The sequence below is a fragment of the Gossypium hirsutum genome, chromosome A11 (assembly GCF_007990345.1).
Source record: "Gossypium hirsutum isolate 1008001.06 chromosome A11, Gossypium_hirsutum_v2.1, whole genome shotgun sequence".
Taxonomy (NCBI): Eukaryota; Viridiplantae; Streptophyta; class Magnoliopsida; order Malvales; family Malvaceae; genus Gossypium; species Gossypium hirsutum.
Genome location: NC_053434.1, coordinates 114202290 through 114273715, shown reverse-complemented (window position 1 = coordinate 114273715; position 71426 = coordinate 114202290). Strand labels below are relative to the sequence as shown.

Sequence of the window (71426 nt, the reverse complement as noted above, 5' to 3'; positions counted from 1 at the left end):
TAAAATCAAGTAACAAAGCAACATCTGATTGGGCAACAACTAAAATCCTAGGATGCCAATTGAACCCAATACACATCCATTTATAATTCTCTACACCACTCAAATCATCCCATAAAACTCTAAGTTTACTCCCTTTAACCTAGCCATTGAGTTTCTGACAATTAACATAGGAAGCTAAATCAAACAAGAACAGTGCACCATTTTCTAACAAAACCACACTTTCTTCAGGCATGCGTGGGTTGCAACAAGAATAAACAATTGAGGAACTATTGAATAGCTCACTATCTAAGTAATCCAAAGTAAAGGTTTTGCTAGGGTTATCAAATCTAACAGAATACCAATGAACAAAATATAGAGTAGAAGCCATTAAATTCCCAACAACAGAATCACCTAAAATCCCATCAAAATAATCTACTGGATCGTTTGCTACTGGCACTCCACTGAAGGGATATTCATTTGGAGGAACCTTACCCATCACTGTACACCTATCATTTGTCCCAGCTATGGATTGCCTCACTCGTGTCCCTGACTTTTTTGTGTAGTTGAAACAACTGAAATACTAGCATCAAGTTCACCCTGTTCTTGTATCTGAGGAATCTTGAACATCGGATCCGATTGAAGCGCTTGATTTTCAACTTTTGCAGACGAACCTTCTACCTTCACAGTTGACGCACGAGAGAGAGCAACAGCAACGCAGGCTTGATGGAGATTTTTCTTAAGGATTGCACGATACTCATTCGTGTCAATCTGTACCATCGGTGTCGAATCAGAAGGCGTTGAATTACGATTATTAGGCCTTTTTACCTCCACCACATCACCATCTCTGTCACCATTTTCAGATTTGGAAACCGACGTTTGAGGTACCGCTCACATCCTCATCCGCACATGAGCCCTAAATCGCCACACTAGCACCATAACACTGTATATCAAGCTGGCAATAGCCATCATAAATATCACGACCTTGCAGAGAAATTCTAGCTAAGATAGCATTCAAACGTCCTTCAAACTGGATCAGGTGAAAGCCAATCGAGTTTTGAAATATGACGATCTTCTCCACAAATCCATGAAGTGAGAAAACCTGGTGGAGCGCTTCCACAGTAATAGGATAAAGCATATGATGGAGTGTGACCAGAGGGTTCGATTCGACTCATCACCGGCCATAGAGGATCGATTGAAGCTCTGATACCTTTGTTACTAATAGAAATCTGAGAGAGAAATTTTGATAAAAAAGAAAGTAAGAAGCAGAAAGAATCAAGAGGAAGAAGAAAATATCGAATTTGCTTAACCAAATTCATAATTGCTTCCTGGTACAATGGTGTGCTTAAGAAGGCTGAACAGTTTGTTGGCCCTTCTTACAGCTCAGACCCTTAGCCCCCTTAAAACGCAACGTTTCATTTAACTCTCCCTATACACACCGTTTTAATTAATCAAGACATACCGTTTTACAGTAATGTTTTGAACTCTTAAACACACCGTTTACTACTCTTTACTTTATTTCTCTAATTTTAATTTGTCCCTTAATAATTTGTTATTTTCAAATATTATTCACTAAAAATCTAATTAATAGATTAAATATTGTCATTTGCGTCAACATTGAAATTTTAAAACTCGAAAGGTATAGAGATTTCAAATGATCCAGTTGGAGAATATGAACCGAATCTACAACTGTCTGCATAATACAAGACTAATAATTGCATCTAACCAAAAACATTTAATTGTTATTATTCAGGTCAAGACTAAAATTTCAAAATTTAAAAAATAAAAATATTAAAATTAACAAATTCAAAAAATATAAAAATTAAAATTAACCAAATTAAAGTTCATAAACTAAAACTACAACTTTCATAAAATACAAAAACTAATAACATAATCTAACTTCATATAACAACTAGAGTAAGTCAATCTTCAGCTTATCATTTCTACCATTCTGCTTGTTATAAAATCCCTTTGTACTCTATACTAAAGTATTCATTGATTTAAAAGTGGAGGAACTACCTCTTGAAACATGTGTACATTTAGTGAGCTAGATTTTTATATTCTAATAATTAGATAAATTGAATAAATCATCAAAATCAAATAAATTAAAATAACTCAATTGTTAAAATTGAATTATTCGTTAGAATTTTTTGATTTAATTTGATTGGTTTTTTTTTATTTTAATTTTTTTCAAAGATTTATTTATTTATAAAAAATTACTATCTTAATGGAATTATAAAATTATAAGATTTATTATTATACAAATGTTGATTGATTTATTTTTATTATTTGATTATAAATTATAATAAATAAAAGAAAAGAACAAATTTGAGAAAAGAAATGTATTGTGAGCTTTTATGAAAAATGTTATTATTTAAAATCCAATGATTTGGTTGAATAAATTAATTGGTGATTGGGTTTATACTTTATATTTTCGGTGGGGTGTTCAGGTTTATATTTTGAGTTTAGTTGGGTTTGATTTTATATTGGTATTCACTAATCGGATATTGAGTTTCTTTTTTATAATAAAAAATTAATTAGTTTATTCAATTTATTTTTAAGAACTTGTTTATCTTAAATTACATTTTAGTTACTTACGTTATTGTTTTGTTACGATGTAGTCACTCAACCGTTAAATTCCGTTAACTCTCTAACAGTGGTCTTATGTGGTAGTCCAAATGGATTTCAAATATCAATTTAGATGTTCTACATGGCAATCCAAATTAAATTTATTTAATTAAAAATTTATTTTTATCCCAGGATATCCAAGTTGATATTTAAAATCTATTTGGATTGCCAAGTAGGACTGCTATTAGGGAGGTAATGAAATTTAACGGTAAAGTGATTACTCCGTAACAAAACGATAACGTAAATAACTAAAACATAATATTTTAAACATAAATTACTAAAATATAATTTAAAGTAAAAAAAACTATTTTTATAGTTTATTCTATTTTTAAAATATAATTTATCTTTTAAATGAATAATATTAAGTATGCCCAATTTACATAAAATAAACTGAGAAGTTTGGTTTGGCCTTCACTAACAAAGAAAAACTTTGCTCTTTCAACTTTGATTTCATTACTCTTTTATCTCTTTCTAAACTCTAAATTAATTACTTTACAAAAATATTATTTCTTATTTTATTTAATTTTTTTATAAATATTAAAAATTAATTTTTAATAAAAATAAAGATTATTTATTTTTTTAAATCTCACTTTTTCCAAAAAAAAATAATTTATTTTTAAAAAATTATTTTTGAGAAAATTATTTTAAGTAAAACAAAAACACCCTAACATTAAATTGAAAAAACCTGATAATAATTTTAATAGAAAAAAGAAAAAGATTTTCCATATGAAATGGAACTAAAAAGTTTGGTTGGGTTAGGAAAGTTTCTCCTTGTATTAAATTTTCAAGGTTTTCACCTCCTTGTTATCCTCTTTAAATTACAAATAACAACCTTCCTAAATTTCTCTTTCTTCCTTATTTTATTTTTATTTTTTTTTCTTATAAATAGTTTTTTTATATTTATAAATTCAAAATTTTCATTTAAAGGAAAAAGATATAGATTTTTTCTTATGAATAGAAAAGAAAATAGAGTTTAGTTGTTATTTCAAACATTTTCATAATTACTGGTAATTCTTGATAGTAAGAATTCTTATCTCAGCTTAACTTTTTGAGTTTTGATCTGAATTTTTTTTTTTAAATATGAGCTTTACTCTGAAGCAACCCGCTTTAACAGTCTCAAATTCAGTTTTTGACAAAAGATCTTCATCAATAACGTGTAGATCCTTATTTTTACCATGTTTGAATCTTCAGAACCATCCGAAAATAACCCTCCTTTCATTGTCAAAGCCATTGTATATCTCATACTTCCAAAGTTTTAATGAAAAACCAGTGATCCTATGTAAGGCCTATGAAGCTGATAAGTCGCCATCACCGGCAGCAGCGGAAGCGAAATCAGAAGCAGCAAAAAATGTGAAAATTGGGACTTATTTTGCAACATGGTGGGCCTTGAATGTGGTTTTCAATATATATAACAAGAAGGTTTTGAATGCTTACCCTTACCCTTGGTTGACTTCAACTTTATCCCTTGCCTGTGGTTCTTTAATGATGTTGGTTTCATGGGCTACAAAGATTGCTGAGCCCCCAAAAATTGATTTGGAGTTCTGGAAGGCTTTGTTTCCGGTGAGATTTTCCATATCCTTTTGTTTGGTTTGTGAGAGTGAAAGACAATGATAGGAATTCATGTACTCCCTTATGTGCTTATGTTGTTTGGATCATAGGGAGGAAAAAGTTTTTTTTTAAAAAAAATAGCAAATGATCTGTGATTCAGTTTTATGAAAATTAAAGTTTGTCTGATTGCAAAGAAAACAAATTAAATGAAAGCGAAACCATAATTTGGTATTAGGTGGAAGAAAACTAAAGGGAAATTTGATATATATGTTTCTGAAAAATTAAGATTAAGATGTCAATTCATTAACTTTGTTTGGTGTTTTTGTGGTTTCATTTTTCCTAGGTTGCTGTGGCACATACAATTGGACATGTAGCAGCCACTGTGAGTATGTCAAAGGTTGCTGTTTCATTCACCCACATCATTAAAAGTGGTGAACCTGCTTTCAGTGTCATTGTTTCAAGGTTCTTACTTGGAGAGACATTCCCCCCAGCAGTTTATCTCTCCCTTGTTCCCATCATTGGTGGTTGCGGTCTTGCCGCCTTAACCGAACTCAACTTCAATATGACCGGTAACAATCTTAATTCCTTTGATACGCAAATTACAATCTTCAGTATAACTGTTGCTTGTCTGTTGGTGAGAAATTGCAGGACTAGGAAAAGATTATTTTCTTTATCTGTGCTTTATGAGATTAATGTCGACCATCAGTTTGAAACCGAGCACTCTCTTTTCAAGTGTGTTTTTACTACTATGGCGTCTTGTTTTGAATATTTATGTAATTTTCTTTTTCGGGTTATGACCGGAGTGCTAAACTGGGTTGTTCACGGGGTATTTTCAGGTTTTATGGGAGCTATGATATCAAACTTGGCGTTTGTCTTCCGTAACATATTCTCAAAGAAGGGCATGAAGGGGAAATCCGTTAGCGGGATGAATTACTATGCATGTCTATCCATGTTGTCTCTTTTAATTCTCACACCTTTTGCAATTGCTGTGGAAGGACCGCATATGTGGGTAGCAGGATGGAAAGAGGCCGTATCTGAGATTGGACCACAATTCATCTGGTAATAACACGACGTCCTAAGTTTTTAATTCCTTGTTCTCTTTTATTTTTTTTTCCACTTAATATTGTATGGATTCATTTGTTGGTTTCTGGTGGATGTTTTGAAGTCATGAGATAAAAAATTGGGAGTAATCGAGTCTTCGAATTTCCGTTCATGATGTCAATTACGACTCTTTAATCTGAACCGGAAATATATATGTTCCAAGCGTGGATTCAATTTGTCATCATTGTTTACTGAACTGAACTGTTGCTAGTTACTTAGACTTCCATTAAAGATTCCAATAGGCACCTGTAACATGAACACTATCTGATATCCGTGTCATCCGTTTTATGTCCGGGTTTTGATCCTCTTCGTGTTTACCATATGCTTAGCTTTCTCCTTCTAATTTTATCATTTTTCTTTATTTGGGAAATGTCTTAAAAGTGTCTAGGATCTAGTTGTGATGGTATATGATTTTCTTACTTCGTGTTTGCTAACAAATATATTTGTGATAGGTCGGTGGCGGTGCAGAGTATTTTCTATCATCTGTACAACCAGGTCTCATACATGTCCCTCGATGAGATCTCTCCCTTGACGTTTAGTGTTGGCAACACCATGAAACGTATATCCGTTATAGTCTCCTCCATAATCATCTTCCGCACGCCTGTCCAGCCGATCAATGCTCTTGGAGCTGCCATTGCTATCCTCGGAACCTTCTTGTATTCCCAGGTGAGTGATCATGTGAATTACAATTCTTGTTCTATAACATGCCCCATTCATGCCTTGGAGATGTTTTCGCCATCCCAATCCTCACGTGCAATCTATTCTTGCAGGCAAAAGCATGAGAAAAGTGGGTGGGTTCAACAATTTTGATTCATCGAATAATATAGAAGGTGAAAGAGATACTCTGAGAAGTCGATAGTCTACCGTCTATCGAATCCGTGATGGCTGGAATTTGGTCGAATAGACACCGGCAGACAGCTTGCGGAAATGTGGATATGATATTCATAATAATGATGATCATAAACATTGTAGTGCAGTGGATTAGGCAGGTTATATTTTTAATTCAGACTTTTGAAAGCAGCATGTTTTGAATAAACAAGCATCAATGTTCCGAGCCTCGTCTATGTCAGCAGACATGAATAAATACAGCCAAGACAAATTATATTTAATTTAAGCTTAGTTCCCATTAATGCCTTAGCTTATGGTGAACATTCAATATATGTGATCTCATCGTAATAAAGAACATTCAAAATTTTAAATACGAATCTCGTCTTGATAATTTATTTAAAGATTTAATTCTTATATTTTAATTTAAAAAATTTTAGTTTATATATATTTTGAATTGGTCAAATTCAGTCCTTGTATTATTCAAAATTTGAAATTTTAGTCTTGACCTAAATAGTATCTATTAAATTTGTATAAATTCACTTACTAATCATGTACTATACGTATAGTTGTAGATTTTATTCATATTTTTTAATTGAATTATTCTAATTTTGTGAATTTTAATATTAATGCAAATGATTGTAATAAATTCATTAATTGAATTTTTAGTGAACAATATGCGAAAATAATAAACTAAAATGGCATTCCACATATGATCGCATTAGATTTTGAAAATAATAAAATTTAACTTATGCACTTGTTACACATGGTTATTTGGGTTGATGATAAAATAAATAGGCATTCCAGTGGGCATCATGCACTTATTACACAATAATCACGTAGAGGAAGGTCCAAGCAAGGACGACAACAAGTAGGAGATATGGAGGTTTGGGCTCTAGAGGGATTTGATGTTGCTCATATTTTACAAGAAATGTTTACTTATAAATCTGATCATATTAGAGCTCGCCAAGAAGTACTTGGGACTACGACCATTGGAGGAAAAATACCTAAACTCAAAGATGCTCTAGAATCTTTTCGATTGCTCGTCTGAGAATTATGATCTTTGGCTTTGAAACTAAATCATTTCCTTGTATCTAAGAAGAACTTCCAAATAATTAATAGGAATGAAGCTTAATCGGAATGAATTAGAATTTTTCTTCTATGATCGACTGATTTAAACATCAACAACTTTGAATTGGATCAGTTTCTCCCCAACAAATAAGTGCTTGAGCCAAGAAAATCCTACCTAATGGAGAAACCATTGGAGAGGTGACAAAACCAATAAACCAGAAAAGGATGGATTATTTTGTGAAAGAATTTTTGGACCTATAAAAAGTGGAATTTGCGCTTGTGGAAATTGCCGAGTAATTCGAAATCAATAGGAAGGGTCTTAAATTTTGTGAACAATGAGGAGTTGAATTTGTTGATTCTTAGATACGAAGATAACACATGAGATACATAAGGCTAGCATATCCAGTAACTCATGTATGGTATTTGAAACACCTTCCTAGTTATATCACCAATCTTTTAGACAAACCTTTTAAAGAATTAGAAGCTCTAGTATACTGCGGTCTGTGATTTTATCAAATTATTGTTTTACAGATTAGGAATGAGAAACTGTCTTCCCATTCAATCGAATTGGGATGCCCTGACATGTCTCTTGGGAATATTAACATGAAGCTCAAAATTATGGGTGTATTCAATACTCCCAAATAAAAAGGGAATTGGTCTATGGTCGAGTTAGTAAAAATAAATAACTATGAATTTTGAGTTGTACCTCGTGAAAAAAAAACTTCTTTTTTTGTGGAATTAACCGTTATCATTTCTTTTAGTTCTTTTAGAAAGAAATGAAATTATGTTCAAGGAAACAAATATGTTACGATTGCAGTAGTCTATGTTGGAAAAATTACATTTTATGGGAACTTTAAGGCATATTACCTATAGGTAAAGGTGAAGAGTTGAATCATAAAATTATGGTTTCATATTCTACTCCATGAGACCTTTACAATGGTATATCATATGCTCAAAATGATTGAGTGATGAATGAGAAATTCATATTCAAAGTAAGCTACTTGGAAATATTTGTTGAGGAAAAGTAAAGGCTTAGATCCCACATTGGAATACCAAGTGTGAGATGTGTATATATATGGGAACCCTCTTAAAAGGTGATTGAATAATTAAGCTTAAAATTTTATCTCGCGCGCAAGGGGTGCAGGTTCAAACTCGATGGGGTTGAGGCGCACTCGCACGGCGTGGGCAACACAAAATATTTGGATCGATCGAGCCCAAAATGGGCCTATAGATATTTTAGCCTAACACAATTTTTTTTTCCTCAGCAAATATATACAAAATCTGATATAAAAGGATATATATATCTTGAACTATTTGATTCTAATCAATGTGATTTGATTTTAATTAATTGTCCCTTTAATGCAGATTTAATCGCTTATACAAGGATATTTCCATAAATTCCTCCACTTTGAATGCCTATAAAAGGCTAAGACTTCTTCAGAATTCTTTGCTCATTTTTCCGCTCTCTCACATCGATTTTATGTTGCTATCAAAATTCTTCTTTTCTTCTTCGAATTTTTCAAATGTTCTGGTGATAAAAAAAGGCAACGTTCGTTCGTTGATCATTGTAGAGGTGCTACTACTTTGATCACTATTGTTGTTGTATCATGGGAGACATTCGACCAATGTTTATTCTTCTTTTTATTTCAACTTTTGTTACGGTTTTGTTTTTTTATTTTTGTATTTGACAAATTAAATATAAATTGCTCTATTTATATTTTATTTTATATATAAATATGTGTTTATTTATATTTAATTTTTTTGTTGGCTAACGTGTTTTTATCCAACAATCTATACATTGCATATAGGCTTAGGCTTCAAGTTAAGGGCATCGTAGTATAATCATCGAGGTACTGCAGGACCTAAGAGATCGAATGGAAGGGTACATAGACAAGTAAATCCTTTATGACACACCTTTAATTTTAATTTAAGAGGATTCAGTATTCGAGGGAAAGTAGACTACTCAAGAATTTAAAATTTCATTTATGTCCTAATTTTGAATTGAATAAAGAATTATGAAAATCTAAATCAATAAAAGAAGAATCAATCAGTGAAATGTTTCTTGGAACTTGAGTAAAGAGTAAACCTGCTTTGGGGTTCTTGAATTTGAAAGCGAGAACTCCTTTATTTTTATTTGGTGTAACTACTTGAGTTAGATGAGAGAAAATTCTTATGTCCAATTTTGAGGGGGGATCCTACATGGCCCTATCCTGATTTTTCTTTCTCTAAGCCTGTAACACCGATAACCTGTATCTTTCGTCAAAATAGGGTTACGAAGCATTACCAAACAAATAGAACATTAAATTTTTATTTCATACATCAATGCAAACATAATCTAATTACATTCAATCACATACCTAATGTCTCTTAATTGAGCCTTCGAGGCCCTAAAAGTACTTAAGAAACAATTCGGGACTAAATTAAAGACATTTGGAAAGTTTAAGAAAAAAAATTAGAAAATTGGACTGCAAGGGTCACACAGCTGAGACACCATGCTTGTGTCTCAGGCCATGCAATAATCAAAATAAGGACACATGACTGTGTCCTAGCCCGTTTAACTTTCGAAGTTGGGTCACATGCCAAGCCATACGCCCGTGTGCCAGGCCGTGTGCTGGGCCATGTAATTGTCTGACTTGTTATCCTTAAAACCTACAGGAGACACACGGTCGTGTCGCATGGCTGTATGTCACACATGGCTGAGACACACGCCCGTGTGTCACACATGCTCGTGTCTCAGGCTGTGTGGACATGAAATTGGTCAACATCAAGCCATTTTCATCACCCAATCAAGCATGTACCTAAAAGCATTTTGTGCACAATCTCAAAGCTTCAAGATCTTACCAAAACATGCATAAAATGACCAATTCAATAGACCATTTCCATACAACCAATATGCCATACAAGGCACATCAATGCATTCATCCTCAACTTACCAAAACATGCCAAAAACCTATCACAATTCAAGCATCATATCTCCTTACTTATTAAACTAAAACACACAACACAATTGAAGCATTCATACTCCAACACTTTGCACCAAAAAGCCTTATACATCTACTACATATAAGTGCTCCAAAAGACTTACCTAGATATGTAACACAAGTCCAAATACCATTCAATATCAACAAGCATAAACCTATCAACTTTTAATATTTACATATTCACCAAAATATCGTATTACTAAGGACCTTTCCTAAATACAAGCCACTTTAACCAACTATAACAAAAACCAAAATGACTATCGAAATGATGATAGTTTGTGAGCTTTCGAGTCGATCCAATCAAAGCAACGATTCCAAGAGTCTTACAAAAATAAATCAAACTAATGAGTACAAGGGAGCTTAGTAAGTTCGATATTAGACTCATTTGCTATCAACTACAAATTTCCAAATGGATGTTAACTTTTAATATACCTGCACTAAGCCTGCTAGGCACAAAGCCTAAATAACACTGGCACAAAGCCTACTAGGTACAAAGCCTAAATAACTCCGACACAAAGCCTGCTAGGCACAAAGCGAATAGCAATATAATTCCACATTTAAACATTGTTCTTAACAGAATTCAAAGATTAATCACTAATAAGGTATTCAATTCAATTAAAAATAAACATATAACGAACTTACTGAACTAGATTGTAGAAATTACAAAGCATATGAATTACTCCGAAATCTTTCTTTTTCCACGATTGTCACCTCGTTCGTGATCTAAAGCAATAGTTTCATTCAATTAAGTAATTCTAAGCATCAATTTAATCCATAATTCATTTTTATAAAAATTTACCATTTTACCCCTAGCATTTTAACTTCTTACAATTTAGTCCTTAATCTCATAAATTTAAATTTAAGCATCTTAATTATTTTCTCAAGCTAGCTGAATTCTATAGGGACCGCAATCAATCCATATAAACCATCATTTCACAAATTTACTATGAAATTTTATTATTTTTACAAATAAGTCCCTAAATACAATTTTCATCAAAAATTACTTAACAAAACTTGTCTATTTATCAACAAAGACTCATAATCTATCATAAAACATCAAGAATCACACAAAAGCATTCATGGCACAACTCTAAACTTTAAAATTTTGCAAATTGATCCCCGGGTTAGGTAGGTTAAGCTACAAAGATCCTAAAAACATAAAAATCATTACAAACGAGCTTAAAAATCATACCACGCAAGTGAAATTCAAAATAAAGCTTCCCTCCCTCCCCCTTCAATGGTGTATTCGGCCAAGCTAGGAGAAAGAATCAAAGATGATAACTTCAATTCATCTTTTCTTTTCTTAATTTACTTTTAATTCCCAAATTACCATTTTAGCCTTATTACTTATTAAAATTTGAAACAAATCCTTGCCATGAATGTCCAACAACTACAAAAATGGTCTTATTATCATCTAAGTCTTTTCACTTTAAAGTTCTATAGCCATTTGACCCTTTTAACTAATAGAACTCTACTTTGACTCTTTTTTGATTTAGTCCTTTTTACTTAATTACTCATTCAAACATCAAATTTTCTAAACAAATTTTTACTACGACCTTAATAGTATCCTATAGACATTAAAATAATAATAAACTAATAATTTACTCATCGAATTTATGGTCCTGAAATCATTGTTTTGATTTCACTGAAAATGGGCTATTACAAAGCCCATCGCTAAAAAACCTACTTTCTTATGATTACGAGTTTCATTCGAATATGAAATTAAATCTTGAAAATACAGTATCCCACTTTTTTTTATTATCCAAGGTTTCGATACATTTTGAAGTTGCGAAATTTCTACTGGAGTAGGTGTTATTCGAGAACAATTAGTCGATCTAGATTTGCAAATTCATATAAATTATTCAGTGGTAGAATGGAAAGAAAAAGGAGAAGAAGGCCTCACGAGTAATGAATGGGAAGATCGAAAAATTGGAAGAATAAAGGATTGTTTCGTTAGACGCATGGAATTTAATAGTTATCATTTGGTAGGATTAAAATTTTAAAATTTGAAAAGTGTAGAGATTAAAAAAGATCAAATTAAAAGACAAACTAAATCTATAACGTTCACAGAATTTAACCCTATTTGAATCTACAATATGCATTGCCATTGGAAACTATTGGTACTATAATAGAACATGAAAATTAATTGAGTTTCTAGTTGAAAAATGCAATTAATTGGACCCTCAATCCAAAATTAACAATCAATTGAAGCCTCCAAAATGTCATTCCTGTCAATGCCCTAACAGGTTGTTAATATCATAATGAGTGGATTAAAAATCCACATGGCAAAACGTCATTGGTCCACATTTTTTTGTTTGATAAAAAAATGACATGGAAAATATAATAAATATCATTTTATTTATTTTTTCTAAAATTGAAAAAGGCTTAATGGTAAAAAAATGTTCTCAAACTTTTTCAGAAAAAGTAATTAAGTCTCTTTTTTTTCACTCAATTGGATACTTAAACTTTCAAAATACATCAAAAAGATCTTCAAACTTTTTTAGAAAAACTCCTGTTTTTTGCAATCAATTGGATACTTAAACGGATGAAACGCATCAAAAAAGTATTTTGATCCTTAACTTAATTACTTTTTTTAAAAAGTTTGATTTTATCTCCTAAAGCCAAAAAAAAAAAACAAACAATTAATTGACCTTGCTTCTTTCTTCATCTTCCTGAGATCTTAAAGAAAAATTCTCCAATATATTTTCCATTGGAATCTGTTTTGTGATAAAAACAAGTGAAAGTTGTAACGCTAAAACGCATTGTGAAAGCTTCTTTTTTTTATTTTCATATCAATCAATCGTTCATTTTGTACTGATTTGGGGTAGGACTATGTTTTGGGTTTGGGGCTTTTATATTGTTTAAATAAATTTCTTAAATTTCTTGTTGCGTTCTTTTTTCACGTCTTCCCCCACGATTGCTTCCGCCATTTCAACGCATTCTCCTTCGACAAGAATGCCTCCACCTCCTCCCCTTCCGAGGGTCTCGATCCCTCTCATTTCTTCTATCCCCTTGTTCATTTTCAAACAGAATGAACATAACGTCAAGTATGATTACACAACTTAGGCTGTGTCGCGTGTTTAAGTCCGTTCGAGTATAATGATGTTGGAAGGAACTCGCCCGAGTGCGGCCATGGTTTCCACATTGAATGCATTGATATGTGGCTTCACCCTCACTCTACTCTAATGCCCCATTTGCAGAGCGCCTGTGTTGTTAACCAATGATGCTGATTCTCCAGTCAGTTCATTGGAGACTGGGGGAGGATCATCAGATTCTGGTCGTTATCATCAAATTGCGGCTGCCATTGATGATGGTGATGAGTTCTTTTAGCATCATCTTATACCAGAAGGCTTAAAAGGAAAACAAATGGCATACAAAATATAACATAGAAATGCATCCAAAACTTAATACACATTGATATTACCATTCATTACATTTCGGTTCTTTTAAGGTATTTAATCCAACAAGCTGTCCTTAAAAATAACTCTACAACTTTTAGCAGTTCAATCAATGGATAACTGGCTTCAAAGGATGTGCTCTCAGGTTTGACAAGTCGAGTGCAGAATCCAGCTCTTCATCCAGTTCACCAACAACACTTCTGCAATAATTAAAGGACAACAGTTTATAATTTATGTTATCTAAAGGTAAAAATACTATGGAAACCCCTGTGTGTATTAAGAGTTAGATAGCATTTTGCACCTACTACTAAAAAATAGGCAAATTAGTCCCTGTACGTTAGGCCAATGAGCAAACCGGTACTTTCTTTTAAAAATTTCCTCCCTTTGTATTATTAAAAACTACATGACTGACAGAACAATCGGTGACACATGACATGACACACTACTTTATGTTGACATACAAAGACTCGTTTTTAACAGTAAAAATAGATGGAATTTTAATAAAAGGATTAGTTTGCCTTTTGGTCTAATGTACAAGGACTAATTTGCCTATTTTTTTAGTATAGGAGCCAAAATGCAATCTGACTTCTACTACCAACATTTACCATTATCCGGACTCTTAGTTTTCCTCAATATCCGTATTCAACATTTATGTCTGATATATTCGAATACGGATAATGAAGATATGATCTCTCAAATATATGGAAAAAAAGAAGAATGGCATATCCATATTGGACACATTTTTATATGATATTCAACTCCAAGACGGGGTAATATAGGTTAGTTTATAGTAGCAATTATATATGGAATAATGAATAGAAAAGGATGCTGAATGGTATCTTACATGTTGTCACCTCTTATTATGTACAAGCCCAACACAAGTTGCTGAACACCTTCCTGCAAATTTCAACTTAGAATTAAAAAAAAGAAAGCTGTACAAAATGTTCAGATTGTATTATGTTTAGGGTTTAGGGTTTGGATATATGTACCCAAGCATATCCTCCAAATATATGTAGAAATTTTAAACTTATTAGCATATCCGTGTTGAACACATACCCTTTTCTGAGTTCGAGAAACATAATCGGGGTGAAGATTAATAAATGAGAGAAAAAGGATCAAAGGAAGATAAAGAAGTTGTTTATCGTATATAGATTAATACTCCACAAACGTATTATGATAAAAATAATAAACCATTTACTTCTGCAATAAACTAGGTGCCTAGTGATTAAAGAACAAATAGTAAAAAAAATAAAAATGAAAGTTGTTAAATGTGACACAAACCTTGGTGGAGTATACGCGTTCATGAGATTCATCGAGAATGATATTTGTAGCCTGATCAAAGCCTTTTAAAACTCCCTGTACATTTCAGAGAAGAGAAAGCAGAGGAGCAATGGTGTTGGTTAGGATCTCATTGAAAATAAGAGAATCTGAACTTAGGCAAATGAAAAAAGATTCTCAAGACTAAAAATTGTATAGCAACTACAAAGTATTCCTCAACATACCACTATGTTACGTCCGTCATTGGTAATGACCGAGATAGTCTCTGCACATGAAGGAAATGATTTAGACAGGGTATATAATGAGAATGCCAATCAAGACTACAAGGAACAGATAGGTGTTAGAAAGTCAATGTGTAATCAGCCCAACTGTTTGTTTGCCTTTTAGATGCTATGCTTAAAACACTCAAGAAACAAGGGGGTAATCACAGTAAGCTTACGATCTACAAGAGACTCAAGCCCAGGGCCAGTTGACATTTCGATGCTTTTGAAAGCAGTGAATTACAATATCTGCATAACAAGAGGAAGAAGATGTAAATTCTCAAATACAAGTTCGAGCAAGGATAAGAAGATATAACGTATTAAAATAAAATAAGAATAAGATCCCGGCATAGAATCTACATGATTCTTTATGTTAAAAGAAGAACCAAAGATTCACATACAAAAGTTTGTTGAAAATAAACATAGCAACAAATACATCGAAACTCGAGTTCATCATTACCACCTAAACTGAGCACAAGATTTCAGTCTATTCCTAAGACTTAACTACTCAAATCTCTCAATGCTATACTTTTTCAAAAATTCATTTTCGTTTCCTTTAAGAAGCCAAATATAAGAGACAAATAGTAGGTGAGGGTTAGAGACTTGTTGTATCTCTCAATGCTATACTTTTTCAAAAATTCATTTTCATTTTCCTTCATTCTCTCAACACAAGAAAGCCATAGAAATTGAAGAGCTCCTCTCCCTCAATGTCTTAGAAGACCACCTGCGGCTCTTGGCCTCTGGGTGAACCACTATCAACCACCAAACCCGTATTTGCGCATCAACAAGACTATGGGACTGGAATCCAATATTTTGTTGGTTACACGACTTGAAGTGATCACACATGTAATGCATTTCAAAAAAAAAAAAAAAGAGTCAAGAGTATCGATCATTCGGATAGAAAGCTCCGTAAGTGCCAACTCAGTATTAGCTCTAAATTGTTGGTTGGAGAGAGTTTTAGATGTAAAACGTCCTTCTCAAGAGAGTTATGTAGATGTAAAAATGGGCACAAAAACAAAAGTCCCAAACAAACTAGGCTAACAGAGGATTCTCAATTTATCTTAGGAGTTTTTTTACTTTCAATTCAACCCATATCTGTAGATTCAAATTGAATAACATTAAAAAAAAACGCATTCACTTGATTTAAGCCTAGAACTTATAGAACATATTTTAAAGAACAGAGTCTAAGTAGCAGCTAACAAGAAATTACTAAATATGATCAAAACAAAAGGAATTAAGCAGTTTCAACATCAACCTAGGTTCCAAAATCACTCATTTAAAAAAACCCAAGTCTCAAAATCTCATATTTCATCAGATTAAACAACTCAAAATTAGGCAAAAAAGTATAACCTTTTAAGAAGCAAAAAAAGAAATCATTAAAAATGCAAACAAAAATTTCAAAACAGAAACATTTACGAGAGTGAAGCTCATCAAACCTGGGAATGGAGCGGCTTCAGAGTTGAGTTAGGGACCAAATATTTGTTGGGTCGGGTTTTCCAAAGTATGTCGGCTGCGTTAGGGTAGTGAGAGGGGAAAAGGATGATAAAGAAACTAACGCATTGAAATTTGGTAGTGTGCAGGCTCCAAGATTCCATAATTAATATATTCAATCATTTTTTAATCAAATACCAATTTTTTTTCCACATATACCATAATTATTAAATTTTGATTAAATATAAATTTGAGCTAAAAATTTTTTTTAGGATAAAATTGAATTAAATTGGATTAACACTAATTTTCTCATTTAAACTCAAATATTGAAATTTCACTTAAAAATATTTATATTATTACCAAATTTTATACATGTAATTTTTTTATAATTTATGCTCGAAATTGTATTTTTTTAATTTAAAGTTTTAAGTTTATATATTTGATTGAAAGAATTATATTTTTATATTCATATTTTTAGATGCTTTGAATGCAAATGTTAAACATAAATATTAGAAAAGAAAAAGGAATCCAACTTCGTTCATATATATATAAATAATATATTATACGATGCAGTTTGATTCGTCCACCATTTGATAATGCTTTATATTCTTCCCTTCTGCTGGTTCATTGTATTTAATTAAGCACTCGAGGGACCTTACGACGTAACTCATCAATGGCCGAAGGGACGGTTCTTCCTGCAGACACATTGCCGCAACCGTAAGTGCGTGGTGGAGACCCTTAATGGGATAATCTCCATCCAGCAATGGATCAGCCAATAATACGAACTTCTTTCTGTGATTCAATAAAGGTTTTGCCTTCATAAAACAGGATACAATCGGTGCTAACGGAGTTAGAAGCCGAGAGATATGAGTAGGAAGAAACGAACTTCCAGATTAAAACATTCAATACTTACCCAAGAAACAAGATTCCTTTCTCGTGGTGGTCTTGAATTGTCTACCGCTCTTCTTCCTGTGATGAGCTCCAAAAACACGACCCCAAAGCTGTAAACATCGGATTTCGTCGATATCTGGCCGATTTGTATATATTCAGGTGCACAGTATCCGTAGGTTCCGATAACACTGGTGAATACATGGGAATTATCTCCGGATGGACTGACCTTTGCAAGTCCGAAATCAGAGAGCTTTGGATTGAAATCCTGGTCTAGTAATATGTTTGATGTTTTAAAGTCTCGGTATATCACTTGAGGATTAGCTATTTCATGCATGTATTCAAGGCCTTTAGCCGCTCCTACCGCGATTTTGATTCTAGTATTCCAATCCAATGGCATCTTGTTTGGAGGTAAATCTGAAAGACATATATTTACAAACAACTCAAGTACCCGAACCTTAATCCGATCCGTTCGAGTTTCAATATCTATAAAAGAAAACCGGAAAATGCGAGCATACCTATAAGATGATCCTCCAAGGAGCCATTAGCCATGTATTCATAGACCAAAATCCTTTGATCCCCTTCTATGCAATATCCAACCAATTCAACAAGGTTAGGATGTTTAAGTAGAACCAACATCAATAGCTCAACCAGGAATTCTCTGTTCCCTTGATATCCATTCTTATCAAGCTGCTTCACAGCAACAACCTGAGTATGATCGAACAATAGCATGAAAGTATGATCCTCCAAATACGTAAAAAAATTCGAAAAAACATGGTAAGAATACTCGACACTCGTATCTAAAACGGAATAACACAGAAAAAAGTGATAAGATTCAATGTTGTACTTTATTTGAGTTTTCAATAAGTCCTTTATAGACTCTACCAAAGCCACCTTCACCAATTTGATTGCGAGGGTTGAAGTTGTTAGTGGCTGTGCATATCTCACGGTATCTGAAAATTACATTGCCTTTGCCCCCTTTTGTTATTTCTTGGCCTATGAGTCTCTTTTTGCTGTTATCTGTCAAAAACAGTTCAATCATGAATATTACGATTATGTTCGATAGTTATATTCAACACATTTTTGATACGGATATAAGAGATGTATGACCTTCTAAATATAAGGATACATACTCTTGTTGATACTCACCCGAATTCTATAAGGCCAAACAAGGTGACCAAGGATATCAGAAATGAAGCTGATCATGGTATGCAATAGCTAGCATCTATCATGGGAACCATTTTGACACAAGAAATATATAAATCTAAGGTATTTACAGCGAAAAACATCTATTACATCTGCAATTACGATAAATATGACATGACTGCTATTTAAAACGCTTTACAGGGTAAAACAATGTACCACTGTTGAAGGAAACATTGGCAAACGAAGCCAAGACTCTTGTGTCATGATATTCCTTGATGCTCTTCTGTAATGACCTTCTTGTTAGTGTCTCCTCCGACATGAAACATGAAAAACAGTTCATTTTGGTCTTCCTTTTGTAAGGATGACAACCAAAATTCTTGAATCAAATAACAGCTGAGCTATTGGAAGGAACCTAACTCCTGAAGGTAACCAAAATCTATTTGGTTCCTCAGGAGGACACAAGGAACAATGTCTCATGATTTTTTTTTTTTTTTTTGTTTTCCTTCTTCTCTTGTCCAAACTCCATTGAATCAGATAGCCAAAAATAACTTTACATCACATTTGCTAAACATAGAAGCTAACAGATATTTTTCCCATTTGTTGATTACTTTTCTCATTATCAGAAATTTCTTGAGTCAAAATGGTTTTTTTTTTTTTCTATTATGAGCTTTTCTTTCCTTGTATTTCCATTCCATTCTATTCTCGTCTTTCCACTTGTCAGGTCAGTTCCAAAAACTGATTTCATGAGCCAACTACAAATGATAAACTGACCCCAAAATTTTCTTTAAGGATTATGACTTAGGATAGTAACACTTGTCCATTGTAAACTAATTTAGTTGACTCATTATCCTAGTTCTTTATTTTTCTTAAAATATTCGTGTTTGACTTGAATAAGAGATTAAGGATGTTTATGATACAGGCTGCTTAAAACAGAAAATGGACATTGGACAATGTAGAAGGCTGGAAGCAAGTCAAACGACTTAATTAAAAGATGATCACTACTAAAGAAATGATATTCACTTGTTAAAATGCAGTACTATTTGTGTAATTTCGTAGAATAGTAGTGGCTGACTTATGAATCCTGCCGTTTGCTAATTTTGATAGTGTTGAGTATCACTCTAAAAGGAAGAAGCACGTGTAGCAAAGATCAGAAGAATAAAGGAACAGAATCAATAAATGTTCAAATAGTGTTTTTTTTTTCATTCTCTATTGCATAATAAGCTTTACATTTTGGTTTAGATGTTCAACCTTTTCTACCTATTTGTCCCCACCATTAGCAAAAGTTAACAACTAGGATACTAGCTGGTGTCTCAAAAAAACTTAGTGACACAATTCTGGGATCAGATGCAAGAAAAAGTTGTAAAGAAATGATTCATCAGTATATGCTGCAAGAACTAGCATTAGACAATCTACCGAATCTATAGCATTTGTGCAAATAAAACCAGTTTTTGTTGCAAAAATCTTTATTTCTTCAGCTTAGCAAAGTGTTTTTCAAGCCTGCAAATCCGAGCTTCAAGCTCAAGTCCAAGTGTTAAAAGATCGCGAGTCTTACTGCCTTCTCCTCTATCTTTGAGACTTCGGTTGCTCTTGACATCATCTGTGAGCAATACTTTCGATTTCCCTATCGAATATCGATTCTCAGTAACCTCGGCATCCTGTTTTTCTTCATATTTGAGCTTCTCAACATCTTCTTTATCTGCAACTGCAGTAAACGTTGGCACATTTTGACATTCACCGACCGGTAAAGGATCACTGATGTTTTCCAAGGTTCCATCCTTTTCATCTTTGACAGAACTTTCTATGTCAACTTCACCTGGTTTAATATTTGCTTTAATTTCTTTAATTGAACATGATTGCCTTTGAGCACCTAGGGAAGACTCACTCTTCTCACCCTTGTTTTCATTGTTATGCATAGCACTCGTCAAAAATGTTAAGAAATGGAATCTGAAGAATACTTCTCAAAAATTAAAAAGAGTAAAAGCTATTACATCTGTTTATATACAAGAAAAATAATTGAACTAACTGCTAACAAACTTCTAACTAAGTAACAAATCCTAATCATAACACTCACCCTCAAGTTGAAGATTGAAAGACATCTTTAACTCCTAACTTGGTAACCAAATAACCATGTTGCTGAATTCCCAGAGCTTTGGTCAACACGTCAGCCAACTGTTCTTCAGAAGCAACATGTTCAGTTTGAATCAGCCCTTCTTGTATCTTCTCTCGAATGAAGTGGCAGTCTATCTCAAAATGTTTGGTGCGTTCATGGAAAACAGGATTAGCTGCAATTTGCAAAGCTGTTTTACTGTCACAAAATAACTTGGATGGCTTGATCAAGTTCGCTCCCAATTCTTCTAGCAATCCATTTAGCCAAACAATTTCTGAAGCTGTAGCTGCCATACTTCTATATTCTGTTTCTGCAGATGATCTTGCGACTGTATTTTGTTTCTTTACTTTCCAAGAGGTCAAGGAATTTCCCAGCTTATGCAAAAACCTGTGACCGACTTTCGGGACATAGGACATGAGGCGCAATCCGAGTCACAAAAAGTAATAAGTTGACAAGAGCTTGAAGAACTTAATAAAATTCCCTGCCCAGGACTGTTTTTAATATATCTGACCACCCTTAGTGCAGTATTCAGATGTGAGACCTTAGGATGTTGCATGAATTGACTCAAGCAATGAACAGCATATGTTATATCCGGCCTTGTGTGTGTTAAATATAGCAATCTTCCTATTAGCCTCTGGTAAACAGTCTTGTCTTGCAATAATGAATCTTCTTTCTCTTCTTGTCCTATTCCTTGATCATACTCGATTGCTGTAAGTTTTGTATTTTGCTCAAGAGGGGTTGTGGCAGACTTAGCTCCCCCTATCCCACTGTCTGCAATTAATTCTAAGGCATATTTTCTCTGATTCAGAAATATTCCATCCTTAAATCTCAGAATTTCCAATCCTAAGAAATATTTCAACTCACCTAAATCTTTCATTTTAAAATTCTGATTTAGGATCCCTTTTAACTCTTTGATCAAAACCTCATCATTTCCAGTTATGACCAAATCATCAACATAAATGAGTAACAAAACTACATTACCTCCTTGTTGTTTTGTAAACGAAGAGTAATCATACTTACTTTGCTGAAATCTAGCAGAAACCAATGCTTGTGTCAACTTCAGATTCCATTGCCTGGACGCCTGCTTCAACCCATAAAGAGACTTTTGAAATCTACAAACAGTGTTCCCTCTTGACTGCAAAAACCAGTAGGCAACTCCATATAAACCTCCTCACACAAATCACCTTGGAGGAAGGCATTGAAGACATCCATCTGAAATACGAGCCAATGAAAAATAGAAGCCAATGCCAAAACAGCTCTCACAGTTACCAGTTTAGCAACAGGAGAGAAAGTGTCCCCATAGTCCATACCCTCCTTCTGACTATAACCTTTGGCTACAAGGCGAGCCTTAAATCGTTCTACCTCACCAGATGCCTTGTACATGATCTTATAGACCCATTTACAGCCAATTGGGAACTTTCCAGTTATGACCAAATCATCAACATAAATGAGTAACAAAACTATATTACCTCCTTGTCGTTTTGTAAACAAAGAGTAATCATACTTACTTTGCTGAAATCTAGCAGAAACCAATGCTTGTGTCAACTTCAGATTCCATTACCTGGACGCCTGCTTCAACCCATAAAGAGACTTTTGAAATCTACAAACAGTGTTCCCTCTTGACTGCAAAAACCAGTAGGCAACTCCATATAAACCTCCTCACACAAATCACCTTGGAGGAAGGCATTGAAGACATCCATCTGAAATAAGAGCCAATGAAAAATAGAAGCCAATGCCAAAACAGCTCTCACAGTTACCAGTTTAGCAACAGGAGAGAAAGTGTCCCCATAGTCCACACCCTCCTTCTGACTATAACCTTTGGCTACAAGGCGAGCCTTAAATCGTTCTACCTCACCAGATGCCTCGTACATGATCTTATAGACCCATTTACAGCCAATTGGGAACTTTCCCGGAGGTAGAGGAACCGCAGACCAGGTGTTATTTGATTCTAAAGCAGAAATCTCCTCTTCTATGGCTTTGATCCAGGCTGGATTTTGAATAGCCTCAGAGTAAGACTTAGGTTCAACCAAAGAAGAAGTGGAGGACAAAAACAACTGGGTATGAGTAGGCAAATGGGAATAAAAAATATGATTTGAAATAGAAAACTGACTAGAAGAAGGACCAGTAGAAGTGATAAAATTATGCAACCAATTTGGTGGCTTAAAAATTCGAGAGGACCGACGAGGAGGAACAGGTGGAGAAGAAGAACAACTTGGAATACTTGTTGAAGCAGGTGAAGTGGATAAAGGTGCAGTGGCTGGATTAGAAACTGAATTAGGTGGTAAATAAGAGTTAGATGAAAGAGAAGCAGGTGAAGGAGAAATGTGTAAAAAATCAGAATCCAAGATTTGCAACTGTGGTGGAAAAAACACAGAACTGTCTATAGGCGCAAAATGAAAAGGGAAAACAGATTCATGAAACTTCACATCCCTATTAACAAAAAAAGATTTTGTTTCAAGATTGAACAGAATGTATCCCTTTTGAGTGGATGAATACCCCATAAAGACTGAAGGTATAACTTTGGGAGAGAATTTGTCTTTGTAAGGAGTTTGTGTGGCATAACAGAGACAGCCAAAAACTTTGAGATGAGAGAGATTTGGTTGTATATTGTAAAGAATCTCAAAAGGAAATTTATTATGAAGAACAGAAGAAGGTAATTAATTTATCAAATAACATGCAGTTTTGACACACTCACCCCAAAATTTAAGTGGTACTTTAGACTGAAATTTGAGTGCTCTAGCACCCTCAAGGAGATGCCGATGTTTCCTCTTAGCAACCCCATTTTGCTGAGTGGTGTGAACACAGGAGCTTTGATGTATAATCCCCAAATCAGTAAACAGGGAAGAACACTCTGAATTAAAGAATTCAGAACCATTATCACTTCTAAAGTATTTTATAGAAGTAGAAAATTGATTTTTAACTAGGTGAATAAATTGTTTTAGGTAAAGAAGAGCTTCACTTTTATGCTTCAACAAATATACCCAGGTCATCCTAGAATGATCATCCACAATAGTTAGAAAATATCTATGGCCACTATGAGTTGATATTCTATAAGGGCCCCAAATATCAAGATGAACTAGATCAAAAGGCTTAGCAGACCTAGTCACACTATTAGAGAAAGGTTGACGAGTTTGTCTAGCTAAAGGACACACAGCACAAGAATGAATCAAATTATCATCAAAGGAGAAAGATTGTAGAAAAGGAACATGATGCAACTTAGAAGAAGGCACATGCCCTAAACGAGCATACCAAAGACTCGTATTATTATCGAGCACAGAGTGCATACAATCAATGGAATGAATATTAAATGAATGAGAACCAGAAGAAACTGGAAAAGACAAACCAGAAGCTAGACTTGAAGAATCAAACAAATATAACCCTCGAGATTCTTTACCAATCCCCTTCATCTTTCTATCGAAGAGGCCCTGTAAAACACAGAAGTCGAGAAAGAAAGTAACAGAACAATTGAAATCACTAGTTAATTTAGACAAAGAAAGAAGATTGTGCTTAAAATAGGGAACATAGAGGACATTAGTGACAGAATGATCAGAATCAAAGACATAAGAACCTACAGAATTGACAGGGACGATATTACCATTAGGAAGATGAACAAAGCGAGAACCACTAGTACAAGAAATTGGAGATATTAAACTCTGAGAATCAGATATCATGTGATCTGTGGCCCCCGTATCCAGTATCCAACTAGGAGAATCCTCAGAAACAGAAAGACAGTGGGATATACCTGCTATATTCGCAGAAGAATCAACAGAGGAGACCTTGTTCAACAGATTCAAAATCTGATAATACTTCTCTGATGTGAATAACGGAGCTACAGCCGGAAGAACACTAGGTGAATCTGTCGATCCATAAACCAGATCAGACTTTGTAATGCTGGAACTAGCTGACATGGACCCTGAAGGTCCTTTCTTTAGAGTAAATTTGAAATCGGCTGGATAACCAATGAGCCGATAACAGTTTTCTTTCTTGTGACCCCGAATCTTACAAAAATCACACAAACCATTGAATCACCGATGATCCGTGCCACCACCAGCAGTAGAAAGCATAACGGCAGTTTCAGAGAACGGCGCAAGTCCCGATAGTTGAGTCCGCTGGGACTCCTCTTGAACAAGCATCGAATATGCTTGATTGACCGAAGGAAGTGGCTGCAGGATCAAAATTTGAGAACGAATGGCGGGATATGTCTCATTGAGGCCCATGAGGAACTGGAAGAGTCGTTGTTGAATCAGATGCTTGAGATTATCCTGAGAAATCTCACACTCACAAGCCGAAAAAAGAACGAGAGTATGATACTCATCCCACAGAAGCTTTAGACGCGTGAAATAGGTTGAAATCGTCATCTCACCTTGATGCAAAGTGGTGATCTCGCGATGGAGAAAGTAAACCCTAGAGCCATCCACTTTATCAAACCACTCCTTGAGGTCTTTCCAAACAAAAGCGGTATTAGAGGCAAATACTATTCCGGCAGAAAGTTTCTTGCTAACCGAGTTAAGAATCCAGGACAAGACGATTGCATTACACCGCTCCCACTGTGATTACAATTCCTCTACGTAATCCTCTTTCTTGCTGTCTCCGTCAACAAAGACAAGTTTATTCTTAGTGAGAAGAGCGATTCGTATAGATCGGCTCTAGACATTATAGTTGTCAATGCCAATGAGTTGGTGAGACACCAAAACAATCCCAGGCGTATCAGAAGGATGAAGATACAGCGGATGATTGAAATCAATGGTGGCCGCCATTGACGTAAAAAAACGAGAGAGAGAAAAGAAATTTGAAAATGGCCCAAGAAACCCTTAAGTCGTGGCTCTTGATACCATGTTAAGAAATGGAATTTGAAGAATACTTCTCAAAAATTAAAAAGAGTAAAAGCCATTACATCTATTTATATACAAGAAAAATAATTGAACTAACTACTAACAAACTTCTAACTAATTAACAGATCCTAATCATAACAAAAAATTCCCTTATGGTTAATTGATCTCCAATCCCCTCCTGAACCAAATCCCCTGCTGCTTTCACCCCTTTATCTTCATTTTCCTTGGTAGAATTTCCTTTGCACCGAACCTTTTTCCTTACTGAAACATGTGGTTTTCTTAGACCCTTAGGCCTCCTAGGAAATGGCCTTATAACATCACAATGAGACAGCATTGATTGCTTCCACCAATTTGAGTACTGTAAGGTAATATCTACTTTGAACAGCCTTGATGGTATATACAACACCGAATCTTGAATCGGTCTGCTGTAATTCCTCCAAGCAATATCAGGATTTCCATTGCATCTAGCAAAACATCTTGGAAGATCTTGGTCCATTCCGAACTACATCGAAACTCGTTGTGGGAGGTATTGCTCTATGCTTTCTAGTCCAACAAGCTCACTCACCCTTAAACATCTAGCAAATGAATGAATATCTTCATTTAAATGAGTATGAGAATCAATTAATATATGCTGTTCCTCATCAGCATAAAACTTTGGCAAAGACCATCCATTAATTGCTATAGCATAAGGCCGCCATTGAAAACTTTTCCCTGTAGAGTTTATAGGTAGCTTTATATCACTAACATTCACCTTAAGCCTATGCCATTTTGTTATTCTTGGCTCACCATGTGAGATTGAGTTAGGCATTGGCCTCGACCCCAGAAACCTTTCCCAAGCCCAAACCAGTACTAACTGAAATGGTGCATAAACATTAACCAACTCATTGGTTTGCACCACAACTGAATAAAAGATTCGATCCTTAAGCCAACTCAAGTCCTTATATATTCTAGATAAAACCGCTGTTGCAAGAGTAACCCGGTTACCTCTAGCCAAATGAATTGCAATAGGAAAAACATGCTTCCCCACATAATGAATTGAAGTAGATGTCACAAAAACAAAGTTGGATAACCATAAAGAAAGGAATGCTTCATGTTCTAGCTCATGTCCAGTTCCCATGAAATAGTCCATCCAATCTTTAGGCGAAGCAAACTTGCATCTCCCTCTTGCAGCCTCTTTGCGCCCTTTAATTAGCTTCCCTTCAACTTCAACTAGTTGTTTAGTCTTTAAAGGGATTAAAACAGATTCACCAAGAACAGAAAAGTCCCAGCAGACCATAACATCTTCCAAAGTTATGGTCGCTTCACCCCATGGAAAAACAAAAGTATTTGTCTTAAGACACCATTTTTCAACAATACCAAGAACAAGTTCCTTGTGTTGTTTGATATGATACCTGGAACTCAGGATTGCCTCGCAAATACCAACTTGTTCCCATAAAGCTTGATACTTGTCGTGCATGTTATGAACCCATGTTTTCCATTTCTGTGTTGGACGTTTCCAGCCTTTGAACAACACATTTTCAGATAAGTCCTTGAGGTCATAAATGAAGGGTTTTGGGGAAAGACAACGTTCAGGAAGCTCAGAAACTTTCCCATTGCTTTAAGTGGCTGTGGGTTTTAAAAAATGGGCTTTTCTTCTTGTAATGTGTCCACCAGTTGGTGAAACCATATGCTCTTCCTTCTCTTCAACAATGGTGTCTAGTGGTAGTGGTGGTGATGAATGAATCTCCATTGTTTAGTGTTGAAAATTTTCAAAAAAAGAAAAGAAAAATCACATTTTTAGGCTGCTTTTGAACTTTGGGAACTTGAAAGTGTAGAAGTTTAATTTTTTTGGGGGGGGGGAGGATTGAGCATACTTCCATTTTTGTTAATATGCACCTGCACAGAATCAGAACTCAAAAAGGACGATACGGACGGTCAAATAAAACTAGGGAGAATGATTTGTGCTAGCCGCGTGTCCATGATGACCGTAAATGAATTTTTTGTGCTAGAATTTAATTTAAATAATAAAAATATTTTAATTAAATTTAACTTAAAATATATATTTAATATTTAATTAATATATGAACCGTAAAATAAAAAATTTGAAATTGGATCACGATGCATGATTCATTACAAATAAGAAAATTAAGAAAGTAATTCAATTTTTTACATTTAATTAATATAAGTTAGCTGCTTATTCCCCTGTTCTGCATTGCTTAAAAAATATTTTTGGAAAAAAAGTTGTGTTAAATAAATTTTTTTTGTTGAAATTTTTAATTTTTCAGAAGTGCTTTTCAAAAACTTCACTGAGAATGAGAAGTTAAAATTTTTAACTTTTTCTCCCAAAAGTATCTTTAGTGCTTAATTACTTTATCACCTCTCCAATAACATAGTATTTTTCCTTTTTTTTCTTGGTGCTTAATTACAAATGTGTTAAAATTATTAATTAAAAATAAAAAAATATGTTTTTTAAAATACTAATTACAAATATCTAATGGTTATATTTAAATATTTAAACTATAGTTTATACATTCTAATCAAAATTTTATAAATGGTTAATATTTATTACTTAAAAATATTTAAAATTTATATTTCATATATTAAAATATTAACAACGAGTTATGATAATTTTTTTATATTTTTATTAAAATATAATAATATTAACTAATTTAAATATTATTTAAATATATATTTGTTACTTGATAATAACATGTCTAAAATGGACATTTTATTTCTCAAAATTACTTTTTGACAACAATGCTAAATACTCAAATTTTAAACCAAACTTTTCAAAGCACTCTTCAAAAACATTTCAAAATCACTTTCGAAAATCAACTTAAATTTTCTTTTTTGTTGTTATTTTGCTGTCATTTAATTTTTTTTCTACTATTTCGCTATTATATTATTACTATTTTTTTATTATTTGGATAGTATATAACTTTTATTTAATTATAAACACATTTTAATATATTTTCAATTATTATAGAAACATTTATTTTAAAACTTTTAGTGTATTTGATGTATTATATTTTTTAAATTTATTTTATATAAAAAAATAATCTAAAAACTTTTAATACATGCAAACCAAGTTAGGATCAAATTTAACATTTTTAATCTAGGTCAGGTTTGCACAAAATTTTAGGCTTATTTTTCTAGTAAGACTCGAGCCTAAAATTTTGCTTCAATTTGGCCCAAACTTGACCCGTCCTATGATCAGATCTAAGCACCATCATCATTTAAATGATAAGGTATATCAATTTTTTTTCAATTAAGTTGATGTTTAGTAACGTGCGACACGATTTAATTAAAAGTTTTATAATAAATATAAATAAATAAAAATTGAGTAATTATTTGATATATTATTGATGGAGGTTTTTAGATTTCACAGGTAAGTTGAGGGTGTGACTAATGTCAGATTTATTTATATAATTTTTCAAAAAAATTTTAAAACACTATAATATATTTGTACAATGCCTCTTCCTAATCTTTAAATAAGAAGTAATACATTTCAACAGACTCGAACTCATATACTCTTACACTAATAATAATATAAATGTACAGTTGTACACTGATTTTAAAATTTTAATTTCAAATTTATGTGACTAATGAACCTTATACTTAAAAAAAAAAAGGCATAATCTGCCAAAAAAATTTCCCCAAATATTAAATATTGAGCAACCATCTAAAATAAGATAGTTTAATTCCCTCTATTTAAAAAGTATATATCTACAACGTCTCTCTCAATCCGTCACTAATAAACTAATCGACCTATTCATTACGTTAGTATTAAATGTGATAGGGTTTATTTCACCAAACATCCCTATATTATATGTTGAATTTTAAATTATTCTTTAAATTTTAAAATGTTCTAATTAAATCCTCTAACTTATTAAATGTCAGTTTAGATCTGAAAGATTCTCTTTCAAACTAATATGTTGAAATAATTTTAGTTTTAAGGATTTAATTTGAATGTTTTAGAACTTAGAAAGCTAATTTAAAATTTAATCCAAAAATTAAAATATAATATGATATTACAATGTAGCCAAGTTGAGCCGACGTTACGGCGTCGTATCGTGTTCCGAATTCCCATGAGGCGTTTAAGTGTATAAAAATTCGGTATTTCTATGCACGCAGTACATATGATATCCGTTAAGAGGAAAAAGAAAAACACATACACGCTCCCTCTCAGCTCAGCTTTCTCTCTTTTATTTTTCCCACTCAATAGTTACACAGTTCACTAAATTTACAAAATCATCGTTATTGTTGCATTGGGTTGTTTTCATTTTCTTGAAAAAGTTGAAGGAAAAGTTGGGTTTTGTTGTTTTGGAATGTTGATGGAAGAGGGATGAAGAATATGATGGGGGAAGCGAGTTTACAAGCGATGTTTTCGGGTATGAAACCAAGGGACGTGAATCTCAAGACGACGACGAAGCAAAGAACGCGGAACAGGAGGTGCAGGTCGTTGGTAGGGAGGCGGAGCAGGCCGCAAACGCCGTTGTTTAAATGGAACATGGAAGAGGACGGAGGCGGAGTTGAGGAGGAGCTCGAAGATAAAGAGGCTAGTGGTGAGGGACGACGGAGGAAAGGGACTTCGACAGCGTCTGCGAGGAAAATTGCAGCTGGATTGTGGAGGTTGCAGTTGCCGGAGACGGCGATTCCTTGTGGCGGAGAGAGGAAGAGGAATCAGTTGGGAATCAAAGTGAGATTTTTAACCTTTTTGCGGCTCCAAGGTCTATGCTTTAATGTTTTTTTTTTCTTGTTTATAGCCTTCTGTTATAATAATAACAATGTAATTTGATCGAAAGTATGTTTTATGATTTTTCTTTTTCTTTTTCTTGCTAAAATTGTTTAATTGGTTACTTATATTTGATGCTGATCTTTACAATCCCATCATTGTTCATTGTTTTATTATTGATTTTCACAATGCCTTGGATTATGCTTGAATGTCAAAGAAAATGAAGCTTCCATTACTTGCTTTTTTGACGCATTTTATGGATATTTTCTGGATAAAGGGATACACCGTCCATTGGTATTTACAATCTACTTGATTCTCATTGAATACAGTTTGATAGTTTGTTTAAATCGCTTCTGATATTTATGCTTTTGGCTCTGTTTTTATTCATAGTTTACTTCTTTTCTTTCTTGCATCTTCATTGATTAGATGTAATTTGATTCATGTTTGAACATTTTTTTGTTCATTATGTCTTAATTTCCTGCAGCGCGGTGACGATTTTACGGGTGTCCCGGTACTTCACGAGGATGAAATTCATGGTTCAACAGCAAAGGATCTGTTACCGAGCCCGGCTTCTGTCTCTGGCACAGAAAATGGTCTCCTGCACAAGGTATGCCTGCTTCTATGAGCTCCTTACCCAAATCTTGAACTTTTGAACTGAACAATATGTGAAAACATCGAATGCATACGAAAGGAAGCCTTTTTCATCTCGGTCATGTTGCACATTTGATGGTTTCTGGAAGTGGAATTTGTTATTTACTCTTCTGATCTTAAGCTGTTTATTTTTCCATTTAAGATTGAGTCTTCAATCCCATATTTGAACTCTGCGATGGAGGGAGCAACAAAGTGGGATCCTGTCTGCTTGAAACCAACAGATGAGGTGCGGCAAACTTACAGCTGTATGAAGCATACTGACCAACGAGTAACTGCAGTATCAACTGTTTCTGCCCTTGAAGCTGAATTAGAGCAGGCTCGAGCTCGGACTGATGAGCTTGAGACTGAATGCCGGTCCTCAAAGAAGAAACTCGAGCACTTGTTGAGGAAAGTTAGTGAGGAAAGGGCTGAGTGGAGGAGCAGAGAGCATGAAAAAATACGTGCGTTTGTTGATGATGTCAAAGCTAACTTGAATCGAGAAAAAAAGAATCGCCAGAGACTCGAAATTGTTAATTCCAAATTGGTGAATGAGCTGGCCGCTGCCAAGTTATCGGCCAAGCAATATATGCAGAACTACGAAAAAGAAAGAAAGTCCAGAGAACTAATCGAAGAAGCATGTGACGAGCTTGCCAAGGAAATTGGAGAAGACAAGGCTGAAGTGGAAGCACTAAGGAGATATTCCATTAAGCTTCGAAAGGAAGTCGACGAGGAAAGAAAGATGCTGCAGATGGTTGAAGTCTGGCGTGAAGAACGTGTTCAGATGAAACTCATCGATGCGAAGGTAGCCCTCGAAAAGAGGTATTCACAGATGAACAAGCTTGTAGCAGATTTGGAGAATTTTCTAAGGTCAAGAACCGGAACTCGGGATGCGAATGACATGAGAGAAGCAGAATCGCTTAGACAGGGTGCCGCCTCGATTAATGTCCAAGAAATTAAGGAATTCACATATGAGGCCCAAAACCCAGATGACATTTTTGCTGTTTTCGAAGAGGTAGCTTCAGCTGAAGCCACTGAAACGGATATCGAACCCTGTGTCGCATACAGTACTGCTAGCTATGCCTCAGATATTCAAATGGCGAGTCCTCGAATGAGTATGATAAAAAAAGGCAGCATTCTGAGACATTCAAATGCAAATGTTGAGATAGAAGAAGATGAAAGTGGGTGGGAAACTGTCAGCCATGTCGAGTACCAGAGCTCGAGTTATTCACAAGGGAGTACTGCATCTGTAAACAAGAATCCTTGGCAGAGCTATTTCTCGGGTAGTGGAACTGAATGGGAAGATAATACATGTCGGGATACCCCAACCACAGAATTTAGCGAAGTTTGTTCTTTGCCTGCTAGACAGTTTAAGAAGGTGTCATCCATGGCAAAGCTTTGGAGATCATGTCCAAACAATGGAGAAAAATGCAAGACAATCTCGGTAGAAGGAACAAACGGCAGGCCTTCAACCGGAAGGAAGTCTAATTGGAGTATTATGTCCCTGGATAAATGGTCCGTTAAAGGTGGTTTCAGTCCCTCGGAAATGTTGGGACAATGGAGTTCACCAGACTCTACTCATCGACCAGCAACGAAAATGTGCAGCGAATGGTCTTGCAGTGCACAGCCAACTAGTTTGAAGGCAAAACTTTTGGAGGCAAGAACGGAAACTCAGAAGGTCCAGTTACGACATGTTCTTAAAGAGGAGATTTAGAAGCAGAAGGTGATCGCCAACCAGCCTAGCTTAATTGCCGCGGTAGCCGGCAGTCCCCAACCAAAACAAGTAGCAATATAGTTACCAGACATCATATTACCATCATGGATTTTATTGATTTCTTTCGTTATCCGATATGCTGATAAATTTGGGACAACGCTGCTGATGAAACAGTTGGATTATCATCTCCTTTTCATCTGCTATGATTCTGCTTGGGGGGCCGTAGCCATTCCCTTTGTAACTCAGGAAAGCAATGTCGTCCATTTGTACTGTATCCCAAGGATATCAAGGAATACAGGTTCAAGGTAACTGAAATGATAAACATTTTGCATTGTAGTTTCTTACTTTTTTTGTATTTTTGTTGTAAGAGATGCCTCATTTGATTCAAGGTAAATTACAAGTATCTGTGTTTCTGTTTTATCCAATTTCTTATAATTTTAAACTATTCCTTTTTTAATGATAAATTTAAACTATTCAAATTTATCAATAAATAACATTTTATTATTTTAAATTATTTCTTATTTGAACCAGGATTGATTGTATTACGAGACAACGAAAATCCACTCACGTAAAAAAAAATTAAAAAAATGTGATAAACAATTTTATAGTTGAAAATAACGAATAAAAATATTCTGTCACCTTATTATGCCTCTTATTGTGCGCACCGATAACTTTTTTTTTTTACATGTGTCTTTCCTTATTTTTTGCCTTTTAAAAATAATTATTTTGTTGGGAGTAAAATTCGATTTAATTTAAAAAAATATAAAAAAATTAAATTTCGAGTTAATCGAATAGAATTATTCGATTTTTACGAGTCAATTTGAACGAATAATTCAAGTTTTGAATTCGAGTCGAATTGAATTTTATAATTCAAATAATTCAAATAATAGATTGATATTTAATCCCTATCAATTTTGAAAATGAACAAATTGATCTCTTTCTCAACAAAATTTACAAAATAAAAATAAAAATAATTTTAAAATATTTAAATAATTTTTAAAATTTAAAATATTTATAAAAAATTCAAAAAAATCTAAAAAATATATAGAGTTAAAATTTTAAATATTTTCTAAAATAATAATTTTAGGATCTAAATTAATTAATAAATTAATAATACTAAAGTATCTTTTTTTTTTCTTCTTATTTGGCATTGAAATAGTTTTTAAATATATATGGTTTCAATTTAATGTTCCTATAATAAGATTTTAATTTAACTTAAATAATTCTTTTAGATTCGAAAAAATTCAAATCAAATTAAAATAATAGAATAAAACTTACCAACTTTATTAACTCAACATATTTTCACTTAATTTGATGCGATCAGAAGTTAACCTAAATAGCATTTTGTCTTTAACAATTTTCTTTTTTCCCCCTAAAAAACGTCTCTGCAATTTTTATTTCTAGAAAATTAACATGAAAAAAATCAACTTTGTCTTCTTCATTTCACCTTTCATTTTAAGTTCATGCCACCCAACCTTAAAACTATATCTCTCATGTAAATTTATTTAATAAGATTTTTATTACAAATAATTTGAAGTAAAAACAGAAAAAAATAAAACAGGAAAATTTGTTGATTTCTTGATAACATTTTGATAATATTGATAATAATATTTATGCCAATTGAGCTAAAATTAAATTAACTTCGTATGTTGATTTTTAAACAATAAAAAATTTGAATTAAGAAAGAAAAATCATAAATACGAAGTAGCACATCAAATGAACGTCTACAAATTTCGTATTTGAACTTTCCATGCTTATTTTCTTTCTCTAATAAAAATCTTGAAGAGAAAAGATGGAGTGAAATTCAAATTTCGTATTTAATACGTGCACGACTTTAAACATTTTGTTAGATCCAGATCCGTTCACTCGATCTCCAAAACTGACGTGACTGTAAACCAATTTTGTTGCAATAACAGTCAAACATCTTTAAAACAACAACCAACAACCAGCCAGGTGCCGATCATGACAGTGCGACGCAAGAATTTAGAAAGGTCATAGCATGTGCAGACCCAAGTCATTGTTGAAGTTTCATCAGCTGAAAATTTCCATTTTCCACTTTCCTGGAAATTGTTCCCTCACAAAACCAGCACCTGACAATTCCATTTTCCTTTTTAATCTCTGCGGTAGATTCAATGATCTCAGGGTTCATACTTCATAGTTCTTTCATTTTGTTGAACACCCAGTGGGAGAGGCTCAATGATTTCACCACTTTTTCATAACCATCTTTGCCTGTTTTTCCTTGCAAGCATCCTTTGGATTCTTGCAACAGTTGAGGCTCAAGCAAATGTAACTGTAGGCAAGTCGCTTGCTGCAGATGATACAAACACCACCTGGCAATCGCCATCAGGTGTTTTTGCCTTTGGTTTTCACCCCATTACTAGTAAAAAAGGTCGGTTTCTTCTTGCAATCTGGTATGCTAATATACCAGAAATAACTATAGTCTGGTATGCTAATAGAGAACCCCGAAACAGATAGAGGATCGACGGTGGAGCTCACCGAGACCGGTTTTCTTGTTCTTAACGACTCTAAAGGAAAAGAGTTGTGGAGGTCTGAGAGGGCTACTGATGATTTTCAATTGTCCCATGCAGCCATGCTTGACACTGGGAATTTCGTTAATGTCAGCAAAAACTCAACCAACATATGGGAGAGCTTCAACCATCCAACTCATACCATCTTACCGTCTCAAGAATTGGGTGTTGATGGCAGTCTTGTATCAGCCCAAACAAATTATGGTAAGGGAAAATATCAACTTCGTTTTAAAACTAATGGATCTCTTGTGCTCAATCAAATAGATATGTTCACTGGCAAACCTTACGAAGAATACGTTAGTTTCCCCTTGGGAAACGGTTCTCGGTTGGCCTTCGACAACGACTCGGGGGATATTCTAATCTGGAATTCGAATGGAAGTCTAGTCGACAATGTGACAAAAGATGTTGAGCCAAGACCAGGCTTATACTACTACAGGGCGACACTTGACTTTTATGGAGTTTTCACTTTGTATTCTTATCCAAGGAACCCCAGTGGTGGTGCAAGCTGGTCTGTGTTCAAGGCTTGGCCACCGAACATATGTCGTGCGTTTGTCGATTCAGCGGTTCCACGTGGAAAGAATAAATATGGAATTGGCCCTTGTGGTTGTAATAGCATCTGCGAATCTATCGATGGGAGGCCTAATTGTACATGTCTCCCTGGATTTTCTTTCTTGGATGACAATAATCACTATGCTGGCTGCAAACAAGATTATGCAGGCGACCCTGGAGATTGCAGCCTTGATGGATCCACCATTGGGGAAGACCGGTTCGAATTCCAGAATATTTCATTTGTTAATTTTCCATTGAGTGACTATGGAATATTTTATCCTGCAACTGAGTTGGAATGTCAGCAGTCTTGTCTTCGTGACTGTTTTTGTGCAGTTGCCATTTATCCAACTACAAGGAATAATGGGAATGCAACTTGTTTTAAAAAGCAACTACCGCTTTCAAATGGGTACAGAGAAGCTGGTCTTGATAGTACAGTTCTAGTTAAGGTACTTAAGTCCGATGCCTCAAAGAAACAACCGGATGCCTCAAAGAAAAAACTGGCCACGCGGAATAATCAAGCTATTGTGATCCTTTCGGTTCTCTTAGGCACCTTTGTAGTTTTAGCTGCAATTTCTCTAATCTTCTTCTGCTTATTCCGAAGAAGACTTCACGACTTAAATGGTGTTCGTAGTCCTAGCAGAAGAGATTTAGAGACTAATCTGCAGTTTTTCACATACAAAGATCTCGAGCATGCCACGAACCAATTCAATGAAGAACTTGGAAGAGGAGCTTTTGGCACCGTTTATAAAGCAGAATTGCCATCAATCTATGGAAATCGTGTTGCAGTAAAAAAACTAGACAAGTTTGCTCAAGATGGTGAAAGGGAATTCACAACTGAAGTGAAGGTCATCGGCCAAACTCACCACAAGAACTTGGTGAGGCTAATTGGCTACTGTGATGAAGCTGAACATAGACTTCTGGTCTATGAGTTCATGCAAAATGGCTCATTGTCAAGCTTCCTTTTCGGAGTTCCAAGGCCTAGTTGGCAACAAAGATTGCAAATTGCGTCAATGATTGCTAAAGGCCTTGCATACTTGCATGAAGAATGCAGCAAACAAATCATCCATTGTGACATAAAGCCACAAAATATACTATTAGATGAGTCCTTCACCGCAAAAATATCCGATTTTGGGTTGGCAAAGCTTCTGATGAACGACAAAACCCGAACCAAGACCGGCATACGAGGCACTAAAGGCTATGTAGCACCAGAATGGTTCCGAAACACCCCGGTTACTGTCAAGGTTGATGTTTACAGCTTTGGGGTGATGTTGTTGGAGATCATATGTTGCAGAAGATGCGTGGAAGTTGAAATGGAGGAAGCAGCAATATTAACAGATTGGGCTTTCCAGTGTTACCGCGAAGGGATGATTGGAAAACTGGTTGAAAATGATGAAGAAGCTAGAAATGATGTTGAGACATTGGAGATGTTATTAAAAGTGGCTATTTGGTGTGTGCAAGAAGAGCCATCGTTAAGGCCTTCCATGAGGATTGTTGCAATGATGCTTGAAGGTGTTGTCCAAGTTCCTAATCCACCATGTCCTTTTCCACTCAATTCAATGTCAATGTCTGTGTCTACGAAAATGATCTAGTTTTGAATGTTGTTAAAACTGGACTGGGAATAGGTTAAAAAATTAGTACAATTTCCTACACTTTTTTATTGACATGTTTCTATGCTTATTTTTAGTTAATTTTAGATAATGGTTAGTAGTAGAAAACATATCTAGTTTTAGTCATTTAATTATTTGTTTCGTTTTAGATAATGATTTAGTGTTGGTGAATATGGTGTGTTTCATGGAAACATACGTGGGAAGTGGCTTAGTGGATTTAGCTCTTTCAATAGAGAGTTAAGCACATCTATTTTCACAAGTTTATTTGTTGCTTTTTTTACTTTTTTTTTTTATGGTATACAATGTCAGGTTCTCCGATTGTTCAATCTTTTTATTTATCAACTTTTTGTTGGAGAAGCTCGAAAATGTGAGAAAAAAGCTTTTGTGTTGGTTGCAATGGAACTCTCAAATGTAGGAACAACTTAGAATGGTATGAAGAAACTTGTAAGCAATAACTAAAGTGTTGGAGGATGTCTATGAATGTTCAAGGTCAGGACTACTAGCACCAATTAATGAAACAAATCCTTCAAATATTCTTGAGAATGCCGGCCGAGTCGTGAAGGAAGTGGAGGATCAAGTGGTAAAATTGGGAAATAGCAATGAAAGAAGAGATTGAGGCTTTGGACAATAATAAGACATGAGACTTGTTACCTCAACCAAAGAAGTGTAGGCTAGTCACCTGCAAATGGATCTTTCGGTTGAAGAAAAGGTCAAATTGTACCATAGACAAGTTGAAACCTCGTGAGTTTTCACCTATAAGGAAACATTTAGCCAGTAGTTAAAATGGTGACGGTGCAATCAATTATTTCATTTGCTGCTTTTAAAGGTTGAAAACTCTGAGAACTTGAGGTAAAAAGAATTGGATCATGACGTATCTGTAGAGCAACCTTTATCTTTGGCTCTAAGCAAATTTCAAATTATGTCTATTGTTCGAAGAAAGCATTCTAAGGCTCAATGCAAGCATCAAGAGCATAGTATGGTAAAGTTGCTCAATATCTCATCTTTTGTGGTTTTAGAGTTTCTGACTCACGTTCTAATTTATCTATAAAATTAGAATAAATCATCATATATTATGGTATTATCATATGTTGATGATATGATTATATACAGAGATAATGAATAAAAAAAATTCCAATTTGAGGAATGATTTGTCTATCTGTTTTGGGATGAAAATTTTGAGGGAGCTAGGTTGGTTATTTTTTTGGTCTAAAAATTTAAAAATCAAACTAAGGTAATTTCGTTTCTCAAAAAAGACTATGTAAAGAATATCTTGGAGTTCTTTTAACATGAGAGAGTTGAAAGAAAGGTTACTCCAATGAGGCTAAATCTCAAGTTGAAAAAAAATGAAGCGAATCCATTGGAGGATGCAAGAAAGTTTCAATAACTTGTTAGAAATTTCAATGTTATCTGACTAGAAATTTCATACTCTATTGATGTTGTTTCTCAATTTATGCAGAATCCAATAACTCCTCATTTGGATGCAACAAAAAAAAAATTGCATTATATGAAAGCAACACTTGGTTATGATCTTCTATACAAGTAGTGTAATAATTTTATGCTAAATGGATTTATTGATGCAAATTGGGTTGAAAATAAAAAAAAAATTCTACATTGTTTTATATCCTTATTTAAACAATAAAATGAAAATGAAAAAAAAATCGGGTGTTATACATTTTATTTTAATGAAATAGAATAAGTGATAAATTTATAATGTAAAGACATTAATTTTGATTCTAATTGAAAAAAATTATTTATAAGAATAATTCAACTTTAAAAATAATGACAAAAATAATTTAAAATGAACAGTGAAAAATACTGTCGGCACCTTATGATCGACACCTAAATCAATTATTCCCATCATTAACGGCTGATTGCTAGGGGTTTAAAATATATTTTTTTAAATAATTGAATGTGATGCCAGTCATGAAAGTATTGACACCGTCCTCCACTATTTATTTTAGATTATTCTTATTATTATTTTTAAAATTGGATCATTGGGTGAAAAGACCTTTTTTGTTTCATTTGAAGTTTCAAAAGCAAAGCCCCAAATACAACGTTGAAAACCGCCGTTGTCAAGATCACTTGTGTTTCACAGTTGTAATCTTTAAGAAATGACCGACGACTTTGACCATTTTGTTATACCAAATATCACTGTAAAATTTGTATAGTGGGTGCACACTCATTCACTCCCTTGCAAAACATCTGGGTTACCCATTCTCCTCTAAACACGTGGATATAATTCAGTAATTCCTTATCTCATGTGAAATCCGTATAACGCGTGAAATAATTTTATTCACATATCTTATGTACATTCAGACTCAGTACACATAATCACTATAATATTTTTTAATTCAATCATTTCTCCCATCTTTGTTTCAGTTTGTAAACATTTCGATTACATTCAATATTAAAAACTAATATGAACATTACAAAAACACGCATAGTTCATCCGTATGAACTTATCAAGGTAAATAACAAAAGCAGAAATGTTTGGAATTAATCCCTAATTTTCTTTTTTCTCAATTATTTATCGGTTCTTGATCTATATAATACTTTATTTTCAATTATCAATTCCAAATACTTTAAATCATCTCGTTCCGTATACATGATATTTGTTATTTATTTTTCACAATTTTCTTAAAATTTAATCTTTAAAACTGTAACAATCATATTTTACACATTCAAACCCCAAACTTTTAATCTCATCCTTATACAACCTTCAATCATCTATATTTATAAGAAATTCATGTCAATTTTAACATATTTTCGTTTTAGTCCCTAATTCAAAATTAACAAAGCTTACTTTACAAAATGGTCTTATTTCATAATAAAGCTTCAAACTTAACCATTTAACATAAAAAAAACCTCAAAAATCAACAATGATAACTTTTCAAAACTTTAAAAATTTTATGATTTAATACCCGGACTAATTAGATTATGCTACAACGATCTTAAAATTATAAATTTACTAAAAACATACCTTAAATAAACTTCCGTGCCAAGAGGAAAACTTGACCTAACGTGAAGCTTTCAAAACTGGTGACTTGTGTTTTTGGTTCGAAAATTCGGTGGTGAGTTAAAATGATGATGGTTTTTATATATGTTTTATTATCATTTAGTTATTATTTTTAATTTACTTTTTAACATATAATTTAAACAAAAAGATAAACATTAACCATCCACTTAAAAGAAATGTGGTTTAATTCCCACTTAAACCCCTGAGCAATTTTTAATTGAACCTTTTATCTAATAAAATCAATATTGCTTAATTTTTTTAAAAATTTTATGATTTAGTCTTTTATTCCTTAATTAGCCATTTAATTACTAAAATATTCGAACCAAAATTTAATTCACCTATATAACAAATCCATAAATATTTAATAAAAATATTTACAGACTTGATTTATAGAAACGAGGTCTCGATACTTTATTTTCCAAAACCACTGACTTAAGATTCAAACCACTTGTATTTTAATTAACTGTTTAATTAATAAAATTTATCAAATTAAAATTTACTACTATACTATATTATTTGACTCATAAATATTAAATTTGTGTTTCTTAGATCATGACAAGAATCTTCCTTGGGAAATTTGAGTTGAAGTTGTTGGATGTGAAAGCGGCAAATAGGCTGCTTCTTTTGTTAGTTACATAAAAATCTTTCTTTTTGAGACTTTATATGGTGAAAAGTCAAATGTTAGTTATTTTTAAATATTTAATTTTTTATTTGTTCCTAAATTTATTAGAATTAAACTTGACCCAAAAGTAAAGAAATATGTATTTGTGAACTATTATCTTTTTAGAAAGAGTTAGAGGTGTATAGATACATAAAAAAAAAATTTATTACTTCGAACAACGTGGTGTTTAATGAATTATCATATTACATAAAAAAATATTATTCTTGAATGTAATGGTAGGAGGTGTTCAATTAGTTAACCGACCTAAGCTACCTTTAACCGAATTAACCGATCCTTTTAAACTCTTAACCGTTAACCGAACCGAAATTCTTTTAAAAAATTTAACCAAACCGAACTTTTTCAGTTAATTCAGTCGGTTAATCGAATTAACCGAAATTTATATATATATTATTTTTGGTTAAAACAAGTATAAAACATATAAAAAATTAACCGACTTAACCGACTGATTAATTTATATTTTCTAAAAATTAATCAAACCGAACCGACTGGATACTTATCTATTATAATATTATTTATTAAATTCAGTTAACTGACCGATTTCAAACCGAATTAACCGTTAACCGAACTTTTAAAAAATTATTAACCGATTCTTAACTGAATTAATTCAGTTAACCGAGCGATTAAGCAAATTCAGTCGGTTAACCGAATTAATTCCCAAAATTTGCACACCGCTATGTAACGGTGATAATTTGGATAAACTATTTCCTAATATTAATTTGCATGCATCCACTAATGAGGATAAGTAGAATATTCATAACATAATGGTGAGCAACAAGTAATAAGAAGGTCTATAAGGGAGACGAGGGAACATAAATATCTGTAAGGTTATGATGTACAACTTAACAATTGCATAGTAACCTCATGTTTTTTTTTTATGAAAGGTTTTAATGCGTAAGAACAAAAGAATTATGAAGAAAAAGGTGTCCAAATTGGGAAATAGCAATGAAAGAAGAGATTGAGGGTTTAGGCAAAAACAAGACACGAGAGTTGGTACCCAAACCAAAAAAGTGTCGGCTAATCACTTGAAAATGGGTCTTTCGTTTGAAGAATATGTCAAATAGTACCATCCACATGTTGAAAGCTTGTGAGTTTTCTCAAAACTATGAATTCCACTATAAGGAGAAATTCAATTTAATCACTTGTTGCTTTTATAGTGCAATCTTTAACTTTGGCTCTAACCAATTTTTAAATTATGTTTATTATTTGAAGAAAGTACTGTATAAGCTAAAGAAAGCACGAAGAACATAGTATAATAAAGTTGCTCAATATCTTATTTTTTGTGGTTTCTGAGTGTCTGACTTAGATTCTAGTTTATTTATAAAATTAGAATGAAATCAATATATCATGATATTATCAAATGTGACGAAAAAGGTTTTACATTATGTACAAAGAACTCTAAGTTATGATCAATTATACAAGAGGTGCAATAATGGATTTAACGATGCAAATTTGGCTGAAAAAAATTAATTGAAAATTAGAATTCTGCACAAATTTATGTCCTTATTTAAACAATAAAATGAAAATAAAAAAAAATCAAGATAAACTATAAATCAATAATCTAAAAACATTGATTTTGATCCGATTGTTAATAATATTTTATTTTTTTTTTCATTATAAAAACTCTTACTATAATTATCACCGTTAGATTGAGGTAGTTTAAAAGTACTATTTTTAAGAATTTTGTTCAAACAAAAGTTGTCCTGAGCATCATATTTTTTATATTTATGTTGGAATAATTTTTGGACACATACTTGGCTGCTTTGAGCAGTTAATTAAGCTAAAACAAAATTTCAAAAGCAAAGCTCCAAATTCAACGTTGAAAACCGCCATTGCCAAGGTCGCTTGCGTTTTGCAAAGTTTCAATCTTTAAGAGATAGTACACCAAATGATTTGACCGTTATATAAACAGATACCAAATATCACTATAAAATTTGTAAAGAGGGTCCACACTGATTGACGCCATTTCCAATAAATTTCTGTAATTATCGAAACACCTGTAAAACACATTTGACGTTAATGCAAGAACTTAGACTTGTCAAAGCATGTGCCGTATTAAAATTCCTCTGCTTCCTCCCCACACCAGCAGCCAACAAATTCAATCCCTTTTTATTCACTCTCTTTACCTCAATGGGTCATAGTGTTTTTTCCCATTTTGGTGAACACCTGGCAATGGTTTCACCACTTTTCTATAGCCATCTTTCCCTGTTTATCCTTGCAAGCATCCTTTGGATACTCGCAACAGTTGAGGCTCAAAGAAATGTAAGTGTGGGTGATTCCTTATCTGCAAATGATAAAACCATGGCTTGGCAATCACCATCTGGTGATTTTGCCTTCGGGTTTCAATCCATTCCTAGTAAAAAAGACTGGTTTCTTCTTGCTATCTGGTATGCTAAGATACAAGAAAGAACCATAGTCTGGTATGCTAATCGAGATAACCCTGAAACCGATCGAGACTCGACGATTGAGCTCCATAACAGCGGTCATCTCGTGCTTAAAGACCCTAAAGGCAAAGAGCTATGGAGGTCTCAACGCCTTACTGATGGTTCTCAAGTGTCCCATGCAGCCATGCTCGACACCGGGAACTTCGTGATCGCAAGCAAAAACTCGACCAACATATGGGAGAGCTTCAAATATCCAACTGACACCATCTTACCGTCACAAGAACTTGATATGGCTGACCATCTTTTATCAACTCTGGTTGAAACAAGTTACAGTAAGGGGAAGTATCAGCTTCGTTTCAATAATGAATCTTTCATACTGAATCAAATAGATATGTTCACAGGAAAACCTTACGAAGCTTACTTTAATTTCGGGAACGGTTCTCGGTTGGTCTTCAACGAGTCAGGGCATATCCGAATCCAGACTCTGAACGGAACTCTAGTTGAGGTTGCACCGATAAATGCTGTTCCGAAACCGGACTTGAACTACTACAGGGCGACACTTGACTTTTATGGTGTTTTCAATCTCTATTATTATCCAAGGAACCCCAGTGGGGGTGGAAGCTGGTCTGTGTTGTGGTTTAGGCCGAAGAACATATGTCGTCGCTTTGTCGACTCAACGATTATATCGGAGAGGGCTACGTTCGGAACTGGACCTTGCGGTTATAACAGCATTTGTGAACCTATTCAGGGGAGGCCTAATTGTACATGTCCCCCTGGATTTTCTTTCTTGGATGACAACAATCAATATGCAGGTTGCAAACCGGATTATGCAAGCTACCCTGCAGATTGCAACCCTGATGGATCCACCATCGGGGACGATAGGTTCGAGTTCAAGCCAATGTCATTTGCGGATTTTCCTTTGAGTGACTATGGAGTAATTAAACCTGCAACTGAGTTGGAATGTAAGCAATCCTGCCTTCTTGATTGTTCTTGTGCGGTTGCCATTTTGCAGGATCCAACTCTAAGCAAAGATGGCAATGGAACTTGCTGGAAAAAGAAATTACCACTTTCCAACGGGTGGTTCGACAGAGAGGCTGTTGATCGAACAGCTCTATTTAAGGTACTAAAGTCGGACGCCTCGAGGAAAAGCCCGACCAAGTCGAACCGGAGTGACAAAAATCAAAATGAAGTTGTATTGATCCTTGGAGTTCTGTTAGGCACCTCTGCAATTTTCAACTTCTTTTCTTTAGCTGCAATTTCTCTGATCTTCTTCTGCTTATTCCAAAGAAGGCTCGGCGAATTGAAAGGTGCTCATAGCAGAAGAGATTTAGAGACTAATCTGCAGTTTTTCACATACAAAGACCTCGAACATGCCACGAACGGATTCAAAGAAGAACTTGGAAGGGGAGCTTTCGGCACGGTTTATAAAGGAGAATTGCCATCAAGCTATGGAGATCGTATTGCAGTCAAGAAACTCGACAAGTTTGCTCAAGACGGCGAAAGGGAATTCAAAACTGAAGTGAAGGTCATCGGCCAAACTCACCACAAGAACTTGGTGAGACTAATTGGCTATTGTGATGAAGCCGAACATAGACTTTTGGTCTACGAGTTCATGGAAAACGGATCATTGTCAAGCTTCCTTTTCGGAATTTTAAGGCCGAGTTGGCAACAAAGACTGCAAATTGCGTCAGGGATTGCAAAAGGCCTCACATACTTACACGAAGAATGCAGCAAACAAATCATCCATTGCGACATAAAGCCACAAAACATACTATTAGACGAATCCCTCACTGCGAAAATATCCGATTTCGGGTTGGCAAAGCTTCTTATGAACGACAAAACACGAACGAAAACCGGCATACGAGGGACAAAAGGCTATGTAGCACCAGAATGGTTTCGAAACATCCCGGTTACGGTCAAGGTCGATGTTTACAGCTTCGGGGTAATGTTATTAGAGATCATATGTTGCAGAAGATGTGTGGAAGTTGAAATGGAGGAAGCAGCAATATTAACAGAATGGGCTTGTCAGTGTTACAGCGAAGGGATGATTGAAAAACTAGTCGAAAACGATGAAGAAGCTAGAAATGATGTTGGGAAATTGGAGATGTTATTAAAAGTGGGGATTTGGTGCGTTCAAGAAGAGCCAATGTTAAGGCCTTCCATGAGGACTGTTACAATGATGCTTGATGGTGCAATCCAAGTTCCTTATCCACCAAGCCCTTTCTCACTCAACTCCATATCAACATCTACTAAAATGGACTAGTTTATGGTATACAGATTTTGAGATGTGTTTTAGTTGATTTATTTTGTTGTGCTGTGTTTAAAGTTGATAGTTGTTTTTCTTTTTGTTTGAGGTATGTATAGGGAGTGTAACATCGTGCATATAATTATTTGTTGAATCTTGGTAGTATTAAGTTTGTTTATATAATCAAACATTTGGTTAACCGGAATGAAATAAGATAGAAATTGAATAGCTTATTCAGTAAGAATGGAATAAAGAGACAATAATATTACCATTCATGTTTGATTGATTGAATGGAATATAATAATGATAGTATTAAGTTTGTTTGCTAAGTAAAATGGTTCATGGAATTAATAAGTAATAGACTTAAATCGATAATTTTACTTTTAGACAAAAAATATTTTTAATTGTGCCGATTGAATTTTAATTCAATTGGCATGGACATTGTTTCTAATGTAAGGAAACGTTGGCTCAAGTACGCTGAAGCATATTATCCTCCTATTTATGAGTTGGAGAGGGATTTTAGGTAGTTTCAGGTATTGTGTTAAAAATGGTAAATATAATTAGAACTTATAATGAGATTGTTCAAAATTTTTTTTAATTATATTGATTAAATTACTCAATAAAACATAAAACTATTATCAACTTTTTAAAGAAATAATTAATTAAAATATTTTTACAATTATATTAATATATCATTATCAAAATAATAATTATAAGCATTTAAAAATTAATTTTTAATATTAATTGTCTATAATTATATTCATTGTAATAAATATAAATTATTTAATAAAAGATACTAGACATGAATAATATTTTTACTAAAGTAAAATTTGTATATGTTATTTACTTTATAATATAAATCATATTTAATATTATTTTAAAATATTTTTAGATTTGTCTTATATCTAAATTTTGCAAAACAAATTAAAATTTTTATTTATTTTTCAAATATTCAAATACACAAAATCCAGATTTGAATCCACCAAAACTCTTTTATATATATAAAATCAAAAGTATAAGAATTTGATAACCAATAGTATTAAACATCAAAACTTGAATTTGCCATCCTTATTCGAATAAGTAATGCGGATTGAGATTATGGATATTTAGAGTATCCTTTCGCATCAACCGTAAAATAGAAATTTAAAAATCTGAATTTGGAAAATATCCAAATCGAATATTCGAATTTGCAATTTGAATTGCCATTCCTAACATCCAAGAAGAGAACCTAAAATCTAATGTAAACCAAGACATCATTTCAACTATTTAGATAATTAAAGTTTATAGTTCATTATACTGCTAATGGACTTTCGTCAAATTTAAATATGTGGTGTTCTAATATTCAATGGAAAACAATTAACTATGCTACTAATTAGATGTTAATGTTTAAATAAGATAAGTAAAGAGATTAAATCTCTAACATTTAAAAGTTTAAAAAGTAAAGGGATTGGTAACATAATTATATCAATGTGTTTAATTTAATGGTTGAAATTAAGAATAAGGTAACGTATAATATATTTTATTTATATAACTACTGCTTAGGCTAGGTTGGGTGAGCTGTCAGAAAAATAAGAGGATTTGAGTAAAAATATAGGTCCAAAGATGGGCTTAAGCAAAAAATTAAGGCCTGTTTAGAGAACGAGTGAGGCCTCGGGTAAGGCTTTTTTAGCCCAAGCCAGGCCCAAATATATATATAAAAAAAAGACTTGCTATTTTTTTTTCTTTTTTTTGTTGTTTTTTTCCCTATTTTCTTTTTTTTGTTTTCACTATTTTGCTACAATTTCACAATTATGTTACTACTATTTTGTTGTTATTATTTAAATATTGTATAACTCTTATTTTATTGTTAATTTTGTTACTATTTTTTTATTTGTTTGTTAAGTTACATTTATCTTAGTATTGTTTAAGTATACATATTTTTTTAATTTATTTTCAATTTGTTGGGAAACATTTATTTTAATGTTTTTAGTATTTTTTATTTATTATATATTTTTTTAAAAATTATATAAAAAATTAATATAAAAGAAATTACTACGGGTGGGCTAGGCCAGGCTCAGGTTTTAGTATTTTTAGCCGTGTTGGATTTGTGTAAAATTTTAAACCCATTTTTTAGGTCAGATCAAATTCAGATCTAACTTTTTGTTGGGCCCAACTCAAACTCGACCTAACCCATAAACACCTCTAATCATGAGTGCTTGATTGAATGAAAAAGTGGAGAGATAGGAGGAAGGAAAGGAAAAGTACAAAAAAAAAATTGTGTGTTTGGTTGGAAAGAATAGTGAGAGTAAAGAAAATAAAAAAGGATGATAATTTTCTATCACAATACATAAAAATTAATCCTTTTAAACTGAAATAATAATATGAAAGAAAATAAAAAAGATGTGTATATTAATTTAAAATTATACATTTTTCAAATATTTTATTTTTCTTCCATTCTTCACTTCTACTAATTAATGGAGGGAAAGAAAAAGTAATTTCCTTTCTATTTTTTTATCTCTGCTGCCAAACGCAACTCATCCCTCCAATTTTCCGATTTCCAAAATTCCACCTCTTTAACAAAGAAAGCCTTAAATAATAACTCTATTTTATACTAATATGAGCAAAGGGGTAAAAACACACGCATAATAAAGAGAGAACAATTACAACTCTAATTAAAGCAATCAAACTCAACAGTCAGTCACTAGCAAATATCAAATAAGCATAACTCCAACAAGCAACAGCAACATTGAATCTATAGTTAGTTCAACTGATTACAACCAGAAACGTCTGACAATCAGATCCATTCATTGTGACCCGAAACTTATGCCGGGTTGATTCATCCAACCCCCAAAACAATGGAAACCTCACTTAACAATAACATATTATTATAATGTTTTTTTTATTTAACCGATATTGACCCGAATGATCAACATCAGACCCGAAAACTTAAATTTTCCCGAGAAAATGGATCAGCACAATCCCGGAAACTTGTCCCAAGATCGAACGCTCGAAGACCTGGCAGCATGGTTGGGCGAAATATCAGCAGGGTACAATGAAGCTATCTGATGCATATCAAGGGCTAAATGATTTTCATTATCTGTTATAACGGAGGGTTGCCGCTCGGAGCTTTCGCCACTGTCGTTGCACCATTCGGGGATCGCCATGCCCAAGGAAGAAAGACCATCAATGTTGATTAGCCTCGAATAGTCTTCTTCTTCATTTTGTGCAGAGTTCATCATCTCTTTCGGCATTTCTTTGTTGCCACCGCGGCCATTGGCGGCCAGCGCCCGAGCTTCCTGCAGTATATTCTCCAACAGTCCATCGTCGTTGATTTGGTTCGAACGGAGATCCGTTTTCAGCGGGTAAAAACACCCAGAATCCTGATGAGGATGATGGTTAAATGCTGTCCTCGATGATGAAGGAAGATCGAGTGTCATTCCATTCGAATAGTGCTGCATTGGTGAAAACGGCAACGTAAAGCTCGAGCTGGTAGCATCAAGATGAATGTTATTGTAGTTGTTGCTTTGAAGTCCGTCATGCTTGAACCGCTTGTTGCTATGGAAGAAGTCGTCGTCGGTGGTGATGTTGGGATAATCGAAGAGAGGGAGAGTTGGGAAAGGAGATGGGTTATGGGGAGAGTAAAGTGGGGAGGTATGGGGTGGTGTTAAAGCGTTCGGGCTAGGGAGAGGTGGCGGCGCCGAGGCTGAATTCGGGCTTTGGAGTGGCGGAGGCGGCGTTGTTAAGGCTGAATGAGGATTGTAAAGGAAGTTTTGAGGTGGTGGTCTGTGAGGGATGTGGAGAGGGTGAAGAGGCATGGGGTTTGAGGTGTGGGGAGACACAACGGGAGTTTGGAAGGAGAAACAGGAGTTGGGTTCGGTGGTTGGCGGAGGAGAAGGGATGGGTGACGGAGGATGTGAGTGGCGCTGGCGGTGCTGGGAATAATGGGGTTGGACGTCGGGTGGGTAAAGTGGGAGGCCTTGGCGTTGCCTTCTCTTCACCCTTGTGTTCCAATAGTTCTTGATTTCATTGTCTGTTCTTCCTGGAAGCTACATTCTCAATGTAAGCAAAAATAGAGTTATCAATCACAGGTAATTTAAAACCAAGCTCTAATAGAGATACTTAACATGTTGTTTGACTATAAATTAACCTAAATTATTTGTTTGAAGGTATAATTACAAGTAATGTACTTGTATAACTACAATCAACAGTAATTTGTATAAATCAATACATACTACTGGTAGAGGTGGTAGAGGTGAAGTTAAAATTTATTCTAAGAGACCAAAATCAAGTTATATATTCTTATTAATTTCATCATTGTATTGACTTATATTTTTATAACTTTTTAAGAAGACCAAATCAAAATTTTGTTATTTAGGAGCTAAACTATAATTTTTCTATTTATTAATTTAAAATTTTATAAATTTTAAAAGTGATTTTCCTTTCAAGGGGTAGGTAAGGCTTTCACCCTTGACTACCTAAATCAAACTATCATAAAGTACAAATAAATTAATTGATAATCAGAATACATTCGGATATAGGCTAAAAAACCAGACAAGACCTACACACAATGAAAGACTATCATAAAGTACAAATAAATTAATTGATAGGCTAAAAATCAGACAACACCTACACACAATGAAAATTAAGAGGACCTATACATGTTTAAATACCTTTAGTGAAAATAAACTTGAACACTTAAACTCTTAAGACCTTAGCAAAAATTATTCGCAACATAAATTATTATACATATAAAAAAATTGATAAATATTAAGCATGTCTTCGTTAAGTTATGTGTTATATTGTGTCTATTACAATGGTTTTTTTTTTGTATGTATTGAAATTATTGTATTAGAACAGTTAGTCATACGACATACATTCCAAAAGCCAAACAAAAAAAGTTAGAAAAATATAACTAAAATTTTGTTCTCAAAGTTCTAAAAAAACAAATGAACAAATTTGAAAAAAATGATAACTAATAACTTAGAAAATCATAAAATACTAAAAGAGTTTCCAGATTCAATGGCGGTTCTTGGGACCAAGTTTTGGAACGTTTAACTAAAAATTTTAAGAGTTTAATGAGATTTTTTTAAAAAAATGATAAGTTTAATTAAAATTTTTATAAATTTTAGAGTAGTTTAACTAATTTTTTTTTTAAATTGAAAAGCATAATAAGATTTTTCAAAAATTTAAAGTCTAACTAAAGCTTTCAAAAAATCTCAAAAAAATTGGAGGCTTTACCCCCGTTACGGTCCGCTCCGCCCAGATTATTAACAAAATCTCCAACTCAATATAAGAATCATCAACAAAGAAAATAAAAAGTGGCAAAGAATAGCAAAAACAAAATCAAATATTAAATACTAAACGTAAAAGTTTCTAACCAATTTTTAGAAAATTAATAATGATTACCTGAGTAGCCATACGAGCCCATCTATTCCCCATCTTAGCATGCAACTCAATAATAATCCTTTCTTCTTCCGGAGAAAAAGATCCCTTCTTCAAGTTTGGTCTTAAATGGTTAGCCCATCTAAGCCTACAACTCTTCCCACAACGTGCCAACCCTGTGTTCTTTCGCACAGCATTCCAATTCCCTTCACCATGCCTCCTCACGTACCCCGCCAACACCGCATCCTCCGCCGCTGTCCATGGCCCCTTTTTCAACACTATCTCGCCTTCTCTTCCGACACCAACACCGCCGTTGTTCATCCCATTGTTACCTAAGGACCCACCACTCTCGTTTTGTGCAGTAAATTGGTTGTTCCCTCCCCCCATCATCATCATCATCATTTTCCTTCGAATGTTATGTGCTAATATCTATACCTAAAAAGAAAAGGGTTTAATGAAGGGGTTTCTACAAGCTCTTTATAATTGGCCGCCGTGATATTACGAATGTAACGGCTGCGCCTTTAATATGACAGAGAGAATGAAAACAAAAATTACCAAATATGGTATATTAAATACAATAATAATAATAAATAATTCATTACAATAGCGGATTAATTATTTTATTTGGTCTAGAAAGTAGTGAGGAAAATTGAAATTCACTATCCGATGACTTGATTTTCTCTTAAAGTTGTCTTTAAAATAGTAAAATACAACTTGACAATAGGAAAGAAGACACGAATGAAATACGATAAATACCAACTATTACAAAGATTCAAGATTGTAAGAGAACGATACTTATTAATTAGTATTTAAAAGGGGTTTTTGATTTAGGAGGGTCTAAACTCTATACCATGAAGGGATGAGTTTAAGACCCACTAAAGAAGAGATCGACAAAGTAGCGAAAGGTGTATTACTTATTAACACAATTTGGAGGTGAAATTCAATGGTAGACCCTAATAGGCGGATTTAATTTAATTTGTTGATTTATTTTCCATTTAGATTATTTATTTTTCTATGATTTTGTTATTTTGTTATTATTGTTTTTTGTTTGCAAAGCTTGGTTCTTATTGCTTCATTTGCTGGTTGGGTAAATGATGATAGTAGCGTACACCTGAAATTACAGCATCCAACACTAAAATTATTAAATTATATAAGTTAGGTAGGGCCAGTTAGATTTATATTTTATACCCCATATTTAGTCTTAAATTTAGATTTAATAATTTCTCACATAATAAAAAATAATTAAAATTGTATGGGATGATTGGGGTGAGTGTTCGATCGAATTGAATGAAAAAATTTCGAGTTAATCAAGTTGGCGAATCATATTTTATTATCTTAACTTAATTTAAAATTTTCTCGAATCGAGTCTAGTGAGATGGAATTCGAATCGAATATATTTTTTTGAGTTAAATTAAAAAATGACTTTGGATCATTATAGGCGCTGCCACCCACTGTAATCAAATTTGTTATTAACTTTCATCCTCTCGTAATTTATTTATTAATCTTTTATATATGAGTTAGCTTCTTTATTTGCTTAGTTTCAATTATCTTCTGATTCTTGTCACCGTGTATTTTGAAATTAAAAAATATGTCAAATGTAAAAAATGTGATTTTTTAATAAAAGTTATTTTAAAGATAAAATGTGAAATTGATACCAATAGAAAATTTTAACACGAATATTTTATGGCATCATCAATAATTCAATTTTAATAGAAATTTATAAAGGTTCAACATGATTAAACAATTCAATAATATAAATAGTACAAAATGTGAAATTTAATTTAATAATATAAATAGTAAACATAAATTTGAATTTCTTTTTTTTTGAGGTTTGGGGAAGTAAAAGTTTTGGGTAAAACAAAAGGAAAAAAATTTTGAGGGTCTAGGAGAAGTAAAAGTTTTGAGAGAAAGTAAGAGGGAAAATGTTTCGAGGGTAGGGAAAGTAAAATTTTTGGGGGAAAAGTAAAAGGGCTTGGAGAGGGGGGTTGAAGGGAAGGGAAGTAAAAGGGTTTGGTAATTAGTTTATTCGAATTATTTAAGTTATTCGAATTCAAAATTCAAACTTGAAATTCAAAAAAAGATTAGAATTGATTTGATTAACTCAATTAATTCAATTCAAATAGTTTAAAATTTGAACTTTTTTTTTTATTTTGCCGAGTCAAACCAAATTTTGCTCACCCTTATGTGATGATATAAAAAAAAACCAATCAATATATGGACTTTAGAATTTTGATTAATATAAATTATTAGGATATAAGATCTAATGTATAAGATAAGCCTATTGACTTAGGATTAGTGTCCCATTTCTTTTTGGTCTTTGTTTGCTCCTCCTAATTTAAGTGAATTTTGCCTTAAAAAAATTAATATAAATTATTAAAGTATTGAAATATATAATAATTTAAAATAATATAAACATGATAATATATACATTATCATTTCCTCTACAAACTATAAATAAAAAATAATTAATACAAATTTATAATTGAAGTTAAATTTGCCGCAAACAAGTGATTAAAAATAATATTTTTTTATTAGTTTATAGTTAGCTGGTGACAAAACAAGTGGAAAAGAAATAATAGTCCTACCTAATATGGTATTGTCGTTTCCTTTTAAGCCTGTATTTCAGATTTTCAAATCCATGCTAAATCTGAAGTTTGAAAATGTAGTAGAATCGACTATTATTTCCTTTCCTTATGAAGAGAAAAGTAAAGAATAGGTCTAATGGTAATAATAAAATGTGATTTTAGTATGGATTTATCTAATGTACTTTAAATGATGTTTGAGATTAATTCTATAACACTTCATACTCAACTCGGTTGTCGAATCCGAGTTACAATATGCTACATTTGTTCTCGAAGCAACTACGACCAACTACAATTCAATTTAAACATTTACACATGCTATTAAATACATTAAACAATCATAACATGTTTTTCAATCATATCTGGGTCTTATACGAGCTCACGATAGCTGTTTTGGTAACCTGATGTCGAATTAGGACTAAAATGTAAAAGTTTTAAACTATCGGATTGACGTCGCAACTTTTGGGGTTTCTATGTCTCAACGCAATTCACTATCTATTTCCTCATAATGACGTGACCGTCTATTTTCAAAAATTCCAAATGGTGCCAATTCATAACACTTAAACAAACAATCCATTACCTTTAATTCAACCATTTCGGCAAAGATACCATTCTCATATGCTTATTTCTAACCTTTAGTATCTTATATACATATACATTACATAAAATCATTATCTCAACTTTAATACATATGACAATTTCCTTTCTAACCATTTAACCATTTCAACTACTTATGCCATTCTCATTTATGCATTCATTAAGTTATGAATTAGATTCAAACTACATTGCCAATTCAGAATTTAAAATGACCATTTGGAAAAAAAATCAAATTCAAACTTTAGGTACATGTCACATCTCAAAATTCGGCCTAATAGTTTCAAGGTTGGTAGAATTGGGTTATTAAATCGAGGGTTTATGTTAAATATCGGAAATTAGAGTCGTAAGTAAGTAATTAAAGTATTAAAGTAACATAATTGAGTTTTTTTTATTAACTAGCTTAAAACAAAATTTAATTTTCAGGTCTAACTTGAAAAAATGGATTTTAATTGAGTTAGGATCTAATCGAAAAAAGGAATAAACAGGGAGTGATCAAAAGAGAAAATTGTCCAATTTTTGAATTTAGTCTTCTACATGGAGTATACCAACGTCTTCTTCCCCCTTTTAAACCCCAAATCATTAATAAATTTCCCAAAACCTAAAATCAGAGAGTTCCTTCAAAATTAACTCATTTTTCTGGATTTATTAACCTCGCAAACACCAAAATAACCCTCAATTTTAAAGGAAAATAACGTTTTTTTCCCCAATTCCGTCATTGTTCTTCTTGAGTTCAAATCTCGAATTAGAGTTGTAGATTGTTGTTTTCATAAATTAAGGTAATATTCTTACATTTTAAGGTTAAACAAAGAGTGTTCTTAATTCAATTTGAGTTTTAAATGATTGTATGAATATTTATTTATATTTGATATTTTTAAAGCAAGCTTGGATTCAAAAATGCAAATCTCGTAATCTTGAGTAAACCTGTGTTTTTAAAGTGATTTTTTGCTTCATTCTAACCTAATTAGAAGGTATTTCACTTCAATTTGATAGTTCATAACCAAATTTTAAGAATCAAACATTTTTCCCTTTTACATGTTCTTGAAAGCTTGAATTTTTCAGAAATTTTAGAACCATAGATTTAGATGAAATTAATGGCTTAGATATGAAATTAAATGATATTTAGGATGTTTGAAATCAAAATTGAGGATTAAAAATGAGATTCGAATATTGAAACTTTAATTTCAGCAAAACTAGATAGTTTTTGGTAATGGGAAAGGAGAGGCTTGAATTGTGTTTTTCTTGTTATTTAGTTGTGTTCAAGGCTATTTTTTATGAGTTTGGAATGCATTTGTTATGTGTGCAAAGTGACAGATCAATCGGGAGTCACTAAGAGAAAGTCTAAAGGTAAGGAAAAGCATGTTTGAGCTTTCGGCTAGTAAGCGGAAGCATGATTGGTTAGTGTCTAGAGTCGCTGTTGGTATGTGTGATTTATAGTGTTAATCAGGAGCTTAGTATTAGTATAAACCCCTATCCTAAGTTGCGAGTATAATCCTTTTCTAACTTTTTTCCTTGTTGCGAAATTATGTCTAAGTAAGATAAGTTGTGATATGTGATGCTATTGCAACAAGTAAAATATGAAATTACATGAATATGATGTATGATATACTGATTTTAATACACACATATGTGGTCTGATATATGATAACTCAATGAGCATTATTGTGGCACTTGAAGTGCAATTAAATGTGAATCCGATAAGCATGCATTGTGTATGAGTTTGTGATATGAATTAATGAATATGAACATAGATTATGTGCATTAAAAAAGTAATTAAATATGTGTAATTGTGGATATTTTGGCCTTGTGATCTTTTGAAACCATTGGATATAGTTGGCATGGTATAGAATTGTGATGGAGATGCGTTCATCCAATGTATGGTGATAGAATACACTTTTACGTTTCATAATCTCATGTTGCCAAATTATCATTAAATGATTTATATATGAAATATGTTGTATGTAAATGCATGTAAGTACATAAGCTAGACATATGAGATAATGAAGCATGAATATGTTATTTTAACTTGTTGAAAATATGGTTGTGAATGTGCCTTAGTATGCTCTTACTTAACTTATGATGTTGTGTATACTTTGTTGTAATTCTAAACATTCATTGAGCTTATTTAAGCTCACACACTCCACATTAAAATCTTGCAGATAAGTAGTTCTTTTGGTGTGAATGGAACGACCAAGAACATGATTTAAGCAAGGCAATAACCTTCGAGTAGGTAGTTTTACAATTTTTGGACACTTTGAATACATGCAATGTGGGTTAGAGTTATAGTTTTAGTTACTATCATAATTTTATTATTTTGATATTGGACTTATGGAATGTTTATATTGCTTTTGGACTTCGCTTATGGACATTTTGATGTTTGAGATTGAGGTTGTTAATGCATGTTAGGTATTCTCGATAAAAATGTATTTAATATGGCATAAAAAATGGTTAAATGATGTTAATAGGTTTAGTTGAGTTAGACATTAATTGTATGTTGAGTGGGAATATGTTTTGAGCATGGAAAGCATTTTAACTTGGGAAATTTTAGCATTTAGGGTAAAAGTATCGATACTCATGGTAGATTTCGAAAATTTTCTAAAGGGTTCTTATTTCTTGAATAATTCTATTTCTAATATTTATTTAAAGTTTTAATTAGTCATGATTACATCTCTAAAAGTTGATAGTGGTAGCTGTTGCTTTTATTTGAAATTTTGTATGCATGTCCATAAGTTCCAGTAGTTGTTGTAGCATCTTGTAACTTGGGTCCAGTGATCGGAGTGGGTTAAGGGTGTTACAATTACAAAAGAAATTATATCAACTTAAGAAGTAAATTATTATAAACTTCAGAAGCATACTTGGACTGTAATTTCCAACCTAACTAAGATAAACACCAATTGTTCAGGATACATATAAGATAAACACCAATTGTTAAGGATACCTATAAGATAAACACCAACTTAAGTAGTTGGAGCAGAAGAAGAAGTAGTTGTGGAATTGACAAATTTTGAATTAGCAGAAAGGCTAGAATGATTAAAGTAACATTTTTCAAAGGTGAGTAGGTGATTAAGGCACCAAGTAAATTACTATCCTAACCACATATTAACTCATTCGTCAGCTCTATTAGAGATAATCCTAATCTATTCAGTCTAGATCTCAACTCTAACCTTCTTTTCAAAACAAATTAAGGTCATCAAATAAATGTAATGTGTTTATCAAATAAGTTGGTTATATAAGCACAAGATTGAGTAAAATAATTAACAAAAATCAAAACAATTGAAGAAAAAATATAAACACTTGTTTTTTGTTACAAATTATCCTAGCTAAAGTACGACAATATAGTTGCATTTCTAGCAGAAGGGTTTCTTAAGCACAGCATTCTAAGGCTAATTTGGAAACAACCTTCGTATTTGGAAAGTTTGGAGGTAATTTTGGAAACAAATTCCATATTAGGAATAGGCTAAGCCTAGGAAGGTTGGTAGGATTCTTAGGTTTGCCCCAACTTTGAGATGTCTTGGAGAGTATGGATTGATGTAACATCCCAAAATCTAGGGTTAGAAGTTTTAAGGTTGTGGTTAGGGTCAGTGAGTGGGTTGAATGTTTGGGTTCAGTTTCGCGTTTTAATGTCAGAATAAGTCTATTGGTTTGGTGGTGGTGAGTGTGATAGTTTACCTTTGGGTTTCGGGTTCGAGTCTTCATGTGTGTTTTGAGAAATTAATTTATTTTGGTTTTGGTTTTTAATTTTTAAAGATTTGCTTTTAAAATTTGAAAGAGGAGTTTTTTTTTAAATTTCACGTTCTTATTCTTTTTTCATTTTTTTTCTTCACCATTATTCCTCTTTTTCTGTTCTTTCTAATTCCAATTTCGTTTGTTTCTTGCTTCTTCTATTTTACGCAATTGTTATTTATAGTTCCATCAAAGGAGATTTCTCTTGTGTGTTTCGTGTAATCGCATGTGAGTCAGGATAGTCTTGTAGAGGCAAAGCAGTTAATCTTTATTGTTTACAATTCTGATTTAAGGTGTGTGTAATAGCCTAAATTTTCAATGGTGTCGGAACAGTGATTCGAGATCACTAAATTCGACAAATGAATAGAAAATATTATTAATTTAGTTAATATAAGTTAGATATGAAGTTACGAAAATTTTTGAAGTAGCGAATAGTGGACTAGAAATAAATATTAAAATAATTATAATAAAAAAACGAGGTATCGAGACTTTGAAAATTTTAAACCGAGCTATAAATATTTATGGAGTGTTAATAAGTTAGTATTAAAGTTTCGTCAAGAAATTTTAAAGTTCCGATAGTTAATTGAATAAAAAGAACTAAATTGTAACAAATGTAAAATTTTGGAACATGATTAAATAGCTTAAATAAAAAAATAAAGAGGGTTTAAAAGGAAAATAGACCCAATGTCTATTTGGGCTAGACGGCAATGGCATGAAATCAACAAAAAAAAATAAGGAGAATTAAGGGTAAATTTGGAATATTGCAAAATTTACTTAATAAAGCTAGGACTAAAGTGGAATTATCTAGATTTCTCTTTATTTTTCTGCATTCTCATCAGCAAAAACACCATAGAAGGGTTTTCTTAAGTTGGTTTTCATATTTTTACTGCAAGTAAGTTTAATTCTTGATTATTTCTTGAATTTTTGTGTTTTTGTGACTTTTACAACTAGGTCCACTTGTTGAATTCATTACTCTTTGGTTCTATGAAAGAAATTGAAAGTTTCTATGAATATGTGCTGAAAATATATGATGATTTAGCATGGAATTAGAGCTTTAAATTGTTTATATGTTGATTTTATTGAAAGAATTGAATAGAAAGTGAATGTTTGAGACCTAATAGTGAAAGGGTTTGAAGTTAGGGTTTTATGTGGAAATTCTGAATTTAAATAATTGTGAAATAACGTATAATGTCTAGGTAAAGCATTAATTGAGAAAAATTAGCTTCATTGAGGGGTTAATAAAACAAGGACTGAATTGTATGAACTGTGAAATTTGGGGCAAAAATCGAAATCAACATTTGCACTAAAATAGTTTTGGACAGCAGCAGTAGTCTAACTTTGAAAAATCACCATAAATTTTATAAATCTGATTAGAAGATGAACAAAATATTAAATTAAATCTTATTGAGTCTAGTTTCTCATAGAAGAAACGATGTAAGCAACAGAGTTGTAGATCATTAGATATAATAGATTTTGTGAGACAATGTCAGAATGATTTTGGGTTCCCCTGTTCTAACTTTGGAAAATCATCAAAAATTGGATAAAAACAATTAGGGGCTTGAATTTATATTTTTAAAATCCTTAATGAGTTTATTTTTAATAGAAACAAACACAGACATCATCTGAATTCCTTACGAAGAGATGATTAATTTTTAGTGAAGAAGGGTTAGAATTGTCAGACAGCAGAAAAGGGGTGATTTTAAAGAATAAACTGTACTTATTGGTTAAACCAAAAATTATAAAAAAATTTATGATAAAAATATATGTGAGTCTAGTTTTAGGGAAAATTAGCGGATCCTAATTTGGAGTTCTGTAGCTAAAGATAAAAATAATTTAGTGACTATGAGTCAGATAGACAGCATTGGAATATACATAAGTAAATAATGAAATTATAGATAATATTACTTATAAGCGGGTTATAAGCATTAAGAATGTGAAATAGAGTGAAGATAAAGTCAATACTGATAAGTGAATGATTTTACAATGATAGATCGAGAACCCGAAGCAAGTCGAGAAAAAGATAAAGTAGCTGATTAGTCCCTGAACTTTCACAAATTTTGCAAATCGACCCAGGTAAGTTCATATGGTTGAAGTTTAATGATTATATGTTAATTTTATGAATTATATAATGTATGATGAAATATATTTATTGATGAATAGAGAATAAAATAACAACCCGAAAATCGAATAAATGATCAAATTGAGCGGAACGTCGGATTTGAGTACTTCTGATCAGTGATAAGTGGTAGCCTCAGCTACACTTATCTGATCAGTGATAAGTGACAAGTGATAAGTGGTAGCTTTAGCTACACTTATCTGATCAATGACAAGTGATAAGTGATAAGTGGTAGCTTTAGGTACACTTATCTGATCAATGACAAGTGATAAGTGATAAGTGGTAGCTTTAGCTACACTTATCTGATCAGTGACAAGTGATAAATGTGATCAGTGTAAGACCGTGGCAGGACTATGACTTCAAAAAGTGATAAGTGATCATACGCAAGACCATAGTTATACTATGGCAAAGTGGAAGTGAAGTACTCAATTTTCTGTAACCGTTCCTTAAATTTGGTTAAAGAATGATATTTGAGAAATGGCCCTAAAAGAATTAAAGGAAATGTATAAGTGGTAGTAAGTTTATACAAGGGAACTCACCAATGACTGTGGTTGACAGGTGAACTTAATAATTGTGTATATTGTATAAGTGTATAAATATTTGGTAAGATTTATGTTTTATGCCTATGAACTTACTAAGCTTCTATAAGCTTACTTGAGTGTATTCAATGTCTCTTGTAGATTGACGTGGAAGTATACGGAGGATCGGATCAACACAGAGGATCACACTATCCAGATTATCTCCGGTAGCTTTTGTAAATTTCCTTTTTGATTTATTTGGCATGTATAAGGTTTGATGATTATATAAATGCTAAGACTGGTTTAATGAATATACATTAAAGTAAAGAATGATGAATATGTTAAATAGTATAATTATAATAGAAGAATGATTTGGTATCAAATTGATTGAAATCAATTGGTTGGTTGGATTGGTCTTGGTTTTAAAATTTGCAGGGAATGTTAGATATTTATAAAAGGGTTATATTGAGCAAAAAAAACTTTGGGATTTTGCGAAAAATTCCCTATGGTCTCGATTTAATTCTGGTTTGGTCCTGAAGTATGTTTTAGGCTTTGGAGGCCCATCTAAAGGACGTCATGATATGTTTTAGTAAATGAATAGTATTTAACTCGTATTAACGGAAAATTAATTTGGTAAACTCATGTAATGCTCGTACCCTATTCCGGTGACGAATACGGGTAAAGGGTGTTACAGTGTGTCTCCGAAACTGTTGATTTTAAGTGTTGAGTTATTGATGGATTGCGTGATATTATGCATATTTTAGTATATTTCTGGATTTCCAAAGAATGGGGATCGTTTCGGTGTTAAAAACACAAATTTTAGGCTATTTAGGTGTGGTTTCGTGACCACACGGGTGGCCACACGAGCGTGTGTTGCACACAAGCGGTCCGCATGACCTTGTGCAATTTGGAATTTAGGGTTTTTGATGGTTTTTTATTCCACACGGCCTGACCACACGAGCGTGTGTACCCACACGGGCGTGTGAGATCTCCACACTGTCGTGTCTCATTTGCTCTTTATTTTTGGAACTTTTGGATAGTGAGTTACACGGGCTACTCACACAGCCGTGTAACTTGGTCACACGGGCGTGTGTCTCCTCCATATGGGCGTGTAGGCCTGTACACGGTCGGGGCATATGGCCATGTGGCCCTATTTTGCAGAATTTTTATTTTGAGTCATAAACTGTCTGTTTTATGTTTCTGTGTAATCTGACCCTAGGTTAAGCCTCGGTAAGTATGTTTAGAACTCGATTTAGTTTGGTTCATGTATATGTATGTGTTTATGGGCTTTAATTTATTTACTCATTTATGTGATGAATAAGTATGAGCTTATTATTGTTGTCGTAACTGAATATTAGAATATAAGTGTAATCAAATGTGAATATGTTCAACTAGAAATGTTAATGTCCATTTTTGTATGTTGTCTGCATAATGTGTGCATTGTTGCATAGCATGAAAATTTTGGGATCTGGCTATGAAGAGAAGAAAGACAGACTAAGCAATTTTAACTGCGATACTTTTGTATAGCGGTTTACCGCACTATCCTACATGTATATGAGCTCAACTGTATATAGTTACTCAAGTGGCATAATTCCACATTGTGGTGTGTAGGGTGGATGAACCTATTATGGTTCTATGTGGAGTGCATGGTGGACGGGCCTACCATAACCCTTACGTGGTGTGCTAGATGGACAAAGTGGTGTTTGGTTGGTGGGGTGGGATTTTGACTTGTGCATCCGTTCACATCTGATTATACATCTGTTTGTCAGAACATTTTTTGTCTGTTTGTGTAAACTTTTGGTTTTTGAAAATATAGTTAGTGTCATGTGATATGTTCTGATTATTGCGTATGATTGGATCATATTTTCTGTGGTTTGATATTGTATCTGACATACCGATTGAGACTTTTGCAAGTGATATTTTTATACATATGCTTGTCTGAAGTATTTATTCTGTCACTCCATCTTTTGCCATCTGTTCATATTTTGGACTCACATTGAGTTCGCGTAGCTCATTTCTGTAGTGTTTTTCCTTTTAGTTACATTCCGTGTTTTGGAGCTGGACTCGGCATACCGGAGGTCTTAGAAAGATATGGTTTGATTCGGTTTAAGTAAAATCTCATAAGTTTTATATAGTAAATTTTAAGTCGATTTGTAAAACAACTATATAAACTGTGGTACAAGTTTTTGTAAGCTGGACTTTTGTAAGTTGTTATTTGGACTCAGCTTTAGAAACTGTGGATTTCATTTCCGAATGTTTGATGCTGGTTTAATATTGTTTCAAACATAATGAACAAAAATGTTTTCTAGGTTTGAATTAAAGTTTTGGTTTTCCGCCACTTTTGGTGGCCAATGTAACCTCCAGGATTCGGTCTAAACTTTTAGGCCGGGTTTTGGGGTATTACAATTGGAGACTCAAATATGGGCACTATTAAGAAGTTGCTTCTCTAGAAAACAAGTGCTTCCTCTCCTTCTTCTCGTAGTGTTGGAAAATTGGTTTAGAAAAACTGATTTGTTTACATGATGGAATTTTAAAATTTCCTAAAACCATGTCCTTTTTTTCTATCTATGATAATAAACTTTACCAAATTTAGTACATGCTGTAGAAGCAATAGGGGTACTTGCTTTGCAAAATGGAAAATGTGGCTAAAATAGTGATTGGAACTGTGACCAAAGTTTTGAGCATGAAATCAAAAGTATGAAACTTTAAAGATGAACACCGAGATTATTTATGCCATTCGACTTCAGTCTACATCTGTGGGGCATTGTCTAGATCAATGATCAACTATCTTTATCAAAGTACTACCAATGATTTAAGTCTTATAAAAAACAACATTTTAGACGAGACAAAAATGGTAACTAAAACTAAATTTAGCCATTATAATTTATAGTGACTAAATTTAAATCTGTCACTTGTCATCACAAATACCTTCAACACTATTGTATTTGTGGCAACTTTTACAAAACCGTCACAATTATTCAATTTTTTTGTTACAAAAGCTTCTGACACTAAAATTGTAAGTAATTGTGACAAATAAATGGGCATAAATTTTTAATTTTTTTAAAACTAAATTGTCGACACTAAATTTATTAGTAATTGTGACAAAAATAAATTATAATAAGTATTCAATTTTTTTTGAGCAAATTGCCAGCAACAAAACTATAAGCAATTGTAAAATAAATAAATAAATGGTCACAATCATTTAATTTGTTTGTGATTAGATTTTCGACATTAAAAACATAAGCAACTATGACAATTAAATTATCGTAATAATTCTTTCTATTGTGACACATATTTTTTACTCTAAAAATAATTTGTGACGAAAAAAATTGTCAGAATAACTAATTTTTTGTGATGATAATGTAGACACTTATTTTTATCCGAATGCAAATTAATATTTAGTTTTAATTCTCAAATTTAATAAATAATTTTGAGTTAATTTTGATTAATGCTTATTTAAGTTGGATTATTTGAATGTGCATAATAAATTTTAATTGGACTTAACTTCGAATTAGTTGGAGTTAGCTAAATTTGATTTGGGGCTATTTGTATTTTTTTTATTTGGATAATTTTTATATTTTTAATGAATTTTGTGCTTCGGCCTATTTAGTTTTAACTTTCTATATATCAAAACATTTTTTTTATATATTTTCTACTAATACAATTTTTTTTAAAAGTACAAAAATATAAAAGAAATTACAAACAATGACCTATAGTTTTTTAAGTGTTACAAAATGATCCATTTTACTAAACTGTAGGATTCCTTAACTATGTTGGGGGCAAGTTGCTATCCTTAGCCACGCAAAGCGTGCCAACACAGTACCCTAGTAGTTTGCTCGTATAAACTAGCACCCTTGCCACCATCCTCAATCTATAAAATTGCACCTAAAAAAATAAGAAACGGAGGCCAGAAATTAGCATAAATCAAAGCTAATCCTCACTCTCGGTCTCGGCAAACACCTAAAGCCACCATGCTTCATTATCATTTTCCTTAAACACCATTACCTATGCACTAAAAAATGCATGAATTGGTTATCAAAATTTACCATAATTTCTCTTAATCAATAATATTCTCAAGGAAAATAAAACTTTGTTGGAAAATTATACAAGTCTACAACATCCCAGGGACATTTAAAACAAAATTTTTTAATCTATTTTAAAAACTAACATTTGAAAGAGTGAATCTTTAACAAACAATAAACGGTCTGCCCATCTAAGCCTACAACGCTTCCCACAATGTGTCAAACCCGTGTTCTTTTGCACAACATTCCAATTCCCTTCACCATGACTCCTCACATACTCCGCCAACATTGCATACTCAGCCACTGTCCACGACCCCTTTTCCAACACTATCTCACCTTTTCTTCCGATGCCAACATCGTCATTGTTCATCCCATTGCTACGTAAGGACCCATCACCCTTGTTTTGTGTAGTAAACTGGTTGTTCCCTCCCATCATCATCATTTTCCTTTGAATGTTACGTGCTAATATGGGTTTTGCAAGGTCTTTGTAAATGGTTGTCGCGATATTGCGAATGCAATGGATGCGACTTTAAGTATGGCAAAAAGAATCAAAACAAAAAGTTACCAAATATGAAATAATAAATGCAATAATAATGATAATCATTTATGACAGCCATAGATTAATTATTTTATTTGGTCTAGAAGACAGAGAGAAAAATTAAAGTTCACTATCAAATTATTTACAATGAAAAGAGGATAGATTTTCCCCAAATACTGAATTGCAATAAAAAACAAATCAAATACAATAAGTACCAACTATTAAAAACAATAAAAATCATAAAATAACAATACTTATTAGTGTTTAGGAGGGTCTAAACTAAGAAGACATCAACAAAGTAGAAAATTGTGTATTACTTATTAATACAATTTAGATGTGAAATTCAACGGTAGACCCTAACAAGCGGTTTAATTTGATTTGAAAAGATAAGTTTATTTTGATAAGATTAATGAGAATTTTCAAAAATTTTAGAACACTCAAAGTTCTAACACCTTAACAAAACTTAGCCAAAAGCCACACAGAGTGGAAATCTAGAGAACCCATACAAGCTTATATACTTTTTGTGAAAATGACACCCTAACAAAACTATTAGCAACATAAATTGTTTACATATCAAAATTTTGACAAATATTAAACATGTCATGATTAAATTAAGTGTTATATTATGTCCATTACAACCCTTTTTTTGTATATATTGAAATTATTGTGTTATAATTGTATATTAAGTTTTCTACAACCAGACATACAACATACATTCCATGGCCCCTTTGTCAACCTTATCTTGCCTTCTCTTTTGATGCCAACACCACAGTTGTTCATCCAATTGCTACCTAAGGACCCACCACACTCATTTTGTACAGTAAATTGATTGTTCCCACCCATCATCATCATTTTCCTTTGAATGTTATGTGCTAACATCTATACCTTAAAAGAAAAGGGTTTAATGAAGCGCTTTTGAAAGCTCTTTGTGAATGGTCACTGCGATATTGCGAATGTAATAGATGCATCTTTAATTATGACAGGAAGAATCAAAACAAAAAGTTAACAAATATGAAATAAAAATGCAATAATAATAATTTATGAAAGTCGCAAATTAATTATTTTATTTGGCCTGAAAAACAGAGAGAAAATTTGAAGTTCAATGTCAGATTACTTTTTTTTCCTTTTAAAATTGTCTTTAAAGTGGTAAAGTACAATAAAAAAGACATGTTTTACCCTAATGTTGAATTGCAATCAAAAACGAATCAAATACAATAAGTACCAACTAATAAAAAAAATGAAAATCATAACATAACAATACTTATTTGTCCTTAAAAGGGGTTTTTGATTTAGGAGGGTTCTTTTGCACTGCATTCCATTTCCGTTCACCATGACTCCTTACATATCTGACAACATCGCATCTTTTGCTGTTGTCCACGGTCTCCTTTTCAACACTATATATCTCGCCATCTCTTTCGATGCCAACACCACCGTTGTTCATCCCATTACTACCTAAGGACCCTCTACCCTCCTTTTGTGCAATAAATTGGTTGTTCCCTCCCACCACCATTGCCATCACCATCATCATCATTTTCCTTGAATTTTACGTGCTAATATCTATATTTAAAAAGAAAAGGGTTTTTAGTATACTGCAAGCTCTTTGTAAATGTCCACCACGATATTGCGAATGTAACGAATACATCGTTAATTATGACAGAAAGAATCAAAAAAGAAAGTTTCCAAATATGAAATAATAAATGCAATAATAATGATAATAATTTATTACAGTCGCAAGTTAATTATTTTATTTGACCTGAAAGATAGAGAGAAAATTTGAAGTTCAATGTGAGATTACTTTTTTTTTCTTTTAAATTTGTCTTTAAATTTGTAAAGTACAATTTGACAATAAAAAGAGACATGTTTTACCCTAATATTGAATTGCGATAAAAAACGAATCAAATACAATATATTGGAACCCACCCATTGTTTGAAAAGTCAAAAAGGGTGGGCACCGAAAGTAGAAAGTAAAATTGGTTGGCAAGTTGGGTTAAAAGTTGGCATGGGATAATTGCAATTTTGGTCCCTAATTGTATAGGGACATTGCAAGTTGATCCTTGAACCTCAACTATAAATAGGCCTAACCATTTCTTACTTTCTTCATCCCACACTTGCCATTCTCTACTTAAGGCAATTGTTCTCTCTCCCTATTTGTAAACTTTCACTTGTATTTTTGGAGTGAAATATATTTGGTAGTGCCCGAGGACGTAGGCAAAATTTGCTGAACCTCGTTAAAATTCTAGTGTTCTTTATTTTTGTTCTGCATATTTTGCAAGTGTCATTGTAGTGATTTATTGTGCTATTAAATTACGATAGAGGGATATTCTGGCTAGGAAAGATCTGGTATGTAAGCGATCCTCGTGATCCACCTCTCTTTCCTAGGAATTGAACTTAGTGTGATTTTTTAGTACAATAATTTTACTCTTTCACACGCTTCCGCGCAACAATTGGTACCAGAGCCAGGTTCGTACTTGGGGAATACGACCGTTTATGGTACTATTCACGTATACAGCACTATTCACGTATACGGTACTATTTACGTATACGACACTATTCACGTATACGGTACTGTTCACGTATACAGTAGTTGGGATTGAGGAGAAAATGGCAGCAGCATCGTCATCAGCAAGGACTACTGTGACAAATGCAAAATTTGAAGTAGAGAAATTTGACGGTACCAATAATTTTGGTATGTGGCAGTGTGAGATCCTGGATGTCTTATGTCAGCAAGAGCTGGATATAGCCCTTGAAGAAAAACCTGACAAGATGGATGACAAGGAGTGGGCCAAGACCAATAGACAGGCGTGTGGTACAATCCGCCTATGTTTGGCCAAAGAGCAGAAGTACTCCGTCATGAGGGAGACATCAGCGAAGAAGCTGTGGGATACATTGGAAGAAAAGTTTCTAACGAAAAGTCTTGAAAATAGGCTTTATATGAAAAAGAAACTTTTTCGGTTCACGTATGCACCTGGTATGTCGATGAATGACCATGTGAACTCATTCAATAAAATTTTAGCAGACTTGCTAAATTTGGATGAGAAATTTGAAGATGAAGACAAGGCATTATTGTTGTTGAATTCCCTTCCTGATGAATATGATCATCTTACCACCACATTGCTTCATGGGAAAGATTCAATCACATTTGATGCAGTCTGTAGTGCGTTGTATAGATCTGAGACTCGAAAGAAAGATAAAAGAGATCACAGAGATACAACTGCAGAAGTCTTAACAGTAAGAGGCCGTTCACACAGCAGCAAACCTGGTAGAAGGGGTAAGTCCAAAGGGAGACCCGCCAAAGATGAATGTGCCTTTTGTCGTGAGAAAGGGCATTGGAAAAAGAATTGTCCTAAGTTACAAAAGGGCAAGTCTATTTCTAATGCATGTGTAGCGGAGCATGATGAGGAGTCAGACTTTAGCTTGGTTGGTATGGCAATGGCATGTCAAACGGATGAGTGGATATTGGATTCGGGATGTACTTACCATATGTGTCCTAATAAGGACTGGTTTTCTAGTCTTGAAGAACTAGAAGGTGGAGTTGTTTTTATGGGCAATGATAGTGCCTGTAAGACAATGGGTGTAGGTACAATCAAATTGAAGAACCATGACGGCTCAATCCAAGTTCTGACAGATGTTCGCTATGTACCCAGCTTGAAGAAAAATCTCATCTCATTAGGGGCCCTAGAATCTAAAGGGCTCACAATCACTTTGAGAGATGGATTACTAAAGGTAGTAGCTGGGGTATTGACGGTGATGAAAGGCACTAGAAGAAATAACTTGTACTATTTAAATGAAAGTACAGTTATTGGATCAACATCAACAGCTTCTGCGAAAGATGCAGATTCAGAGGCTACCAGGTTATGGCATAGGCGATTGGGACATGCTGGTGAAAAAGCTTTGCAGACTTTGGCGAAGCAAGGCTTGTTGAAAGGTGCAAATTCTTGCAAATTGGAATTCTGTGAACATTGTGTTCTGGGCAAGCAGACGAGGGTAAAATTTGGTTCAGCAATTCACAATACGAAAGGAATTCTGGACTATGTTCACAGTGATGTGTGGGGACCTACCAAAGTGGCTTCTTTGGGAGGTATGCACTATTTTGTCACTTTTCTTGATGATTATTCAAGAAAAGTATGGGTGTATCTAATGAAAAGAAAAAATGAAGTTTTGGATGCATTTCTGAAGTGGAAGAAGATGGTGGAGACTCAGACAGGTCGAAAGGTCAAACGACTTCGATCAGATAATGGTACTGAGTACAAAAATGATCCATTTCTAAAAGTATGTCAAGATGAGGGCATTGTGCGACACTTCACTGTTCGAGATACACCACAGCAGAATGGGGTGGCAGAACGCATGAATCGGACTATACTGGAGAAAGTTCGATGTATGTTGTCCAATGCTGGATTGGGCAAGGAATTTTGGGCTGAGGCAGTTACATATGCGTGCCATCTAATTAACCGATTGCCATCAGCTGCAATAAATGGAAAAACTCCTATGGAGATGTGGACTGGTAAACCTGCTACTGATTATGATTCTTTACATGTTTTTGGTTCCACTGCATATTGTCATGTAAAAGAATCTAAGTTAGACCCAAGAGCAAAGAAAGCATTATTCATGGGTATAACTGGTGGTGTAAAAGGATACCGTCTCTGGTGTCCGGATACAAGGAAGATTGTTTTCAGTAGAGATGTAACTTTTGATGAATCAACCATAATGAAGAACGAGGATTCACAAAAGGATGACAAAACCAGTAGTACTTTGCAGCAGGTGGAGTTTGAAAAGGTTAATGATGATCCAGCTAATATTGAAAGAACAAATGATGAAGAAGTTTCGACCCAAGAACTTCTACAGCAACAAGATTCAATTGCATATAGGAGGCCAAGAAGAGAGATTCGTAAGCCTGCTCGCTTTGACGATATGGTGGCCTATGCACTTCCAATTGCAGATGATGATGTTCCTTCCACTTACACAGAAGCAATAAGTAACTCTGATGGTGTAAAGTGGAAGCAAGCTATGAATGAAGAAATGCAGTCTCTTCATAAAAATAGGACTTGGGAGTTGGTGAGACTGCCCAAGGGAAAGAAGGCAATTGGATGCAAATGGGTATATGCAAAGAAGGAAGGATTTCCTGGTAAAAATGAAATTCGATACAAGGCTAGATTGGTAGCAAAGGGTTACGCTCAGAAAGAAGGAATAGACTACAATGAAGTGTTTTCTCCAGTTGTGAAGCATTCGTCTATTCGGATTTTGCTAGCCTTGGTTGCGCAATATGATCTTGAACTAGTTCAGCTTGATGTGAAGACCGCGTTTTTACACGGTGATTTGGAAGAGGAAATCTATATGACTCAGCCTGATGGATTCAATGTTGCTGATAAAGAAAATTGGGTTTGCAAACTGACAAAGTCGCTTTATGGATTGAAACAATCTCCGAGGCAGTGGTACAAGCGATTTGATCAGTTCATGAAAGGGCAAAGGTACACAAGAAGTAAATTTGATCATTGCGTATATTTTCAGAAGCTACAAGAAGGAACTTTCATATACTTGCTCTTATATGTTGATGATATGCTGATAGCATCTAAGAGCAAAGTTGAGATTGAGAGATTGAAGACTCAACTCAATCTCGAGTTTGAGATGAAAGATCTAGGTGAAGCTAAGAAGATTCTTGGCATGGAAATATGTAGAGATAGAGCTCATGGCAGAGTTAGCTTGTCTCAGAAGCAGTATTTGAAGAAAGTACTACAGCAGTTTGGCATGAACGAGCAGACCAAACCTGTAAGTACCCCGTTGGCTTCTCATTTCAAGCTTTCTGCACAACTATCTCCTTCGACGAATACGGAATGAGAATACATGTTGCAAGTTCCGTATTCTAATGCAGTGGGTAGCTTGATGTATGCAATGGTGTGTACAAGACCCGGCATTTCACAGGCAGTTAGTATAGTGAGCAGGTATATGCATAATCCTGGAAAAGGACATTGGCAAGCTGTGAAATGGATTCTACGGTATATTCAGAAGACCGTGGATGTTGGATTACTGTTCAAGCAGGATAATACACTTGGTAAAGGTGTTATTGGGTACGTTGATTCTGACTATGCCGGTGATTTGGACAAGCGAAGATCAACCACCGGTTATGTGTTTACACTTGCTGGAGGACCAATAAGTTGGAAGTCTACACTACAGTCTACAGTTGCATTGTCAACCACAGAAGCCGAGTACATGGCTGTAACAGAGGCTGTAAAGGAGGCTATTTGGTTACAAGGTATGGCTAAAACCTTGGGGTTGGTTCAGGAGCATATTAACGTGTATTGTGATAGTCAAAGTGCTATTCATTTAGCAAAGAATCAAGTCTATCATGCACGTACAAAACATATCGACGTACGATTCCATTTTGTGCGGGAAATTATTGAAGAGGGGAAAATTTGTCTTCAGAAGATCAAGACTGCAAATAATC

The 71426-nt window shown here is 33.4% G+C and overlaps 8 protein-coding genes across 9 annotated transcripts; 4 read left to right on the top strand and 4 right to left on the bottom strand.

Moving 5' to 3' along the window:
* The first annotated feature begins 3543 nt into the window (after window positions 1-3543).
* LOC107942752 (glucose-6-phosphate/phosphate translocator 1, chloroplastic) lies at window positions 3544-6454 on the top strand. Of its 2 annotated transcripts, XM_016876471.2 has the most exons (6): window positions 3544-4164; window positions 4496-4721; window positions 4801-4884; window positions 4989-5211; window positions 5706-5919; window positions 6024-6454. In XM_016876471.2, exons 1-6 carry the CDS (start codon window positions 3685-3687, stop codon window positions 6033-6035), a joined length of 1239 nt encoding a protein of 412 aa, XP_016731960.2. In that variant the 5' UTR covers window positions 3544-3684; the 3' UTR covers window positions 6036-6454. The 2 variants fall into 2 exon arrangements, with proteins under 2 accessions (XP_016731960.2, XP_016731961.2); XM_016876472.2 differs by lacking the exon at window positions 4801-4884 and having other exon boundaries at window positions 3545-4164.
* A 7068-nt stretch (window positions 6455-13522) lies between these two features.
* LOC107942751 (sm-like protein LSM8) lies at window positions 13523-16910 on the bottom strand. Its single transcript, XM_016876470.2, has 6 exons — window positions 16503-16910; window positions 15246-15315; window positions 15031-15071; window positions 14810-14884; window positions 14373-14425; window positions 13523-13728 (listed from the first exon to the last, which is right to left on the bottom strand). The coding sequence occupies exons 2-6, from the start codon at window positions 15280-15282 to the stop codon at window positions 13638-13640; spliced, it is 297 nt and encodes a 98-aa protein (XP_016731959.1). The 5' UTR covers window positions 15283-15315; window positions 16503-16910; the 3' UTR covers window positions 13523-13637.
* A 147-nt stretch (window positions 16911-17057) lies between these two features.
* On the bottom strand, window positions 17058-19017 carry LOC107942757 (probable serine/threonine-protein kinase PBL23). The gene is made up of 5 exons (XM_016876479.2): window positions 18748-19017; window positions 18233-18405; window positions 17904-18093; window positions 17411-17802; window positions 17058-17312 (listed from the first exon to the last, which is right to left on the bottom strand). The coding sequence occupies exons 1-5, from the start codon at window positions 18869-18871 to the stop codon at window positions 17058-17060; spliced, it is 1134 nt and encodes a 377-aa protein (XP_016731968.2). The 5' UTR covers window positions 18872-19017.
* Window positions 19018-25972: 6955 nt separating this feature from the next.
* On the bottom strand, window positions 25973-26926 carry LOC121210071 (uncharacterized). Its single transcript, XM_041082152.1, has one exon. It carries the CDS (start codon window positions 26924-26926, stop codon window positions 25973-25975), a length of 954 nt encoding a protein of 317 aa, XP_040938086.1.
* Window positions 26927-29580: 2654 nt separating this feature from the next.
* On the top strand, window positions 29581-32945 carry LOC107939858 (uncharacterized). Its single transcript, XM_016873240.2, has 3 exons — window positions 29581-30148; window positions 30669-30791; window positions 30978-32945. Exons 1-3 carry the CDS (start codon window positions 29795-29797, stop codon window positions 32523-32525), a joined length of 2025 nt encoding a protein of 674 aa, XP_016728729.2. The 5' UTR covers window positions 29581-29794; the 3' UTR covers window positions 32526-32945.
* Window positions 32946-34507: 1562 nt separating this feature from the next.
* Window positions 34508-37261, top strand: LOC121209375 (G-type lectin S-receptor-like serine/threonine-protein kinase LECRK2). Its single transcript, XM_041079985.1, has one exon. It carries the CDS (start codon window positions 34972-34974, stop codon window positions 37189-37191), a length of 2220 nt encoding a protein of 739 aa, XP_040935919.1. The 5' UTR covers window positions 34508-34971; the 3' UTR covers window positions 37192-37261.
* Window positions 37262-43019: 5758 nt separating this feature from the next.
* Window positions 43020-45766, top strand: LOC121209374 (G-type lectin S-receptor-like serine/threonine-protein kinase LECRK3). Its single transcript, XM_041079984.1, has one exon. The coding sequence runs from the start codon at window positions 43035-43037 to the stop codon at window positions 45549-45551; it is 2517 nt and encodes an 838-aa protein (XP_040935918.1). The 5' UTR covers window positions 43020-43034; the 3' UTR covers window positions 45552-45766.
* A 2334-nt stretch (window positions 45767-48100) lies between these two features.
* LOC107939869 (transcription factor MYB97) lies at window positions 48101-51317 on the bottom strand. The gene is made up of 2 exons (XM_016873251.2): window positions 50919-51317; window positions 48101-49558 (listed from the first exon to the last, which is right to left on the bottom strand). The coding sequence occupies exons 1-2, from the start codon at window positions 51294-51296 to the stop codon at window positions 48482-48484; spliced, it is 1455 nt and encodes a 484-aa protein (XP_016728740.2). The 5' UTR covers window positions 51297-51317; the 3' UTR covers window positions 48101-48481.
* Between the last annotated feature and the right edge of the window lie 20109 nt (window positions 51318-71426).

Coding starts and splice junctions, on each gene's coding strand:
- LOC107942751 (XM_016876470.2), bottom strand. CDS start 15,282: ATGTCAACTGGCCCTGGGCTTGAGTCTCTTGTAGATC. Junction 15,072..15,245: donor GCTTGAGTCTCTTGTAGATC/GTAAGCTTACTG, acceptor CTTCATGTGCAG/AGACTATCTCGGTCATTACC. Junction 13,729..14,372: donor ATAATAAGAGGTGACAACAT/GTAAGATACCAT, acceptor TAATTATTGCAG/AAGTGTTGTTGGTGAACTGG.
- LOC107942752 (XM_016876471.2), top strand. CDS start 3,685: ATGAGCTTTACTCTGAAGCAACCCGCTTTAACAGTCTCAAATTCAGTT. Junction 4,722..4,800: donor ACTCAACTTCAATATGACCG/GTAACAATCTTA, acceptor GAGAAATTGCAG/GACTAGGAAAAGATTATTTT. Junction 4,885..4,988: donor ACCGAGCACTCTCTTTTCAA/GTGTGTTTTTAC, acceptor GGGTATTTTCAG/GTTTTATGGGAGCTATGATA.
- LOC107942757 (XM_016876479.2), bottom strand. CDS start 18,871: ATGAACTGTTTTTCATGTTTCATGTCGGAGGAGACACTAACAAGAAGG. Junction 17,803..17,903: donor CTTGGAGGATCATCTTATAG/GTATGCTCGCAT, acceptor TATGTCTTTCAG/ATTTACCTCCAAACAAGATG. Junction 17,313..17,410: donor AAAGGAATCTTGTTTCTTGG/GTAAGTATTGAA, acceptor TGTTTTATGAAG/GCAAAACCTTTATTGAATCA.
- LOC121209375 (XM_041079985.1), top strand. CDS start 34,972: ATGCTAATAGAGAACCCCGAAACAGATAGAGGATCGACGGTGGAGCTC.
- LOC121209374 (XM_041079984.1), top strand. CDS start 43,035: ATGGGTCATAGTGTTTTTTCCCATTTTGGTGAACACCTGGCAATGGTT.
- LOC107939858 (XM_016873240.2), top strand. CDS start 29,795: ATGAAGAATATGATGGGGGAAGCGAGTTTACAAGCGATGTTTTCGGGT. Junction 30,149..30,668: donor GGAATCAGTTGGGAATCAAA/GTGAGATTTTTA, acceptor AATTTCCTGCAG/CGCGGTGACGATTTTACGGG. Junction 30,792..30,977: donor AAAATGGTCTCCTGCACAAG/GTATGCCTGCTT, acceptor TTTCCATTTAAG/ATTGAGTCTTCAATCCCATA.
- LOC107939869 (XM_016873251.2), bottom strand. CDS start 51,296: ATGATGATGATGATGATGGGGGGAGGGAACAACCAATTTACTGCACAA. Junction 49,559..50,918: donor GGGCTCGTATGGCTACTCAG/GTAATCATTATT, acceptor TTGAGAATGTAG/CTTCCAGGAAGAACAGACAA.
- LOC121210071 (XM_041082152.1), bottom strand. CDS start 26,926: ATGCACGACAAGTATCAAGCTTTATGGGAACAAGTTGGTATTTGCGAG.